This window comes from Gossypium raimondii, chromosome 4, assembly GCF_025698545.1.
Source record: "Gossypium raimondii isolate GPD5lz chromosome 4, ASM2569854v1, whole genome shotgun sequence".
NCBI classification, from domain to species: domain Eukaryota; kingdom Viridiplantae; phylum Streptophyta; class Magnoliopsida; order Malvales; family Malvaceae; genus Gossypium; species Gossypium raimondii.
The window spans coordinates 5582554-5654642 of NC_068568.1; the positions used below are offsets into that span (position 1 = coordinate 5582554).

At 34.7% G+C, this 72089-nt stretch overlaps 3 protein-coding genes and 1 pseudogene across 5 annotated transcripts; 3 read left to right on the top strand and 1 right to left on the bottom strand.

The window, feature by feature from the left end:
- Positions 1-10078: 10078 nt before the first annotated feature.
- On the bottom strand, positions 10079-13062 carry LOC105779630 (pseudouridine kinase). 3 transcript variants are annotated; one of them, XM_012603472.2, is made up of 9 exons: positions 12872-13062; positions 12491-12620; positions 12317-12419; positions 11968-12015; positions 11602-11699; positions 11358-11472; positions 11167-11249; positions 10485-11037; positions 10079-10376 (listed from the first exon to the last, which is right to left on the bottom strand). In XM_012603472.2, the coding sequence occupies exons 2-9, from the start codon at positions 12611-12613 to the stop codon at positions 10318-10320; spliced, it is 1182 nt and encodes a 393-aa protein (XP_012458926.1). In that variant the 5' UTR covers positions 12614-12620; positions 12872-13062; the 3' UTR covers positions 10079-10317. The 3 variants fall into 3 exon arrangements, with proteins under 3 accessions (XP_012458926.1, XP_012458925.1, XP_012458923.1); XM_012603471.2 differs by having other exon boundaries at positions 12491-12687; XM_012603469.2 differs by having other exon boundaries at positions 12491-12788.
- Positions 13063-27306: 14244 nt separating this feature from the next.
- LOC128040401 (uncharacterized) lies at positions 27307-27990 on the top strand. The gene has a single exon (XM_052629139.1). The coding sequence runs from the start codon at positions 27307-27309 to the stop codon at positions 27988-27990; it is 684 nt and encodes a 227-aa protein (XP_052485099.1).
- Positions 27991-37231: 9241 nt separating this feature from the next.
- LOC128040402 (uncharacterized) lies at positions 37232-44554 on the top strand. Its single transcript, XM_052629140.1, is given in 7 exon segments — positions 37232-37469; positions 37971-39194; positions 39729-40226; positions 40229-41097; positions 41191-41243; positions 41427-43895; positions 44467-44554. Coding segments are annotated over 7 exon segments (5439 nt in total).
- Positions 44555-51892: 7338 nt separating this feature from the next.
- LOC105779632 (uncharacterized) lies at positions 51893-53068 on the top strand (annotated as a pseudogene).
- Positions 53069-72089: the final 19021 nt, after the last annotated feature.

Sequence of the window (72089 nt, forward strand, 5' to 3'; positions counted from 1 at the left end):
CATTTTGCATCTCCCGCGTCGTGTGGGTACTCCCCAACTCTAACGGGTTTGGACCTACACCCCTCCCTGTACACGCAAGGCAAGGTTCTAAACTTAGTCATTCAATAATCTTTAAAGTGGGTTCTCATATATATATATACACATCTCACACTTGATATTTAACGAATGTGGGATCTAAGCTTTTCTTTTCCTCACCAAATATTTCCAAGTAGCTTACTTTGAACATCAATTTCTCATTCATCACTCAACCATTTTGAGCATATGAAATTTTATGGTTTTGATCTTTAATTTTTAATTTTGATGGATGATGAATGTTTTTACTTTAATTTCCATTGGGCAGTCAAATAATAGTGATGCGGATTGAATTATGTTACTCCATTGATTAATCGGCAATTGAGAATTCAAGGTTTGAATGTTTTAATTTTATTTGGTAATTGTAAATATATTAAAATTTTAGTTTTACTAAAAGTCTAATTAATGCATGTAGCTGTAATTTATTATTTTGTGCGATAAGAAAAAGGGCATGGCAAATTTGGGATCCACTTCATTAAAAATTCATGGTTGAAAATTTCTTTGATTAATATTGATTTTCAGTTAGAAAACTTAAATTATACAGGTTACTCAGGTTTTAAAAGATTATTAATTAATTCATCAAATTAAAAGAAAAGGGACTTGAGTTTGTGAAATCATAGATGTTGTTTTTAAATAAAGTAATTATGAAGTTACTATATTAAAATTACTTCTTTAATGAATGATAATTACTTATATCGATTAGTCTCTTGATTTTTATGAACTCAGATTTTCGCTTGAATTAAAAAGAAAGAAGAATAAGATTATTGATAAATTTTTTATGGATTCAATTATGATTTTTGTCAAATTGGTTTGACATGGACATTCGTTAATTTAAAGTTGTTATCTATCCGATATGGATGTATATTCAAAATTTTTGTATGATTTAGTGTAAATCTAAACGAATTGTGTTTTTAAGCATTGGTCATAGCATCGTAATGATGGAATTGTCTTGTCGGTAAAAGGAATTGTTTTAATTAAATCAGTCAAAAATTAAGACAACCTTATTTTTGGTTATTTCGAAAACTATAGAGCAATAAAAGAATTTAGTTTTGACATTTAATTGTTATGGAAATTTTAAATTTGAATATTGGTATATATATTAAAATAACTTAATTAAAATAGTAAGTTGCCAAAGTTACCACTGTTATTGTAATTATTTTGTTTTAAAATATAAAAAGTTGTGTGCATGTAACTTAAGCTACATTAATATTGATCGGCCCAAATGAAGATTAATATTTAACAAAATTACATGTGCAACTATGGTAATTAACATGTGACAATTATTCGGTTTTACATGTATGTAACGCCCTGAACCCAACCCGAATTGCCGAAATCGGATCTCAGGTGTTACAACACAATAATACTTAAAGAAATATTTTCATACAACGTATAATACACAAAATCATACTTCTTATTTTTGTTGAATAGTTCTAACAATACAAGTATATATATACATATTACATCGAAACTCAAAAGCAACATATGACTTGATTAAAAAAAACTCCAAGTGGCATAGTGGATTATACGCCATACCCCTAGGGCGTCCCCTGTTTGCATAATATTACAACTCAAACCACTACTTTGGTGAGCTCCTGACTTGGTCCCTCCTAACGTAACCATTTGTGAGGAGAAACCTACAACATAAAAAAATGCTAGTAAGTCCAGACGAATAACTCAATTTACCTTGAAATGCTTGTAGCTAATTTTCTCATCTTGAAAGTCATGGATTTTCCTTTTATTTCTGACAAATACTTTCCTAATATCGGGCGTATACATGCACTTCATCTTCCATACTCAACCACACAATACACAACCAATTTACATGTTTAGGGGTATAGATACCTTTTATAATGTATCAATACATTGTGTTTAAGTATCGATATTTGACCCCTATTTTGAATAAAAATAATTTTAAAATAATTTCTAAACGTAATCAAACATCCATTAATGACCCTAGATGTTTATAATAATAATTTTTAGGTTAAATAAGTTAAAATACTATGGATAATTGTTAAAATTACGTAGTCCAGCCAAAATCGCTTTGGCACCAAATATAATAGTCTTATACCAGGTCCCTACAATCAGACCGGGTATAGGAGTGTTACAAGCAGTCTTAATATCCTGGTGCTTCCTAATGCCTGTTTGAAAACCAAAAACAAGTGAAGTATATGTAGCTGGTTTTTTGGTACATCTCAAACAAAAAACTTAAAATTGTAAGATGTCATAGAAACTCAACTAAAGTGGCTTATCACATTAACACTGTTTCTTTAGAAATACAAGAAGTTTGATCAAGCTGACCGATCAAGCTGACTGTAGTATATATCACAGTAACAGGACTAAGATGATCATGTTGTTGGAAAATATGTACATTACATATATAATAATGGTAATTACATGTTATTATTTACTATCATGATAGTTTAGCCCAAATTAAAACTGATCTAATTTAGTTAAGGTTTATTGGACTTTAATTATTAAATAAATATGGGTTAAATATGTGTAGATACTCTAGTAATTGATTTCTAATCAAATTCTAATTAATGATGGACTAATTAGGAACTAGAACTAATACGACAAGGTTATAAATATTAGGGTTATGGTCCCCAAATTACACTCAAGATATCTTTTCTAATATCTCATCCTTAGGAAAGAGCAAATATTCTCTGAATTACTTATGTGCTAATTTGGAAGATCAAATCCCCAAGATTCGAAAAAACTTCAAGGAATTCATGAATTTAGGTATGCTTCCGCATCTAGTTTTATTCTTGATTTATTCTTGATGATTTGACATGATAGATCCTGGTTTACAGTTCTAATTTTATTTTAGATTTTTTTTACAATTCTAACAAGTGGCATTCGAGCTTTGTCATGTTGAATTATTGAGAATGAATTGATTCTTTATTAATTTTGGATTGATTCGTTTTTATTTTTTTAATTTTGTGGATTTGGTATTTTAATTATATATTATGTTGAATCTTTAAGATTCTTGATAAATTTTGGGTTTTGATTCTTTAAATAAAGTTTTAGGGTTTTATAAATATAATCTAGTTTAATATTTGCATATGCTATTCAAAGGTGAAGGTTTATTTATTTATTTATTTATTTATTTATAATCAATTGATAAAAATTGATTTGTGAGATTTCTTTCTCTTCTTTTCACACAATTATTTTATAAATTTTGGTTAAAGTCATTATTAAATTAAAGTTACGGACTTACAACTTTTTGCAATTGAAGAATTCCAATTGGGTTGTATAATTGATTTTGAAAGTTAATTCACTTGATAATCGAATAAATGAATGTTGTTAAGATGGGTTTTTTTCGCACTATTTGTTTTAAATTTTCTGTTTGTAGTTGAATGTATATGGAATTATCATATTTTGTCTTTATTCATGATGAATTATATTCATCATTGAATTCAATTCATATATCTGAATGATTACTTTTGGTTTCGCTATAATTATTTTATATAAGTTTTAGTCCTTATGGAACCCGACTAAAATTAAAAATTTGGGATTTTTTTAAATATGGTGGCTATGAATTTTCATAAGTAGTTGCACATATAAAGGCTTTTATACAATTTGAGATTCTTTTTATATTTAGTAGTTATGGCTTTTTTTTTAAGTATTTGTGCGTATAAAGAAGTTTTATGATAATGTCTTTAGTCATAAATATAAATTTGAGTTTACATGAAATATGTAAGGCAAGCCAATATTATTTTTCTATTATTATAATTGTGTGTATACATTGTGTGTGTATACATATTACATGCATATCAATGATTTTGAGGATTAATGCATGATTATAGTTTGTGTGAATACGTGTTTATAATCATTATTCAATAAGATATCTTTATAGTTCAATTGGTGAAATTAAGTTTTGATGGATATCGTTGAAGTTGTTAATCTCTTTTTTTATTCAATTTTATGGGTGCTTTGGTGCAAATTCATATAAACTATATACATATTTAAATATTTTGGCTATAAGTTTGGTTCTATAATCTTAGGTTTTGGCATCTTATGATTCCAAATATTTAGTTAAATTATGATGATATGGTTTATTGTATGAATTGTGAGATATGACAACTATTATGATTTTGTTTTTGAGATTTATTGGCTTAAAAATATTTTTCAAGTTTTCATGTGAATATCTGTTTAATCATAAATGCAACTTTGGATTTACATGGTAAATTCAATGTAAGTTTTCTATTTGATTATGAACACATGTGTATGCATGAATTGCTTTGGTATTTTGTCCATGCCAAAATTATGAATACTTGTGCTTGTTAATTATTTGGCTTTGAAACACTACATTATTTCTATTTGGTTTTGATATATATGATTTTGGAACAAAAAAAAAACAAGTCAAAGATTAAGGTTTTCGGTTTTTATTGCATTATTAAGATAGCCTTATTTTGGGTTATTCGAGTCTATAAAGCAATAAAAAATAGTTTTGACATTTGACTATCGGGTAAATTTTAAATTTGAATATTGGTATGTTTATATATATTAAAATAACTTAATTGAAGCAATAAGTCACTAAAGTGATTTTTTTGTATAAATTATTTTGTTTTAAAATATAAAAGGTTATGTGCATGTAAGTTAAGTTATGTTAATATTGATCGACCCAAATGAAGGTTAATAATATTACATGTGCAAATATGGTAATAAACATGTGACAATTATTCGGTTTTACATGTGAGCAATAAATTGGCCCAAAGGAAGATTTATGGTTCGACATGTTCTTATTGTCAATGTTTGATTATTACACCAATATATCACTTACAAGTTAATGTTATAAAATATTAATAGAGTGTCGATATCTTGAGATGAGGTCTACCTTTATTCAAATTATTTTGCTTTAAATTTGAAGTCTTATGTGAGATTGTTTATGATTTATTCAACTATTATTAAATTTGCCAACATCATTGTGTGTTGTTTTGGGATAAATATATATACATATATATACTATTATCTTTTAATTTGATTGAAAGATGAAATTAAAAGAAATATTTTGAAACAAATAAAATTCAGATTTTGGCTTTAGGTTTTAATTAAGGATGTCTAATATTTTAATAGATTAGATGAAACAAAATTCCATAAAGTGACCTCTTTTGTGTACATCGGTTTATTTAAAATATCAAGATGATTATATGTTTTTGTGATTCATGCGTTTATAAATTGACCCAAAGGTAAGTTAATATTTGGCGAATTTCAATGACATATGTGGTGATAAATGTGTGACAATTATAATGTATTTTATGTGAGCAATAAGTTAGTCCAAAGATTAATTAATTGTTTGACGTAACTTATTGTCAATGTTTAATTGCTACAACAAGAGTATCGCTTACTGTTAATATTACTATCCAAAGACTTGATATTAATGTTGTATTTGGTATCTTGAGATGGGATTAGCCATTATCCTGAATTTATTGTTTAAGTATGAATATTGATGTGAGCTTATTTTTATTTATTTTTTGTTCTATATTCAGCTAATTCATCTTCTACTGCCACAATATCTGCTAATATAAATTTTATATCCATGCTTAATGGGACTAATTTCAATGAATGGAAAAGGCACTTACTTATAGTGCTTGGCTGTATGAACATAGACCTTGCACTAAACGAAGAACAACTTGCACCTCTCACTGCGAAAAACACCCCTTATGTTAAAAGGGATTTTGAGAGGTGGGATCGTTCAAATTGCATGAGTCTAATGATCATGAAGCACAACATTTCAGAAGCCTTTACGGGCACAGAATCTGAAAAGATTACTCAGGCCAAGATTTTCTTGCCGAAATTGAGAAACGTTTTGCTAAAAAAGATAAGGTTGAAATGACATCATTTCTGACTTCTTTGATGTCTATAAAGTATAAGGGTCAAGGAAATTCTGAGCGATCTAAGGGCTATGAGCTTTATGATCCCACAATTAGGAATATTTTTGAGACGAGAATTGCAACATTCTTTTAGGATGTTGAGTTTGGAGGGAGAAATAAGGTTAGAGACATTGCTTTTAAGAAGGAATTGAATTCTAACTCAGTTCCTATTATTACTTTTGATGATGTTTAGGTTTTCATACCTATCATTGATTACGAAGTGAATCTAGAACCTCAATAAGAAAATGTTGAACAACTCCCTATTCAATATGAGGTAATTGTTCCAGAAGAACAAATTCAACAACGTCAAGAATGAATGTCATTAAAAAGGTCCACTAGAGGATGGGTTATAATGAATTTAGTAGAATATTTTGACCTTAAGCTGCATCAGATGAATATTAAGTTAATGGTTTCTCAATGGTAACATTAATCATACATTTATATGGTACAACTAGAAAACTTTGTGCCTGATGATGCAAAGTTAATTATTTTCAAATTAAAGAACTTCATCTATGGGTTTAAGCATACTTCTCGTCAATAGTATTACAAATTTTACCAAAGGATTATCTCATTCGGTTTAGAGATGAATTTTATCGATAATTGTATATATCATAAGTTTAGTGGGAGTAAGGTTCTATATTTGATTTTATATGTTAATGACATACTGCTTGTCAATAATAAGTATAGTCTCAATCAATGCCCTAAGAATGATTTTGAGATTACAAAAATGCATAAGATTTTTTACATTTTAGCAGTAGGAAGTCTAATGTATGTTCAGGTTTGTATACATTAGAATATTATGTACACTGTTGGGATGTTAGGTAGATATTTTAAACAACCCTGGTTTGGACCATTGGATAGCATCCAAGAGGGTTATAAGGTATTTTCAGAGAACAAAATATTACATGCTCACATATCGGAGATCTAATCAGTTAGAGATCATCAGGTATACAGACTCTGGTTTTGATGGAATATGGATACAAGATTTTGTCACTAAGGTGTAAATTGTGAAAACAAATTGCAGTCTTTTATTCCAATAGACTTTAAGTTCCTGGTTGTTAAAGTAAAAGTTCAGAGTGGTTAGGTGCCTATAAAACATATTAGGACAAACTCCATGATTGCGGATCCGCTTACTAAGGGACTACACCTAAGGTTTTAAAAGAGCACACTGCTCATATGGGTGTAATGTCATTTAAGGATATTTGGTTTTAGTGGGAGTTTGTACTTGTTATAGACACATTTTCAATTATTTCAGTTTAAAAATATTAAGTTTATTTTTTGCAGAAATAAAGTTTATTTGGTTTATTCACACTTTGATTTTGGTAAGATTTGATCTCACTAAGGAGGACCAGTTGGAAATAGACATGTTTAGATCATATTGCATGTAATTTCCATGCTACACATCCATACTTGATATATGTTATTTGGTTGTGTTAATATACATGATCATGGATGGATTTAGTTACGATATATGTAACGAAAGTCGCATTGGTTCTATGTTAACATAATTAATGGACGAGATTGTTCGGAATACCTTTTGGGTATGATAGTAAAATTTTGAGCTCATAAGATTATATAATGACATATAATTATAGAGTAATTAGTATATATATGTGGTCCAAGTGGGAGATTGTTGGAAAATATGGACATCAAGAATTACATGTTATTATTTACTATCATGATAGGTTAGTTCAAATTAAAAGTGATCTAATTTAGTTAATGTTTATTGGGCTTTAATTATTAAATAAGTATGGGTCAAATATGTGTAGATACTCTAGTAATTGAGTTCTAATCAAATTCTAATCAATAATGGGCTAATTAGGAATTAGAACTAATATGACAAGGTTATAAGTATTAGGGTTATGGTCTCCAAATTACACACAAGATATCTTTTCTAATATCCCATCCTTAGGAAAGAACAAATATTCTCTGAATTTCTTGTGTGCTAATTTGAAAGATCAAATCCCCAAGATCCGGAAAAACTTGAAGGAATTCATGGATTCAGGTACGCTTCCGCATCTAGTAATTTTATTCTTGATGATTTGACATGATAGATCCTGATTTACAGTTCTAATTTTATTTTAGATTTATTTTACAATTCTAACACATCTAACTGCTACAGGTAAACAATAAACATCATAAATTAAGAACAAATTAATTTCAATAGGAAGGTTGACATGTCCATAGTCCTGTAGATTTCCAATGCTCCAACAACAAATTTCCAGATAAGAAAGAGAGAGAAAATATTAGTATCAAGGAAATGGTGAAGGGAATAGCCCAAATTTGGTGGTTAAGATGCATATTTTGATGTAAATAAAATTGGGCATAAGTAAGCGCATATGTATCTCATTGATCAAACTAGATTATTCAAAAAAAATTCATGCACCAAGTTCCATGGATATTAGATAATTACATGATATTGAGAATTATCAAAGATATTACAAACTGAAACCTAGTAAACCATATTATGAAAAAGGTAAAGATTAACATAAGGTTGCATTAGAGAAAGGTTTAAAGGAAATGACATGGCATGTCAAATCCCAAAGCACTAATCATAAAAGGCTGAGCTCCAAGTTTTGTCACGCGTTCAGCTATGTTTCTGGCCACGCCGCCTTGTACATAATGTACCTGAACAAATTATTCTTTACTTCAATAAATCAAAGGACAAAAAGGAAAGGAGAGAGGGAAATGAGAAAGAGACTCGGTTAAGAGAAGTGGTTCTTAGATGTGGAGGGATTGAAGAAGTGGCTTGAATGTCCAAAACCATGCCACCTATCACTACCGGGACTGCCTCTACCTCTCCATCTTTCCTTTGCTTCTCCATTTTCACCCTGATTTTCCAATATTCTCAATAGTATGTATCAGAATTCCAGTTGACCTTTAAAATGCTTGTTGGGGCTAAAAAGAAAAATCACAGACCCAAAATCTAGCTTCACTCAAGATTGTACCATTGTATAGGAGGTATAAAACATTGTTTTTAGGTTAACAGGACAAATATGAAGTAAAGATTGATACTTAAAATGAGTCTCCGATGAAGCAAGGGATTTTAAAATCACAAAAAAATAGAGGAAAAGAGACAGAGGAAAACTAAAGGAATTATTGGGGAGGGTAAAATGGAATTATTGGGCACCGAATCAACTATTTTGTGGAGAAGGAACGGGATAGAAATGCCCATTATTCCCTGCATTAGCCCCTATTCAACATGGGTTGATTAGCTTGTAATAGTTCATTCCATTGAACCAAAAAATGGTTTGGTGGTAGACCCGCAAAATTAGGCTTTAATTGAATGGTAATGACAGCCAACTAAACATGCTTTAACGACACGTTTAGTTCAGTGTAATGGAATTGGACTGTAATGGAATTGAATATGCGTATTAGTGGTTTGGTTGAATAAAATGGAATGAGTATTGTAATAATATTTATATGTTTGGTTTACAGGAATAGATATGTAATAGCAAAAAAAAAACCCTCAAATGACGAATATGCCCTTTAACATTTTAATTTATTTTCCACATCAATTTAATATTAAAGAATAATATTTTCTATCAAACTATAATATTCAAACATAAAATGTTTTATTTTATATTTTTAAAATTTGGAAATAATATTTTAGATTAAAATATTTAACATAGTTTACATAAATTAATTTAATATTTTATAATAAATTATATTAGAATATTTAACATATTTTATATAAATCAATTTAATATTTTTATATTAAATTATATTAAAATATTGTTTTTACGAAATGTGGAAGATTTGTCCAATCCTATATCATGCTGTAATTCTTGATTATGAGTTGGAAGTTCGTTATCTTCGATTGCTATGATGTGTTGAAGAATATCTTTAAGGACAAACTCGAAGCTGGAAAATGAAAGCTGACAACTCACAAGCAAAGCATTTTAATAGTATGCATCGGTAAAAGCAAAAATTTTGGGAAAAAAAACCTGAAAACACATGAATCCATGATTATTGAGGTAAAAAATGATCACATGTTATCTAGTCAAGGATTGGATCATGTTTCGGAAAACAAAGCTCACCCTTATCCGGATGCATTTCAAAAAAGTAAAACCATGAGAAACAAACTTCATATCCCCAAAACAAACAATACCTTAGTAACAAAGGCAATCCAATTCCTTGCAACAACAAAGATCAGTATATGTTCCATTCAGTTTAATAATAGACTGAGAAAACAAGATATAGTCATGCCAACAAAATATAAGGCTGCATTGCTATTTATTCTGCAAATATGGTGTATAAAAGCTCAAGTCGCAATTTCCAGGGTTTTTTTTTGTATAACAATAAAAGAGGCAAAGCACATATAGCTCTAACTTTGGGTGTTTACCAAAACTCCATGCCCCTTCTTTGGACATTACAGCTTAGATTGATGTTGCAAAAGTTTGGCAGTTGAATATACAATCCTGGCATCACCTGCATAGTGGAATGGCATTTACTTCCACATTATTCAGATAAATATTTAAGTTGCAGATTAATGCTTAATCAATACCCAAAGCAGTGATGATCTAAAATCAAAGGTACCTGTAATTGTTGGCAAACTAAATTGAGAAGGTACATTGCTGTCCACCTCAACCGAAGCTTTGGCTGCAGCTATACCAATTGCTACACTCTGCATCACATCTAAACCTGTAGAAAGGGATGCAATCATTCCACCGACTAGACAATCACCAGCTCCTGTAAGCCTTACAACAGATGCAGGGAGTGCAGGAAAATGCACAGCTAAGAAATTTGGGCTTCTCTCAAGAACCTTAGAATCAGAATACAAATTTGAAGGACAGCTTGATGTCATATTTTCAAATAACTGTCGACTAAATCCATGTTGCTGCGTCTTTTCCAGACAAATTCTCCAGGAGATTGATTCCCCTTTAGTGCATAAAAGTACACCATCTGAACCAATAGTCAAAACAAGAATTTTGACACCCTTCTCCAGCAAAAGCCAGATTGCTGGTTTCAGCATCTGGAACAAAGTATCCGTAGAACAATTATTCCTTTCAATTGGACGAAATAAATTTTGAGAAGATAAAGCATTTGCCATAGCAATTAGTTCATCTTCATTAGGTGAAGCAAAAGTAATCTGCAGAAAACCTCTTGATTAGTAACCAAAAGATAGCAAGAGAGAGATAACTGCAAGGAAAGCACTCAACTGTAACTTACAAACAGTATCACGGATTAGTATAAAACTGCACAAAACAAGCATACTCACATACTTTACAATCGGAGCAATTCTTTTAGATTTTGCAATTGATACAGGCTCAAACCACACTGGGACGTTTGACTCAGCTGCTACTGCAGAAAAACAAACAAACATGTGATGAATAGAAGTTGTAATAGTTAGCAGAAAGCTGAAGACCAACCCAGGGGAGAGACAAATCTAAAGTGATGTTTTAAAAGTACGTCGACAAGAAACTTCTAAAGCAGGAGGACTCAAATTTGCATCAATTATCAATAGAGGAGCAGAATGTATTGTGTGCTTGAATCGTTGAATCCACTCGGGTGTAAGAAACATTTCCTGCATTAAGTCAAAACACACGCACATGAGTACAAAGAAGTTCAAATTTTAAGTATAGTTCTTAAAACTTATACAAGTTACTACTTCTAGTTATATATAAAACAAACAATTTGTTCAAACACTACTTACAACTGCTTCCACACTGGCAACACCAGCCGCCACCTCTCCAGTAACATCAAGTATATGACAGACTGTGGGAGTCTTAATATCCTTGTGCTTCCTAATGCCTGCTTGAAAACCAAAAACAAGTGGAGTATATGTAGCTGGTTTTTTGGTACATCTCAAACAAAAAACTTAAAAGCTGTAAGATGTCATAGAAACCCAACTAAAGTGGCTCATCACATCAGCACTGTTTCTTTAGAAATACAAGAAGTTCGATCAAGCTGACTGCAGTATATATCACATTAACAGGACTAAGATGACCATGTAGCTGCCGCAGATAAAAAAACAACCATAATAAATGACGAACAAATGAATTTCAATACGAAGGTTGACCTTCTGTCCGTAGTCCTGCAGATTTCCAATGCTCCAACAACAAATTTCCTGATAAGAAAGAAAGAGAAAATATTAGTATCAAGGAAATGGTGAAGGGAATAGCCCAAATCTGGTGGTTAAGACATATTTTGATGTAAATAAAATTGGACATAGGTAAGCGCATATGTATCTCAGTGATCAAACTAGATTATTCAGATTTTTTCCTGCACCAAGGTTCCATGGATATCAGATAATTACATGATATTCAGGATTATCAGAGATATTACAAAGTGATTCCTGGTAAACCATATTATGAAAAATGTATAGATTATCATAAGGCTGCATTAGAGAAAGGTTTAAAGGAAATGACCTGGCATGTCAAATCCCAAAGCACTAATCATAAAAGGCTGAGCTCCAAGTTTTGTCATGCATTCGGCTATGTTCCTGGCCACGCCGCCTTGTACATAATATATCTGAACAAATTATTCCTTACTTCAATAAATCAAAGGACAAAAAGGAAGGGAGAGAGAGATGAGAAAGAGACCTGGCCAGGACAAGTGGTTCTTGGATGTGGAGGAATTGAAGAAGTGGCTTGAATGTCCAAAACCATGCCACCTATCACTACCGGGACTGCCTCTACCTCTCCATCTTTCCTTTGCTTCTCCATTTTCACTCTGGTTTTCCAATATTCTCAATAGTGTGTATCAGAATTCTAGTTGACCTCTAAAATGTTTGTTGGGGCTAAAAAGAAAAATCACAGACCCAAAACCAGGTTCCACTCAAGATTTTGCCATTGTATGGGAGGTATAAAACATTGTTTTTAAGCTAACAAGAACAACCCACTGAAATACAAGTAAAAAAACATATATCTGAAACTAAAACAGAGATGAAAACGCGAACACAAAGTTGAAGTAAAGATTGATACCTCAAATGAGTCTTCGATGAAGCAAGGGATTTCAAAATCACAAAAAACAGAGGCAAAGAGACAGAGGAAAACGAAAGGAATTATTGGGGAGGGTAAAATGGAATTATTGGGCACCGAATCAGCTATTTTGTGGAGAAGAAACGGAATAGAAATGCCCCCTATTCAACAATGGCTGCATTCGCTCGTAATAGCTCATTCCACTGAACCAAACAATGGTAATGACAGCTAGACCTGTCCATGGGCCGTGCGGCCCGGTCCGGCCCGGCCCGACGGCCCGCCCGAAATATGGGAGGGTTCGGGTAAAAATATAGGCTCGAAATATGAGCTTGGGTAAAAATTTAAGCCCGTTTAAAAATGGGCAGACCTCGAGCAAGATTTTTTGGTCTAGGTTCTGCCTTACCAAATTAGGAAAATATTAAATATATATTTTTATTTTAAAATATAATATTTTTTATTTTAAGTTTATTTACTTTTTTTGCTTGACTAGTGTTACAAAATAATAATAATAAAACATCAAATTTGTTTTACTAATCAAATGTTAGATTTTGTTACAACAATTAATACAATTAATACAATTAATAATTTGATAAATTTACTAATCAAATGTTAGATTTTATTACAACAATTAATACAATTAACAATTAATACTTTGATAATTTTACTAACAATTAATTTTAATAACAATTAGTTTTAATTTTATTAAAAAAATAATTTTAATTTTAATTAAAAACGGGCCGGGCCAAGCCGGGCTCAGGCCCCATATTTTTTCTTCGAGCCGGGCCTGGGCAAAATCTTAGGCCCATATTTTGGGCCGGACCCGGGCATAGTAAATGGGCTGAAATTTTTGTGGGCCCGGCCCGAACTCGGCCCGGCCCATGTACAGTTTTAATGACAGCCAACCAAACACGATATATTGACATGAAAAAGGAAAGAAAGATTAATTACAAAATCAGTCCTTCGACATTTTGGTAACTATAAATATTAGCTTAAACATATTGTGAAAATGAAAGCAACTTGAATAAAAAAAAGATTAATTACAAAAGCTTCTGTTTCTCTGATCAAGTTCTTAGAAACAAAAGAATTTACCTTTTTCTTCTTTTAGCTTTGATTTCGAGTTTGCATGTGCTAACTCAAAAATCTTCTATCACCCTGATGAAACCGTCACCACCTACACGATTAAACCACCATTTTCAGAAAATCATTTTTCGGGAAATAAAATATTAATATATATTATTATATTTTTCAATATTATTAAACATACCTATTTAATTCTTTATCTTTAGCCATATAATAAATTATTAATATAATTAATATAATTTATTATTTTAATAAATTATTTAATATTTTAATTTTATTTTGATAATAAATTTTAAAAATAATAATTTTAAATAATATTCTTCACATACTATTTAAAATATTCAATATTAATATTTGAATAATAAATATTTATTACAATTATAAATATATTAATAATAAATGTTTTTAGTATAAAGGTTAAAATATGTCATAAGTCTATGTATTCTTCACAAATTTATAATTTAGTCTCTATACTTTTATTTTTAAGAATTTAGCCCATGTACTTTCTAGATTTGAAAATCAAGTCCAATTGTTGACATTCTTAATTTTTTGTCAATTTTATTGATGTCACATTTTAAATAAAAATACTCACTTGGTAGTTATGTAACTAAAACCGACGTTGTAATGAACTTGAATTTAACAAAATATTTTTAATATATGCAAAAACAATATAAAATATAAATTTATAGATATAAAATAAACTCAATTAAATAATAAAAAGATAAGAAAATTTCAAATGTATGTCATTTAATTGAAAATGACTTTTATGAAATATTTTTAAAAATATGTTAAACAACGTAATATATTTTACAGATTTATCCAAAGAACTAGAAAATATTAACTTTTTCAGGAAAGTAAGTCATTTTCTAAAAATCATTTTCCTAAAGTCATTTTCAATGAAACAAAAAGACCCTTCGTGAAGAAAATGGAGAGGTTAAATTCCTTATTTAGTATTTCTTTGTTTACATAATTTATATTCAGGTCCTTTTTAGTTTAATGTAATTCTTTTTAATTTTAAATATAGTTTTAATTTTACTTTTACTTTTATATATTAAATGTAGTTTATAATTTTATTTTAATTATATATCTTATATGTAATTTTAATTTTAATGCTTAATTTTTATATTTGATTTGAAGTTTAATTTTATTTCAATATTTTGTTTCATCTTATTATTTTTATCGTTATTTATGTATTTTAATTGTATCCTTCTACCTATTTATCATTATATTTAATATATATACCTATTTATTTATATAATTATTTATGTATTTAATTGTAATTTCATTTTTTTTACTAAATTAATTTTTTCCTTATATATTTTTTGCATTAATTTGTACAAATCCCATTATGGCTACATTAATGGGACAATTTACCAATAAAAGCCCTTTTTCTAAAAAATTACCGAAATGGGCCCATTATTTAATTATTTACCAGAATGGTCCTTTCCCACGTTAGGTTTTTTTAGCTTTTAGGGTTTAGGGTTCAGGCTTTTAAGGGTTTTTAGGTCCTGGAAGAAATAATTTCGAGTTGACGTTTCTGATAAAATAGTATAAAATCGCTTCTAGCAGGATGCTATTTGAGAAGAATTTGTAAAATCGCGCCCTCGTGGACGCGCTTTTGCTACAATAGGTCACGGAAGAAATAATTATTTTTTTGACGTTTCTAAGCAAATAGTATAAAATCGCTTCTAGCAGGATGCTATTTGAGAAGAATTTGTGAAATCGCTACCGTGGATGCGCTTTTACTCTGATAGCATGTTTAATGAGGCTATACATTAGGCGTAAAATGTTTTCGTAATGCATAAGTCACAGCAGAAACAATTTAGAGAGGCTAAGAAGGTTAGAGTTTCAAATATGAGTGAACGTATTAGTGCTGTTATTTACTACGATGGTGAGGTTTGCCACACAGAGAATGGTGTTGTTTTTTTGTCGGAGAATACGGTGTGACTGGTTTTTAACCAGCACATAGATTTGACAGAACTTCGTAAAAGGATTAGGCGTAAAATTTTCGGAACGACGCCAATGAAAGTTCTGTCTATCACGTATCGATTTTGTTCTTCTGTTGATCCGGTGACATATGACTCATTCGACATAAAAGGTGCTCGTAGCTTAGAGGCAATGGTGCAGACTCATCTTGCTAGTGGAGCACATTATATTGAGTTATATGTACAATTTATATCGCCAACTGATGTACCAGCTACCGGTGTTCAAGATGTATACACCACCCCTGGCCGACACTCGGTCAGCGGTTACAAAATACGGAACAACCCATGTTCGGTAGCGGTGTTGAATGCACATCCCCTGCAAGACACTCTGTCTGTGGATGGGACATGTACGTCGGTGGCTCGATGTTTGATGCTGGAAATACGTAATGGAGAGCGGCATCAAGTTCTAGCGGGTGGCAATCTACATCCAATTGGGGACGTTATCAAATGCCTAGAAGAAGGGATGATGTACTCTCTACGACGTCAACTGGTGAGGGGACCTCGTACACTGCAGATGATTGTGGGTTAGAAGATGACTCCGATGTGGATCCACCTCGAGAGCCTGGGCCAGATGGTGCAAAAGTTGGCTTATTTTCTGAACCGGAGCCTATTCCAACAGAAGCTGAAGATGCTGAAAGGAGTTCAGATGAGGAAGAAAATCCACGATTCAGAGCATACTCACCTCCAGCCCACATGCATAATGTTGATCTGTCTGCAGATGATGCGTTAGAGTTTCCAGATCTACCACACCAGTTGCGTGATCGTACAAGTTCGGGGGTAGATTTGGTGAACTTGAAGTTGGTAATCAGTTTACCAACAATGATAGTTTTATTGGTGCTTTGAAACAATATAGCATCAAAAATGGCGTTAACTACCACGTCGTTAAATCAAAATCTAATAAGTTTGAGGCGAACTGTACAGTGCAAGACGGTACATGTGCATGGAAAATCTACGCCTCGTTAAGGAAAAGGACATGATTGTGGGAGATAAAAAAGTACAAAGGTCCACATACATGTGTTGCAGGTACAGTATTGACTATATCTGAATAATACTTTTATTATGCAATGTTGCATTATTTAATGTACTCCCTTTGTAGGTGTTTCACAAGATCATCCCAAAATGGATTCAGCTATGTTAGCTAGCTTGATACTGCCCACAATAAAAGCAGATCCTAGGACTTCAGTGCCGGTGTTAATTGCTAATATCCGTAGCCAAATGGGGTACACGCCCTCTTACCGCAAGGTTTGGATAGCTAAGCAAAAGGCGTTGGAGAAGATGCATAGTGGGTGGGACGCCTCATATAATGAAATATGGCAGTGGTGTCAGGTGCTAGAGAGATACATCCCCGGTGTCATTACAGACCTTGAAACGGAACAGGCGTACTACAACGGCCGATTGCTACGTGGATGCCAAGTGTTCAAACACCTGTTTTGGACCTTTAAGCAATGCCAAGACGCATTTCCATACTGCAAGCCGTTGGTACAAATTGACAGTACCTTCATGTTCGGTAGGTATACTCATCGGCTATTGCTTGCAGTGGCACAGGATGGCGGTGGGAGAATTCTTCCAATTACATTTGCAATAACACCGGGGGATCGTTTGATGACTGGGATTTCTTTCTCTCTAGGTTAAGGAGGCATGTGTGCCCCCAACCTGATATCTGTGTTATTTCAAATTGGGGCGCCGGTATACTAGCTGCATTTGATCGAGAGGGAAGCTTATGGCAGCGCACACACCATAGATATTACCTAAGACACGTTACTTTGAACTATTACATGCAATATCCATCTAAGAACGAATAACGACAAGTGACCAACATGGGTATTTAGTCTATATCTGTGTTATTTCGTTTGTCAATTTGAATTAGTTTTATTGGTAGAAATGGTATAAATTATTCGCTATGATCTTATATTGGCAGGGTATAAAATAAATAAAGATCGTTTTCACGAGATGTTGGCAATTTTTACGATCCCAAAACGGAGAAGGGGTGGACTACCTTTGTAACATACATTTCGAACAGTGGGCACAAGCATACAACAGCGGCCTACGATATGACCATATGACGCCGAACCTGACAGAATGCATAAATTCTGTTCTTAAAGGAACGCGCCATCTACCGATAACATCGGTTATGCGAGAGGCATATTTTTGTTTGGCGGCGCCATTTCCAAAGCGAGCAGCAAGTTATGCAGGCCAGATACAGGGAGGCCATGTATGGTGCAGTAAGGTAGTTTAAGAAATTAACAAGGCCAAGGCGAGGGCAAACACTATGCACACAGTGTCTCACGATCGAGACAATTTATGGTTTCGCGTGACAGAGTTTGATAGACCGCACCAAGGTGTTGTTGGCGGGCAAAATCGTGTACACTTGCAAAATATGACTTGTGACTGTGGGATACTTGATGCACTTCGTTATCCATGCGCTCATGTTATTGCAGCTTGTCAGAAACTCCGTCTGGATCCGATGAGTTATGTGGACGAAGTGTACAAATTAGAAAACATGTACAACGTATGGAGACACGTTTTCCCACCGGTCTCAGATGCCCGTATCTCTTGCTCCTTTTAAGCTGTTACCGGATAGAGAATTACGTCGCAAACCAAAGGGTCGACCTTGCTCGACTAGAATACGTAACAATATGGATATCCGAGAAACAACCAATCAAACAAAGTTGTGCGGATGGTGTAGGAATCCAGGCCATACAAGTCGATCATGCCCTAATCACAATAGTTGAATGTAATTGTAAAAAAATTAAGTTTGTGAAATTATTAATTGATAAATTGTATTAAGTCAAAAAATTGTATTAATGGTTAGTAAAATTATCAAATTATATAAAATTATTAATTGTTAGTACCAGTCAAAACATTTTTCCAAATCTAATATTATGTGAATGTAAAATTATTAAGTCAAAAATTGTATTAATGGTTAGTAAAATTATCAAATTATGTAAAATTATTATTTGTTGGTACCGGTCAAAACATTTTTCCAAATCTAACATTACGTGAATGTAACATTGTTAACTTAGTTTAGGGTTTTAATTAAATTAGGTTAGGGTTAGGGTTTTAATTAAATTAGGTTAGGTTAGGGTTTTTAATTAAATTAGGTTAGGGTAGGGTTTTAATTAAATTTTGGTTAGGGTTAGGGTTTTTAATTAATTTAGGTTAGGGTTAGGGTTTTTAATTAAATTAGGTTAGGGTTAGGGTTAATTAAATTAGGTTAGGGTTAGGGTTTTTAATTAAATTAAGTTAGGGTTAGGGTTTTTAATTAATTTCTGTTTTAAAATAATATCAAAATATTCAAAATATTTTTACAAATAAATTTAAATACGGCAATCAATGTCTATGCCCGGGGGATTCAGTGCCACATGGCGGTCGTTGACAGTTACGCGCTGGATTCCTCCTTTCTCTAGCTTCCGGCGACGGTTGTTGTTCCTCCAGTGGGGATTCTGGTTCTTCCGGTTCGGCATCTGGTTGTCAGACTTGGGACGATGATCCACCTTCAAAGAATAGTGTATGTGGAGGTGTTTGCATCAAGAACAGTGATGGTGTTTGAAACCCATATGTTGGTGAGGATTGGTAAAAAGGAGAGCTCCCCGAAGGCCCCCATTGCGATCCTTCGTGCGTCGCTGGCCTATACATCGGTGGTCCACTCGGCATAACAGGAAATGGAGCTGAACCGGGCATTTTGGCTCCAACCTACCATAGGACTCGGAAAAGGATACATATAAGGGTTAGGGTATATATAAGGGCTAGGAAACGCACCTGGCATCATCTGAAAAGGCGATTATGTGGGTATCATCGGTTGAACTGCTACGTCGGTGCTCTCGTTGGGCCTGGCTATTGCATGGCCGTTGATGATGAGTCGGGTGAATGTTTGGGACTCATTGAGGGGCTGCCTTCGTCTTGTCGTCTTGAATTTAGAGGCCCGCGCATTTTCCTTTTGACACGTATTTACCGCTGCCTCTCCTCTGGCATTAGTAAATACGGCTTGCCATGGATCCTAAATCATGGCATGTATTCTGGAACGCACGATAACTTCAGAACGATGATTGGTTCCCGAGTAGGTAGATATTCATACCGATCTCCCCACATTTTCATGTACTCAGACCAGTATCTCGTCCAATCCGTATTCAATTGCCGAAGGTCGACTTTGTGTTGATCGTCAAACACCTCAGGATCCACGAAAATCGGTTGTCTACATCCAAAATATCGTAGCACTCTATCTGTCTGGTGCGCTCCACGGTTGCGTAGTTGACCAACACGACTTTTACGTGCCAAGCTTGTGGATTTTGTAAAAACTCTTCCGGGATTATTGCCCGAATTGCTGGATCCTCGTATGGTGTCCATTGAAACTATATGAACATGATAGAAATATTAGTTATATACATAAAACTAAATACTAAATACTAAATACTAAATATCAATCGAATAGCGAATGTATGGAAATATCTATTTGCAATAATACTTACTTCTGCTTCCGACCGTTGGTCCAATAAAAACTGTATATCTTCAAGAAAGGACGGTAATCGAGCATAACTTGCCTCGTTATGAGTAAAATGTATATGAGTAAAAATTAAATAAATTTTTAGCATACTTTTATTTTTAAAAATCTACATAATAATTGTAAAATGTAATATAATAAAATTTACCTCGTTATGAGTGGGAATGTATATGGGTGGTTCACTCGAGGACGTAGAAATGGAAAGCGAAACTGTGCCCATGACTGCAGTAGTGATAGGCAACCTCTGATGTTTGCTCTCCTCGGTCGCGTCGCCCCGCACATCTCCCGATATAATGTTGCCAAGACGGCAGACCCCCAACTCAATTCACCGACTGCTCTAAAATTAACGAGTTTTAGCAGTCATCTTAGATGTACGCGGCTCCGTGACGTGTCGGGCATCAGATAACCTCCAATTAATTGAAGAATGTATGCCCGAGCATATCGGATTCTTTCAATTTCGTTTGAATCTTCATCCGGATCAAGGAATGTGTCACGTAACCAGCCCATCTCGACCTTACCTCCCTCTATTTTCTCCAGAATAGCGCCCAAAAGCTCGTAGCACACTGCCTCCCAATTGCTAGATTGGGCAGACCCGGTGATAGGGTGCCCGTCCACCAGTAATCCCAACTACAGACTAACATCTTCTAGAGTGATAGTGCACTCTCCACATGGAAGATGGAATGTGTGTGTCTCGGGTCTCCACCTCTCGATCAACGCACTGATCAGTTTTGGGTCCAACTTGCATCCCCGCATCACGCACACGTAAAAACCCGCTTCCCGCAGTAGTTCTCTACCAACGGTGATGGAGGAGCATGCATATTCCGGATATTGCATTCCAATACCCGATCTACAGACTTTTATAACAAATAATAAATTAATAATTATCGAAAAATGCATAAATAAAAAATTCTTAAATAATATTTAAAAATTAAATTTAACACTTACCATTTTCATTTGTTCCACCGATATGTGATGCCTATCAAGACGAGTCAATGATCCAGCCATTGATGAAATCGTACAAATTTTTACGATTTATAAAAATATAAAAAATTTTAAAATTATTTTATAAAAGGAAATTGAGAGGAAATTGAAATTAAATATGGATTTGAGAGACTTTTGGAAGGAAATTGAAATTAAATATGGATTTAAGAGAATTTTGGAAGGAAATTGAGAGAATTTTGGAAGGAAATTGAGAGGAATTGAGAGGAAATATGAGAGAGGATTTGTTTGTGAAAAAATAAAAAGGGGTGGGGGTATTTATAGTTTTTTTTGACCGTTGAGGGGGCAACGGTCAAATTTTTGACCGTTGCGTACTGTTCACGTGCGGGTCGAAATCACGTCCACGTCAGCAACTCGCGCTGACGTGGACGCGATTTCCTGGCACGTTCCCTGTCATCGCGCTGACGTGGATGCGATTTCGCAAAAAAAGGAGCATTCCGGTAAATAATTAAATAATGGGCCCATTTCGGTAATTTTTTTTAAAAAAGGGCTTTTATTGGTAAATTATCCACAGTAATGAACACTACCTAACCATGCCTCACAATTAAATAAAATAAAAAACCATCTCTAGTCTCTCTCAATTTCTGAATTGAGCAAATTGGCCCCTATTTAAAAAATTAAAATAATCTTTTTTGTCCTTAGTTGCTCACTTTCAAAATTGATAGGGATTAAATTGTCTTGATCTTGTTGATAAATTTGTTGTTGTGACATTTCAATAATTAACACTGCTAAGTTTTATAATTAACCTAGACTTAACAATATAATTTTAATAGTGTTAACAACTAGACTTAAAATTTTTAAAAAGTAGAGGACTAAATTTCTAAAAATAAAAGTATAAATATTAAATATTAAATTTGCAAAAGTAAAGAAACCTAGGACATATTTTAATCTTTTAGAACACATCCTATACTAATGAAACAGTTGGTATACATAAGACTTATACTAACAAATAAATTTAATTTGGCGTTATAGATATTCCTATACCAACAATAATAAGATGTGATGGTATAGGTTCATTATATACTAACGTATAAGTAATCCGTTGGTATAGACCTAGTTATACTACCTAATTGAACCATCAAAGCATTGATATATAACAAATTATTTGTGTAGTAGTTTTCAAATGTTTTATTTGTCAATTATTACGCGTTAATTTCATTATCATAAAAATAAATAAATTTTAATACAAAATAATTTAATATATTTTTATTAATAAATACAACAAACTCATCTTAAATAATTGTTAAATGTTGGGCAATTATTAAAAACAATACATTGAAATGATTTGATGATGTAAAATCAAAATTCATATATCAAAATGAGTTCTAATTGAAAATTGTAGATATGTTACAGTACGTCATGTTTCTTTAGAAAAGAAAATATGTCCGCCACTATGGGGGGTTGTTGATTTCTGCCTTCTGGCGCGTCTTTGTCTGCTGACTGGCACGTTTTTTTATTTTTCTTTTTGATTTCTCTTTTCAGTTGTGTCTTTCTTTATGCTTCTTTGTTCTTGGTATTTGTTATTCTGTGCCGTGGAAAGTTTTTGTCTTTGCTGCAAGAAAGTGATGGAACGGGGTCTAACGGATCTGAGTTTGGAGGATGGTGAAGAAGAAGCTTTTTCTATTCCGAATAAGGTTGAATCACAAAGTTCAGCGTATAGCTTCTGTTTGGTAAGATGCTTTCTGTTTGGTAGGATGGAGAATATCTGGCACCCTTTAGAGGGAGTGCAAATATTAGATTTGGGTGAAAAACGTTTTCTATTCAAATTCTTTAATAAATTGGATATTAATCAGGTAATTACAGGCGCTCCTTGGACTTTCAATAATCATCTAATAATTTTCCATAGGATTCAGGAGAATGAAGATCCGATGTTTATTCCATTGGTGTACTCAGATTGGTAGGTTCAGATTCATGATTTGCCACCGGGGTTTTTCAAAGATTCAATGGTGGTGCAATTTGGAAATTTTATTGAAAAATATCTGGAATATGATATGAAGCAGTTATCTAACGACTACAAAAATTATCTATGCATCCGAGTCCAGATTGATGTTCGAAAGCCTCTGGAAAAAAGAAAAAAATTATTATCTCCGATTCAAATTTTACTTATGCAAAGTTCAAGTATGAAAAATTAACTTTGTTTTGTTTCTTATGTGGCTTCCTAGGCCATAGTGATAGTTTCTGTCTGATGAGGTTACAATATGGGATGCAGGAAATAGAGATGGGCTAGGATTTGACGTTGAAGGCTCAGCCGCGGAAGGCTACTATTGGAAATAGTATTTGGCTAAGGGAGGAGGGAGAATTTTTTTTTTTGGAAAGACACGATTTGGGCAGCAATCTGGCCAAAATTCAAGGCAAAATCAAGAGAAAGGATCATGGGCTAATATTAATCCAATTCTTAGAATTAATTTGGAAGGTACCAAATTTACAGATGTTTTGAATGGTCTACATCAGAGGCAGGAATCACGCCATAATGCTAGGAAGGATTTGGTGACTAGTGAAAGTCAACAGTTGGGGACTAGTTTGAATGGTGATGAATTAAGAAAAGTTCCAGCTGGGGTGGACCTTACTAACGGATTGGATTTGACGATTATGGAATGTGAATTAGAAGATAATCAAATTGTCAACAAGGAAGGTAAAAAGAGACAAAGTTTGATTCTTTGATCTCTAACGTTTCTACTGTTCAGGATTGTTGGAGATTATAGGTGGGCATTCAACTCATCTTCAACAAATATCGACGGCTGCTAGTGGGTATGCCGACCAGAAGAAATGAAAATATTTTGCTAGAATGTTCGTAGATTGGAGAGTCCGCGAGCAATAAGAAAACTTCAGCATATGCTGAAAATTTATCATCCCCAAATTATCTTCTTTATGGAGACAAAATTGAATACTAATAGAATGGAGAATGTTAGGAGACGGTGTGGGTTTTTTAATGGTGTTGACGTTCCTGCTAATGGTACACGTGGAGGTTTAAGTATAGGGTGGAATGGGGGACATTTAGTTACTTTGAAAAGCCTCTCAAAAAATCATATTGATGTTGAAATTCAAGAAGCGGAAAGAAATTTACGATTGAGATTTACGAGTTTTTATGGGGCACCGGATGTAAAGGATAAATTAGTTACGAGTTTTTATCGCTGTTTGGTGGTGACTTCAATGATATTCTCTTTGCGTATGAAAAACAGTGAGGATTGTTAATGGAGGAAGCTAGAATGGAGGTATTTCGTAGAACGTTGGAGGAATTTCAATTGGGAGACATTGGTTTTTCTGGGACGTGGTTTACTTGGGAGAGGGGTTGTGTAATGGAAAGAAATATAAGAGAAAGAATTGGCAGAGGGGTTGCTACTGATGCATGCTTACAACTTTTCCCAACTTACTCATTAAGGCATCTACCTCATTCTTTCTCGGACCATTGTCCATTGCGTATTGGGATGAAGGCTGAAAGAATGGGTAAAAGACCTAGAAGGTTTCGCTTTGAAGCTTGGTGGGTTTTAGAGGAGTCATGTGAGGAAGAGATAAGGAAATTGTGGGAAGGAAGTTTGGGTTCTTTTCAAAATCGCATTTCAACTCTTGTTAATGGGTTGAAAAATTGGGCAGGTAAGATTAAGCACAAAAGAGGACGAGATTTGAAAAGATTAACAAAGAGACTTGAAGAGTTGAATAGTTATGAGCGATCAGAAAATCTTTGGCTGAGCTCGTTGATGTCAAATTACATCTGGATATGGAGATGGATAAAGAGGAAAGATATTGGGAACAACGAGCGAGAGTGAATTGGCTGAAAATGAGAGATAAGAACACTTCGTTTTTCCATAATTATGCTTGTCAGTGATGACATACTAATCGTATTCGAGGATTACAAAGGAATGATGGTTCTCTAGCTACGAATCGTATTGAGACTGAGAATATCGCTCGTGACTATTTTACGGACTTATTTTCTTCCAAAGGAATTGGCAATTTGGATCATATTCTTTCGGGGGTACATTGTTGTATTTCTGATAGAATGAATCAAAGCTTGATGGCTACATACACAGAAAAGGAAATAGTTGAGGCGTTGAAAGGAATGGGGCCTACAAAAGCTTTAAGTTCAGATGGTTTTCTGACAGTATTTTATCAAAAGTATTGGCATATTATTGGTAAAGATACTAGCGTTTTCTATTTGGATATTCTGAATAATGGTAAATCTTTGGATGAAATCAATAGAACTCACTTAGTTTTAATTCCAAAAACTGCAAATCCTCTCAATCTAAAAAAATTTCGTCCTATTAGCCTTTGTACGGTTATCTATAAGATTATTTCCAAGACAGTTGCCAATCGACTACAAAAGGTTTTGGATGTTTGTATTGATGATTCTCAGAGTGCCTTTGTGCTAGGCAGACTTATAACTGACAATGTGTTGCTAGCGTATGAGGTACTTCATTCTTTCAAGAATAAAAGATCAGGGTGAAAAGGATTTATGGCTCTAAAGCTAGATATGAGCAAGGCTTATGATCACATGGAATGGTCTTTCCTAAAAGGTATGATGTCAAAATTGGGTTTTACAGGTCCGTTTATTGATTTTATTCTCCACTATATTAGTTTAGTTCAATATTCAATTTTACTAAATGGAGAAGAAGGTTCAAGTTTTAATCCATCGAGAGGACTATGTCAAGGGGATCCTTTAAGCCCTTACTTATTTCTATTCTGTGGAGAGAGTTTATCTGCACTGATGAGATTAGCAAGTTTGGAAAGGAAATTCTTAGGAGCAAAGGTACTTAATTTTCGTTGTTCGACAGATCCAGAGAAATACTTAAGATTACTGAATATGGTGGGTTGAAGAAGGAAAATAGCATTCCAAGGTTTGAAAGACAGATTGAAACAGAAGATAAACAGCTGGAGTATAAGACATATCTCACAAGATGGAAGAGAGGTATTTATCAAAGCTGTTTTGTAAGTAATTCCTACATACACAATGTCTTACTTTCTTTTGCCAAAATCTTTTTTCATGGAAATGGAAAACATAAATAAGGTTTTTCTGGTGGAAAAAAAGTCAAGGGAAGAGAGGCATGCACTGGTGTGAGTGGAGGTCTTTATATGCACCTAAGAAATAGGGTGGTATTGGTTTTCATAATTTGTCTTTTTTTAACATTGCATTATTAGCCAAACAGGGTTAGCCAAATATTTTAAAGACTCTGATTTTTTAAATTTCAGGTTAGGAAATTTACCTTCTTTTACCTGGCAGAGCTTATGGACTGCAAAAGGGCTCCTCTTGAAGGGTTTGAGCTGGAGGATTGGCGATGGGAGGAAAGTTTCTATCTGGGGAGATGCTTGGGTTCCTAAAAATGATGATTTTAGAGTTCAGAATATGAATGTTAATTCGAGCCTAATTAAAGTTGCAGACTTGATTGATGCCAATACAAGAAAATGGAATGCTGAGTTGATTTGTAATACCTTTACGGAAAAAGATGCGAAGAGGATCTTATGCATTCCTTTATCCATGAATCTGTATGAGGACCATATCATCTGACGCGATGAGCCAACGAGGAAGTATTCGGTCCGTAGAGGGCATAAGTATCTTTTACACGATGGACAGAACCAAGAACAGTTTAATTACAGACAATTTTACAAGAAATTGTGGAACTTAGATCTACCCCCAAAAATTAAAATTACAAACTGGAAGATTTCCTGTAACTATTTGCCTACTTATAGTAATTTACACTTTAGAAGGATGATGGGTTCCCCCACTTACCGAAGATGTTAGACTAGAGTGAAAACGAGGGAACACTTGTTTAAGTAGTGTTCTACAACAAATGAGATATGAGAGAAGTTAAATATTACCTGGTCTATTGCAGATGCAAACACAAATTTCAAAGAATGGATTAAAAACATTTTTTTATTCAAATTCTATGGCTAAATGCAAGATGATAGCATGTGTAATGTGGGCGATATGGACATCAAGAAATAGATTCATTCATGAAGGAGAGATGAAATCGGGTTCTCAAATAGCAGGCTTCGTGATCAACTACCTTAAGGAACTTGATGGGTTGAGTATACACTTACTAGTGAGAAGGACACATATGGAGAGATGGGTTGCTCTGAATGGGTTGAGGGTAAAAATCAACTTTGATGCTGCATTTAATAGGCAAAGGAATGAGTCTTGCTCTGGGTTAGTGGTTCGAAACGAAAGAGCAGAAGTTATTTGCTCAAGAACAATCATGCACGTGAATATACTGTCTGCTTTTGCAGCAGAAGTGATGGCGTGTCTTCAGGCACTCAATCTTGGGTTACATCTCGGATTGAGGGAGATTAAAATTGAAGGGGATTCTCATTCAGTGATCCGTAAACTGCAAGCGGAGGAAGAAGACAGATCTGAGATTGAAGCTTATATTAAAGACTCTAAGCAACTAAGTTTAGGTTTTGGGTCGTGTGCATTTCGATTTATCCATAGAGAATCTAACAAGGTTGCTCATATCATAGCTACAGAGGGAATCAAAAAGAGTGAGACAACTTATCTGATGCATATGGTTCCTTCTGGCGTAGAGGGAGCAGTGGATGCCGACCGAAGATGGACGGAATCCATGAGGGAGTGAAGCGACAGGAGCATTGAAGGAGAGATTAGAAATGAACTTGAATGGTTAGTGGGTTCGATGTATTTAAAGATGCCTTAAGGTAAGTGACTGTTTCTAATGAAAGTTATTAGAGAATAATGATGAAGCTTCTGCGGTTTCCCATGCGTTTTGTTGCTTTTCAGGAGAGGGGTTAATTAATTGTATAACAGCTGGGATGTAGATGTCTCTAGAGCTTTCCCGTTCTGCAATTTGGATCTATTAGGAATCGTCCTGATTAAAAAACAAACAAGTAAAAATAGCGGAAGAAATTGAGAAGATGAACACACAAATTTAACGTGGAAAAACCCCTCCAAAGAGGATAAAAAACCACAGGCAAAGATAATTTTACTATAATGGCAAAAGAATGAAGACGACAAAAGATGGAGATAAAACTAAACCCCGAAAACCCGTAAAACAAATAACCCTCAAAACGTAAACACAAAATTCTCTGAATGTGTTATGAGTTCTAATCTAATGGGTGTATTTACTAAGGTTGTAAAAGAGCCTATTTATAGGCTAAATTCAATGTCAAATAATAAAATAATCTAAACTAATCAGTGTTTCACTGAAACAAATAAGCAGAGTTTAACTAAAAGATTATTTCTCAAATTTGACTGAAAATAGGAGTCATACTTAACAAATCTCCACCTTGACTCATATTTCCACAACGCTATCTTTGCCAAAGCCTGCCACGAGCCTATCTTGAACTATGCAGGGAATTAACTGAGTCGAATCTGTGCTTAGAAACTGGAAGACTTCTAGCCTTCGACTTGTACACTGCCAAATCAAAACTAACCCGGGTCTGATTTTCACAAACACAGTGCCCTAACTTTTCAAAACCTGCATCCAAAAGAGAACCTCTCTTCAACGAAATAGTCATACATTTTTCCCTCCTATGACCAGGTTGCCTCCGCTCCAAACGAGTTGACTTCGACTCTGTAACGGACGAGGGACATCCGATTTTATTGGTCACTGTAGAACCTTTCAGAACATAAAGACTGCCGGTTCTTTTACCTTTTATCAAAACGAGAGATCCACGAGATACTTTAAGGCCGCTTGACTCGATGTTGATTATGCATCCTTTCAAGTCTAAAATACTCAAGGAGATGAGATTCTTTCGTAAATCAGGTACATACCTGACATCTGAGAGTGTCATAATCGTCTCATCGTGTATCATAATTTTAACAGTACCAATACCAATTACCTTACTAGATGAATCGTTTTCCATGTGCACAACTCCACCTTCAACCGAACTGTATGTAGAGAACCATTCTTTATTGGGACACATGTGGAAAGAACATCCCGAATCTAGGATCCACTCGGACGTGAGCTTAGAGTTATCGCTCGTTGACATTAACAAGAAATCATCACCGCTTTCATCGATCAAATTAGCACCAGCCACATCTTCTTCGTTACTCTCAGCAGCTATTTTATTTCGCAGTTTATAACAATCTGCTTTGATTTGACCTAACTTTTTACAATAGTGACACATTTTGTCTCTTTTCTTTGATGCTATCAAAATGGAAGCTTGCCTATCTGTCTTGCTATCCAAATGAAGCTCATTGTTGAGTTTGTCTCTACTCAACAAATGACCCTTTACATCTTCGAACGAGAGTTTCTCTCTGCCATAAATCAAGGTCTCCCTGAAAGACTTGTAGCACAATAATAGCATAGCTTGATCTTCATCATCAATATGAACCTCAACGTTCTTTAAATCATTTAAAAGAGTAATGAATTGACTGATGTGATCTCTAAGAAGCTCACCTTCGTTCCTGCGAAACGTAAATAGACGTTGTTCCAACACTAAACGGTTAGCCAGAGACTTAGTCGCATAAAGAGTTTCTAACCTTTTCCACAAGGCGGATGAGGTCTTCTCCATCAATACCTCCTGCAATACCGTATTCGTGAGGCACAACTAGATTGCAGATAAGGCCTTTTCATCAAGCTCTTCCCATTCTATTTTATTTAGATTCTCAGGCTTTTTTCCGGTAACAACCTTTTTTAGACCGGATTGAACTAGAATTGCCATCATCCGAACATGCCAGAGATTGAAATTTGTCTCACCATCGAACTTCTCAATTTCAAACCTTGTTGTTGCCATATCTGAATGGGCTGATCTATGAAAATTAAACTAGCTCTGATACCACTTGTTAGGAATCGTCCCGATTAAGCAACAAACAAGTAAAAATAGCGAAAGAAATTGGGAAGATGAACACACAAATTTAACGTGGAAAAACCCCTCCAAAGAGGATAAAAAACCATGGGCAAAGATAATTTTACTATAATGGCAAAAGGATGAAGAGGACAAAAGATGGAGATAAAACTAAACCCCGAAAACCCGAAAAACAAAGAACCCTCAAAACGTAAACACAAAATTTTCTGAATGTGTTATGAGTTCTAATCTAATGGGTGTATTTACTAAGGTTGTAAAAGAGCCTATTTATAGGCTAAATTCATATGTCAAATAATAATAAAATAATGTAAACTAATCAGTGTTTGATTGAAACAAATAAACAGAGTTTAACTAAAAGATTATTTCTCAAATTTGACTAAAAATAGGAGCCATACTTAACAGGATCCTTGTTTTTTTAGGTTGTTTTTTTTTCTTGACTTTTGTTTCATTTTCTACTTGTTTTTGGGCTTGTTTTTTAGGTTGTAGTGTTTTTTTTACTTTTGTTTAACTTTTTGCTTGTTTTTTTGGCTTGTTTTATGAATAAAGATCCAAATATTATATTAAAAAAATAATTTGATGTAGCTTTGGAAGTAATTTTATTTATACAATAATAACTTTTAAAACAAATATTTTAGCTTTTCTTTATGTAGAAAACAATAAAGGCTTACCTATGGATATTCGAGGTTAACATGCCCCTTGATCTATAATTCTTTATAATTTCTTAAATTTCTGAAGAAGGGTTGTCAAAAAGGCATAGCTCTTCCTTGGTCACGAAAGCCAATTTGGCCAAAAAATCTGCTACCTGATTATTCTCTCCAAGAGTGTATCGCACGAGCCACTTATCCTCATGTTTTAATATTTGTTGGATTCACCTTACAAGTGAAATATTTGATCTGTCTAGCTTCCGATCGCTGATAGTTTTGACCATTTCTAAGTTGTCTAATTGGATGAGTACCCTGTCATATCCTTGCTTTTGGAGCTGTGTTAGACTATCCAATAATCCATACAATTCAGCAGTAAAAACAGAACACTTTTCCAAGAACCTATTGTATCTAAGTATCCACTTCCCCATGTTATCCTGAATCACACCTCCTGCAGCCGATAACCCTATATTTGTTTGAACAACACCATCTGTGTTGAGATAGAAACACATACATGGGAAAGATGGCGCACAAAGGGAACTAGAGTCCCCCTCAACACACCCCTGTGTACTGAAGAGAATTGATTAGCCCAGCTGTATGAAACATTAATGATCTCATTCAGCCTTATTGAGATACCTTGAAAAATATAGAGATTTTTATTTTTTTCAAATGTGCCATACAAGTAAACTGAATAGGCAAGCCCAGCTTAGATCTCTATCATTACCACCTACATGATCCTCCAAGTTCAAACTCAACCAATCTATAAGACTGCTAGAGAAGAAGGTATTTTGTAAATTTGAAGAAATAACTTGTAGCCAAACATCTTTCACAACCTGACAGTCTCTTAGTGCATGCAAGGCGTCCTCCTGTCTATGTTCACAAAGGGTACATAATTTATCATGGCTAATCCTCCTTCAGACTCTCTCAGTGTTGGTTATTTAAAAACTATCCAAATGAAGTGTCTAACTCGCTGAGGCCCAAGGTACTTCCACGTAAGCTTCCAAATTTCATTATTGGGATTCCACGAGTCTTGTTTCAACAACCAGTACGCAATTTTGATAGAGAAAGTGCTTGTTTTAGAACGAGACCAATAGATTGAATCCGGTCTTGCAGAAGGCATTGGTGGAGGGACACTAACAATGTGTTGAATAATGTCTTCTGTCAACCATAATCTGAAAAAATAAGGTTCCATGTGCCAGTCTCCGTGACCATCTCACTAAGCTTGTGTTCTTGGTTTACATTCGCATGAGCGAGAACAAGTCTTTTTAATGGTCTCAAATTTGGAACCCAAACCGTCCTCCCAACTGAAAAGCAAATTGTCAATGTACAGCCCAATTATTGCCCGGGCCCAATTAACAGAGCCCAAACGGCCCAATAAGCCCAACAGGCCCAGAACCCACCAAGGGTTTGTAAAACGAAACCCTAGCCAAGCCTAGCGCCGCGCCCATCCCTCTGCCATCATCATTCATTTTGTCCCATCGCCACCCACCGCTACTAGCTTCATCAACGCCTGCAAAAAATGATAGAAAAAAGGCAGGAGCACGCAACAGATAGTGCAAGACAGCAAAATACCATCAAAATACAATGTAAAAGGCTATAAAAGCCAAACAATATCTCTGTACAATTTTTTTTACAGCGTTTTGAATTCAAAAAGGAAAAACATATCAAAAAATGTGGACTCCAGTTATTTCTTCTCTGTTCTCGTGTTCTTATTTACTTTATTTCTTTTATTTTTGTTTATTTTTCTGCAATCATTCAACAAAGAAAACGAGACTAAAAGGGAAAGGAGAAGATACCTTACCGCTTCGGTGGGCTGGTGTCGGAACTCCGCCTTTGCCGTCGTCGGAGTCGAGCAAAAAGGGGCGTTTCATCCCTTTTCCTTTTGGTCTCATGGTTGAGAAGACTTAGCCTTGGGACGCTGCAAAGGGGAGGCCTAGGGGCTGCTCGTGCAACCCCGCCATCGGCCCTGGGGTGACATGGTGGCTCGAGCTTAAGGCCGAGAGAGGCAGAGAGGAGAGCATTCGGGCTTCTGTTCTCTTTTTTATGTGTCATTTTTTTTCTTTTCTTTCTTTTCGTTAAAAATGAAAGGGTGGTTGCCAGATTAGGGTTCTTTTTGGCCCTTATGTGATGTGTGAAACGACGCCGTTTGGAGTCTGATCAGTGGCTCCAAAACGGCGCCGTATTGAGCTTGACCCGCGTGTTGACCCGTTGGGCCCCAAGGATCCGCGTGTTTTGGACTGAGGGTCTATTTACCCTTTCAGTCCTTTTGCTTCTGGGCTTCCCTCCAATCTGGTCCCTGTTTTAGTTTTTTTCCTTTTTAGCTTTTCCCCCTTGGGATTTTGCTTTGTTTTTTAATTTAGTCCCGTTTTATTTTATTTTGTTTTTTTTATTATTTGTCCTTTTATTTATTTATTATTTTTAAAAATTAATTAGTTTTATTATCATTATTATTATTATCATTATTGCTTTTATTTCTCTTATTTGCCTTATTGTTTACCCATTTATACTGTTTCTTAGATTATGTTATATGTGTACATACCTATATATACATACTTACACTTTAATACATTTTATAATTTATAATTTATATATACATTCATATTTTTATAGTATGTGTACGCATATAACTTTCCAAGTTTACTTACATATGTATAGCTACTTAGATATCTATTATTTATACTTCATACTTTAATATACTGAATACACATATTTTATTTTTATGAACATTTATACATATTTATCTTTTATTATTTTATGTATATAGCTGCATGTCTATATACATATACATTTTCAATTTTCATAAATATATACTTATATACTTTATATCTCATTTATGTATATATCCTTGTATACATATACTTTTATATACTTTATAATGCATACATGCACATAATATATATGTACGCTTTTATTTTCATAAAACATATACATATACTTACCTTTATATTTTATATATTTCATAACTTTATGTATATACATAAACGTATACATGCATATTTACATATATTTTTACGTATATAGATTTTTCACATTTTATAATTTTATACACACACATATATCTTTTACCTTTTTATAATCTTACTCATTTATTTATTTGTTTCATTTTCATTATTGATTTGAATGAATGCTTTAATTTTATTTGCTCGTATACATTGCTATTTGAACGTTATTGATTTGTACTTTGTATTTATCTTATTTTTGTTACAATCGTCGTATTATTTTTGGACTATTGTATTCAATATCGTTTTGTTACTGAGTATTAACATCGTGTTTTATTATTTCATGTTGGATTAATTTATTTCAATGCATAAACTACGATTTTGAATAAGCAAAATCTCGTGTTAAGATTTGAGAATGTCGTACCCTAACTTCATCGGGTCTCGATTTTCACAATAAATCTAAATATACGAATCTTTTCAAACTCAAGTTTTAAACGATATCGGGAATTAAAAAAGGATCGTGTCCTAACTTACTGGTCGTGATTCTTTTTCTAATCCAAGATAGTTAAATATCTATTAAATAAGCATTTTCATTCACGTATCGGGAATTCGAGACATTGTGTCCTAACTTACTGGATATGATTCTCTTTCTCGAATAACGTGAAACATGCCTTTTTCCTGAAAATCTTCAACGTTTTAATACAAGGATCGTATTTTTAAAATTCTTTAAAGTTTTCAATTTTTGACATTAAGACATTGAGTAACCAACTAGGTACCAATTTTGGGCGTATCGAGGGTGCTAATCCTTCCTCGTACGTAACCGACTCCCGAACCCCTTTTTTTTAATTTTGTGGACCAAAATCGTTGTTTTAATAAAATTAAATCATTTATTAAAAACAACCATGTTTTCGAGGTGATCCAATCGCACCTCATTAAAAAGGATTGGTGGCGACTCCCTTTTTCGCTTTCAAAACCCAAGTCGACCCTGTTTTTCAATCTAAAAAAATGGTGTCAACAGCTTGGCGACTCCGCTGGGGAGACTTAAATAAGAGAGTCAAGCCACGAGTTGATTATTTCTTGTCTTTTTGTTGAAAGTTGAAATTTTGAGTTAAATATACGATCCTCTCATTGCATTTCATTTGTTTTGAGTTATAGTTTTTATCATGTTTTGTATTTTAAATTTTTATATATCCCTGCACATTGCATTGCATCACCGTTGGTCACACCTTTTAAGTGGGAGTGAGAAGCTACTCCTTCGTGAGGTTTTCACCTCCGTGCAGGATAGTGGATCGCTTTCGGGATACATCCGTACCTATGTCTTCGTGAGATTTTTATCTCCGTGCAGCCATAGGGAAATGTATTCCCCTGAACCGAACTCGGTCTATGTGAGCCTATAATGGGTGAAGATCGAGGAATCTGCTGGTTTGGGTACCTTTGCTTTAGAGCCAAACCCCATGTAGTGAACCTTAGGAACTCACCTTAAGTAGAACTACACCAAACCCTAGTAGATACCCTGATGTGCTTTTATTCTTTTTGAATTATCTTGGATTATATGTTTATATCTGATACTGATGTTTGTTGTTTTACTTTGGATGCATGACATTTCAACTGCATGGCATTTCATTATTTCAAGGCATTGGTTCATATTCGGTTTCTAGAAAGAAAGCTTGTCATGGAAAGGAGGTTTCTTGATAAGGTGGAAGATAATGCGGCGGTCCGAATTTGGTCGGAAACGACACAACGAGAGAAAGGGGATAGTTTGGCTGAAGGATATATATCAGAGTTATGGGACTTTACCCGCATCAGCATAACCCAGAACGATTTACAAGAGTTGAAAGAAATTTGAGACCAGTGGAACGAGGAGGCCAGACAGTTGTTTTATTCTCATTATGGGGACTTGCCGTACCTGCTAGATATGAAGGTAGATAAGCACCTGTTCCGGGCTCTCGCGCAATTTTAGAACTCCGCCCATAGTTGTTTTTCATTCGGAAAAGTTGACTTAGTGTCTACGATAGAAGAATATATGGCTTTACTTCGGTGTTCGAAGAGTCAAGTCGACAGAATCTACTCAAGAGCCGCAAATGCACCCTTTTTGAGAAGGTTAATAAACATAACATGTATGAGTGAGCAGTGGGTTACAGCCCGAATCAAACAAAAAGGGGATAACAAGTGCATTTCTTAGAGGAATTTGAAAGATGTGGCCTTGGTGCGCCCGGATATAAAAAAGAGGGTAGATGTCTTCGCCCTGAGCATATACGGCTTAGTTATCTTCCCCAGAGCTTTGGGGCATATTGATGAGGCAGTTACTGATTTGTTCGACCGCCTTGATAAAGGAGTTACCCCGGTTCCAGCAATTTTAGCAGAGACATTCAGATCATTGAGCACCTATCGGCGAGCGGGCGAAGGCAGATTCATTGGATGTGCACAGCTGTTACTTGCGTGGTTCCACAGTCATTTTTGGAAAGTGGATAAGGTGTCATATCGAGTTTTCTCTGAAAACTATTCGCCACTAAAGGAGATAGTAGCTACACCGAGAAGAGATGACATTTCGATGGAAAAATGGATGGCAATTCTTCAGAACCTGCAAGAAGAAGACATTGAATGGAGAACTCCGTGGTTACTTCCGGATGAAATTTTATACCGGTGTGGCAATTTTGATTGGGTCCCTTTGCTTGTAATCTGGAGAGCTATTGGCTATGCCCCGTTATTAGTGCTCAGACAGTACAGGTCAAGACAGTTTATACCCGCAACCTAAGGGCTAGCCGAGTGTGAATTCTCGTATGGGGGTGATGGCTACAAAAAGAGGATTCGAAAGATATCCAATACGTGGAATCAGACTCGTCAAATGAAGCGATTGGCTGTAGGACCAATGACGACCCCTGAATATGATGAATGGAGGGTCAGAAGAATCAATGACAATGTCCCCAAATCAAGCCCCGAAGGCAGTCAGTCGATAGAGGAGCATTTACGGGTCGTCCCTTCTGAACTAGAAATTTTGAAGCAAGATTTTGAAAGGAGAAATGCAGAGTTGGAAAAACAGATAGAGCAAATGGAGGAAGAAAAAACAAACTTAATGTTAGATGTAGATGTCCAAAAGCTCGAGATGGAGCGATTAAGAAAAGGAAAAGCTAGGGCTGAAGAAGATCTAGACAGTCTGAAAACAGATTACAAGAAGTTGCGATCATCAATAAGGACTGTCGAGTTGGGAAAGACTTCTGAACAGTGGCGTAAGGAGATTCAAGAAGAAAAGAACAAAGCTGATAGATGGGAAAGGAGGTTTCAAGAAGTTCAAACACAGAATGAGACTTTAAAGAGGAGTCTGTCAGAGAATCAGAAGGAAAAAGGGGAACTAGAGAATAGAGTGTCTGAGTTAGAAGAATCTCTCCATCGGCATCGAAATCGAAATTTTGTGATGGAATTGAAGGCAAGCCTAAATAGAATTGAAGGCAAGCCTAAATAGAATTGAAGAGATGAAAGAAAGAATTGAAGAGTTAGAAGCAGCATTGCGAAGTTGCGAGATTCGGATTGAGCACTTGAAATCTAATGAAGATCGTCAAGCCGAGCAGTTGCACTACTTTCAGAACCAAGTAAGAGATAGAGATCACATTATGGGAGAAGCCGTGCTTCAAATCCGGGAGGTGGCTGATCACCTGCAGAAGTTAGTAGTACAATCTGATGTGTTAAGCGTGAAATACGAATTAGAGTCAAGTCGAGGACAGGAGCTAGCCTCGTTACTTAAGAGGATTAGAATTTTGAGTTTTAGGGCTAAGTCGTATCTGTAATCCACTTTATGTAAAAAATTTTATTTTCTAGTAAAGTTTTCAGAATGAAATTGAATTAGAATTAACGTCTTTTTGCATTCATTTCATGTATTGCATTACATTATATGCATTAATGACCATTAAAAGACCCTAATTAAATAAAATTATTTTAGTTAACCTGGAAAACCGTCACTCCTACGGAACTCGAGCGAAATCAAGGAACATGGATCAAAGATTAGAAAAACTTGAGCAGCTCCAAAGAGATATGTAAGATCAGATGGAAGAGCGGTTGGAAAAGATTCAGCGAGAGATGACAGAAAAAATGTGGGAGTCCCAAGATGACATGATGGCACGGTTAACGCAACTATTGAAAGGAGGAAATGACAAGGGAAATGACCCTATTGTTAATGTTAAAGAGGGAAATAATGATGAACCCCTTTTTCTCCAGGCTTTACCCCTCTGCACGCGCATACTCAAGCTGAGCTGTACCCACAAAGACCCTTTGTTACAATTAGACCCCAACAGTTTCAGACGAGTCCTCCAATCGGAGTAGGTAACAATCCCGGAGAGAATCCTACCAATCTCATGGTCCCTGATCTCGATGACGTGGCAGAAGTGGAGAAAACGAAAGTGGATCTGTCAAAGCAATTAGATGACCGATGTAAATGGCTGGAGGAGAAGTTCAAAGCCATGGAAAATGCTGATTACCACCGAGGAATGGACGCCAAAGATCTAAGCTTGGTACCAGATTTGGTCCTCCCTCCCAAATTTAAGATGCCAGAGTTTGAAAAATATGACGGGACAAGTTGTCCCGAAGCTCATATCACTATGTTTTGCCGAAGGATGACCGAGTACATCAACAATGAGCAACTGTTGGTTCACTGTTTTCAGGACAGTTTGATCGGGTCAGCGGCTAGATGGTACAATCAATTGAGTCGAACCGAAATCCACTCCTGGAAAGATTTGGCGCAGGCCTTTATAAAGCAGTACAGACATGTGATGGATATAGCACCCGATCGAATTGTATTGTAAAACATGGAAAAGAAAACTAATGAGAGCTTTCACCAGTATGCTCGGAGATGGAGGGAAGTAGCAGCACAAGTTCAACCACCACTTTTAGAGAAGGAGATAACCATGCTTTTTATCAATACCTTGAAAGCTCCATTTCTCAATCACATGTTGGGCAGTGCCACTAAAAGCTTTTCAGACATAGTGATGTCTGGAGAAATGATAGAGAACGTCATAAGATGTGGCAAGATAGAAGCAGGAGAAAGTAATAAAAGGTTGGCTCCAAGGAAGAAGGAGCACGAGATAAACAATACAAGCATGTTTAACAAGGACCATTCTAAAACAATTACGGTGGGACAAGCCAAAGCAGTAACCACTAATCGGCAAGGTTCTTCGAAACAGGAATCTAATCCAAGGCCAAATGTAGAGAGACTTCAATTCACACCCATCCCAGTGATGTATAGGGAATTGTACCAGAACTTATTCAATGCACATGTGGTATCTCCATATTACCTGAAACCAATGCAACCCCCATACCCTAAGTGGTATAACGCAAACGCCCAATGCGAGTATCACGCGGGGACCAAGGGGCATTCGATTGAAAACTGCACTGCATTCAAGAAGTTAGTTGAAAAACTTATCAATTTGGGGATCATAAAGATTGGTGACTCATAAGGACCAAATGTAGTAGAGAATCCGTTGCCCAATCATGACAATAAAGGGGTGAACGCAATAATTGAGAGCGAAAGAAAGAGAGTCAAAGCCAACGTAGCCGAGATAAGGACCCCCCTTGAATGGGTTTGAAAACAAATGGTGAAAAGAGGTCTCATCAAGCAAAATTCAATAGAAAGGCCTGAAGGAGCAAGGAAGTTTTGTGAGTTCCACGCAGAAGAAGGCCATGACACCCAAAAGTGTACCGAGTTCAGAACCATGGTGCAAAGCTTAATGGATAGCAAAGAGTTAGAGTTTTATGAAGAGATTAATGGATTAGAAGAAGGAGAGGTCTATGCTACAAAAGAAGGATCTACGGGGAAAGCCCAAAAGGCTAATTACCCGGTGGTAATTATTTCAAAACCAATGAGCAGAGAATCTGGAATACAAATAGCACCAAAGGTCATAATCCAAAAACCTGTATCCTTTCCCTACAAGGATAGCAAAAAGGTTCCTTGAAATTACAACTGCAATGTAACAATCCCAGGAGAAGTGAGCTTGGTAAATGCTTCAGGAGAGGATGAAGGATTCTATACACGAAGTGGAAAACGCTATGATCCGGCAAACGCAAGAGTGGAATCTGGAAAAGGAAAAGCCTTAGCGGTTGAATTGGGAAAAGCAAAGACAGACAAAATTGAGCCGCGTATCAATCAGCCAGTAACTGAAAATGAGGCTAATGAATTTCTAAAATTCTTAAAACATAGCGAGTACAACGTGGTAGAGCAATTACATAAGCAATCGGCTCGTATCTCGATGCTTGAATTGCTTCTAAGTTCAGAGATACATCGTAATGTGCTGATTAAGGTGCTAAATGAAACTTACGTCGCTGATGATATCTCAGTGAATAAGTTGGATCGTTTGGTTAATAATATCAGTGCCGACAATTTCATTTTCTTTAATGATGATGAAATACCGCCCGGGGGAAGAGGAGCCACCAAAGCCTTACATATTTCTACTTACTGCGGGAAATATATGTTATCAAGAGTGCAATTGATAATGGATCAGCCTTGAATGTTTTACCCCTATCCACCTTAAATAGGTTACCGGTGGACAGCTCTCATATGAAATCATGCCAGAACATAGTGAGAGCATTTGATGGTACCGAAAGAAAGGTGATGGGGAGAATAGAAGTACCTCTCCTGATTGGCCCAAATACGTACGAAGTGGATTTCTTAGTGATGGATATCAAGCCTTCGTATAATTGCTTGCTCGGGAGACCATGGATTCATTCAGCAGGGGCAGTGCTTTTATCATTGCACCAGAAGTTGAAATTAGTGACAGAAGGCCGGTTAATTATGGTTGACGCTGAGGAAGACATCATTGCATCGGTAACCAGTGACGCACCATATTTGAGAGTGGATGATGATGCGATCGAATGTTCTTTTCGATCCTTAGAGTTCGTAAATGTAACTTTTCTCACTGAGGGAAAGAAAATCCCAATGCCCAGCATATCTAAAGCCACAAGGATGGGACTACAAATGACAGTTGGGAAAGGAGCTGTGCCTGGAAGAGGACTGGGAAGATGCCTTCAAGGAAGGATAGAGGCACCAGTGGTGAAAGACAAACAAGACCGTTTTGGTTTAGGATTTAAACCAAATGCCAAGCAGAGAAGGAAAGAGTTAGAGAAAAGACAAGACGGGAGGAAGGCGCATTTGAACGGAAAAGAAGTTGATTGGGAACCTATGGCTTTCCCCCACATATCCAGGACATTTATATCAGGAGGAACCATGTATTCTGGACTGAGGACTCCAAGAAAGAAGATCACAGAGGAAATGTTAGGAAACTTGAGCATCAATGCCATATTTGAAGAAGAATCTGAAGAAGGAAGTACATCAGGCATCTATCCCGTTGAACCTGTGAGTGTTTTAAACAATTGGACTGCAGAAGAAATGCCTGAAGTTTTTAGAGCTTTTCCAGAGTAATATTTAAAACATATTAATTGTTCTAAGCCTAGAGAAAATGAAAACTTTTGTGAACTGAAATGGGCTTATATTTGGACATTGTGATTCCAATGAAATATATCTTCGTATTTTGAATATATATTCTTTTAAAATTCCTTTCACTCTTTCATACGAATAGCCATCTTGAATGCTTTTATTTCGAATCATTCTTTTATTCATGACCATACTAAATAAGAATCATTAAATTCATACATTCCCTGTACATTCTTTGATACCCATAACAGGTCCCAAGATATCAATGACATGAGTGACTCTACTATAGACTTAGAAAATCATTTTGAACGAGATATGTGTTTAGAGGAATCTCAAGATTTTGAAGATAACACAGATTGCAACCTATCTCCAGACTTGTTGAGGATGGTAGAGCAGGAAGAGAAACAGATTCTACCTCACGAGGAGACGATAGAGACAGTGATCCTGGAAGAGGGAAAGGTGGTAAAGATTGGCACGTGCATAGCTAAAGAAGTGAAACAAGACCTTGTTAAATTGCTTCGAGAGTTCAAAGATGTCTTCGCATGGTCATACCAAGATATGCCGGGGTTAAGTACTGACATCGTAGTTCACCGACTTCCTATAAAGGAAGATTGCAAACCAGTTCAGCAAAAACTCCGAAGAATGAGGCCTGATGTTGTGTTAAAAATAAAAGAGGAGGTGCAAAAACAATTCGATGCTGGATTCCTGCAAGTGGTCAAATACTCCGAGTGGGTAGCTAATACCGTTCCTGTCCCTAAAAAAGATGGAAAGGTACGAATGTGTGTAGATTATAGAGATTTAAATAAGGCTAGCCCAAAAGATAACTTTCCCTTGCCGCACATCGACGCCTTGGTGGACAACACAGCAGGGCATTCGCTGTTTTCTTTCATGGATGGTTTCTCTGGATACAACCAAATTAAGATGCATCCTGAGGATATGAAGAAAACTACATTCATAACCCTATGGGGAACCTTTTGTTATAAGGTGATGCCATTTGGGTTGAAAAATGTAGGGGCAACGTATCAGAGGGCCATGGTAACGCTGTTCCATGATATGATGCATAATGAGTTAGAAGTCTATGTTGATGACATGATTGCAAAATCTAAAACAGAAAAGGAACATGTGCAGGTCCTTAAGAAATTATTTATGAGGTTGAGAAAATTTCGGCTAAAGCTAAATCCAGCAAAATGCACATTTAGAGTCAGATCAGGAAAATTGCTTGGGTTCGTGGCCAGTGAGAGAGGAATTGAGATTGATCCTGACAAAGTAAGAGCAATACAAGAATTACCCCTGTCGCGTACTCAAAATGAGGTTCGAGGTTTTCTAGGAAGGCTGAACTATATTGCTCGGTTCATCTCACAGCTAACTGAGAAATGCGACCCCATATTTCGCCTCCTCAAGAAACATAATCTAGGTGTATGGAATGAGGAATGTCAAAAAAATTTTGAAAAAGTCAAACATTACTTATCCAACGCCCCAATGCTGATGCCACCCTGCCCAGACAAACCGCTCATACTGTATTTGGCAGTATTTAAAAATTTCATGAGATGCGTGCTTGGTCAACATGATGAATCAGGACGAAAGGAAAGAGCAATCTACTATCTCAGTAAGAAGTTCATCGAATGCGAAACAAGATATTCGCCAATCGAGAAATTATGTTGTGCCCTAATCTGGACAACTCGGAGACTGAGACAGTACATGTTGTACCATACGACCTGGTTAATCTCTAAATTGGACCCTCTAAAATACTTGATGGAGTCAACCGCTCTGAATGGAAGAATGGCCCGATGGCAAATTCTTCTATCTGAATTTGACATAGTCTATGTGAACCAGAAGGCGGTCAAAGGGAGTGCAATAGCGGAATTCCTAGCAAGTAGGGCTCTGGATGATTATGAGCCATTGAAATTCGATTTCCCAAATGAGGATTTGATGTATGTTGCAACTGTAGAGAAAGATTTCCAAGAAGGTGGTCCTTGGAAGTTGAGTTTTGACGGAGCTTCAAATGCTATAGGCAACGGAATTGGGGCAGTACTCGTGTCTCCTAGTGGAGATTATTATCCTTTCACTAGCAAATTGGACTTCGATTGCACAAATAACATGGCTGAGTATAAAGCTTGCATTATGGGCATCCGGGCAGCCATAGAGCGGAAAATTAAAGTGCTAGAGGTATACGGGGACTCTGCATTAGTAATTTACCAGCTCAAAGGGGAATGGGAAACAAGAGACCCGAAGTTGGTTCGCTATCGAAAATTGGTTATGGATTTGATAGAGGAATTTGATAGTGTCACCTTTAGTTACCTCCCACGAGATGAAAAATAGATGGCAGATGCTTTGGCCACTTTAGCCTCCATGTTTAAAGTGAACAAAATAGAAGATATGAAGCCTATCCAGATCAGCGTCTATGAGGCTCCAGCCCATTGTTGCAAAATTGACAATGAAGAGGAAAAGGATGATCACCCTTGGTACTATGACATATTGCGATATGTGAAGAGTCGTGAGTACCCTGACCATGCGACAGAAAATGATAAGAAGATATTAAGGAGATTAGTCATTGACTATGTCCGAGATGGGGAAATTTTGTATAAAAAGGGAAAAGATCAAATATTGTTGAGATGTGTGGATGCTGTCGAGGCAAAAGAAATTTTGGAAGAAGTGCATGAAGGTATCTGCGGAACGCATGCCAATGGCTTCACGATGGCCAGACAAATTATGAGATTTGGGTACTATTGGTCCACCATGGAAGGGGATTGCATTAATTATGCCAAAAGGTGCCATAAATGTCAAATTTATAGTGACAAAATGCACGCACCACCTTCACCCCTTCATGTTATGGTTTCTCCATGGCCTTTCTCCATGTGGGGAATGGACGTTATCGGACCAATATCTCCAAAAGCTTCTAATGGGCATCGTTTTATCTTTGTGGTTATTGATTACTTCACTAAATGGGTGGAGGCTGCTTCATATGCAAATGTCACGAAGTCGGCAGTTAGTAAGTTTCTGAAAAAAGAGATCATATGTCGATACGGGATGCCTGAAAGGATCATATCCGATAATACGCTGAACTTAAACAACAACTTAATAGGGGAAGTTTGTAGTCAGTTCAAGATCAGACACCACAATTCGTCACCGTATCGTCCAAAAATGAATGGTGCCGTGGAAGCGACTAACAAAACATCAAGAAAATTGTAGGAAAATGACTGAAACCTACAAAGACCGCACGAAATTACCTTTTGCTTTCCGGCATATCGTTATACATTAGGACCTCTCTTTGGGCAACACTGTTTTCTTTAGTCTATGGGATGGAAGCGGTTTACCCATAGAAGTTGAAATTCCTTCCCTCCTAGTATTAGCTGAACTAAAGTTGGATGAGGCTGAATGAATTCAATCTCGATATGACCAGCTAAACTTGGTAGAAGAAAAGAGGTTAAAAGCTATTCGTCATGGTCAGATGTATCAGAAACGAATGATGAGAGCCTATAACAAAAAAGTTCGTCCCAGAGAATTTTACGAGGGGGACCTAGTTCTGAAAAAGATTCTTCCTCTATAAAAGGATTTTAAAGGAAAATGGATACCAAATTGGGAAGGTCCTTATGTGGTAAAAAAAGCCTTTTCAGAAGGAGCTTTAATCCTAAGCGAGATGGATGGTAAAAGCCTGTCAAATCCTGTAAATTCAGACTCAGTCAAGAAATATTTCACTTGAAAAAAGGGGCATTCAAAAAAAAAGGAAGGCCAAGGTGAAAACCCGCAAAGGGCGCCTTGAGACCAAAGGGGATTTGAGTTGAAAACCTGAAAAAGGCGGCTCAAATTTTGAAGAAACGTGAGGTGAACGGAACAGCTCAAATTTTGATCAGGATCTGAGGCATGTGGTGGTCTTACTATACCTGAATCACAAGAAGGAATAGGTGACATCTTGGAGTATCGACAGAATATTGTAGATTCCCTAAACACATATTAAATGGTTTTTAGAAAACTTATGTAGGGAAGCTCGTGCTGCGATATCTGGGGCACCTGTTGTCATCTTATATTTTGAATATTGGCAAAATTTGTTGTCTTGATTAATGTATTCATTTCAAGCTTTGCTCCCCAATAAAATTTCATTTTGTCTATTGTCTTATTTCATTTTATCTTAGCAAAATTTGCTATCTTGATTAACTCATTCATTTCGAGATTTGTTCTCAATAACATTTGTTTGCTCATTGTGATAATCTTTTTCAAAAAAACATTTAGAATAACTATTAATGAACTGAATGTTCAAGCAAATGGAGTTTTGCATATTACTCTAGAAATTTCTAAATAATGAAGGAACTTGAAACAGGACTGTTGTTTAGAGCACACCAAATTCAAAATGTCTAAAAGGGAAAAGTCCAAGTCAGGACTATCCTTTCAAATTTTGTTGTCCAAACATTGAACAAAATGACAAGATGTCGTGTTGGTGGCAAAGCTTCAAACAAGCGATGTTCACCAAGCAATAAGAAAAGGTCTTTTGGGAGAAGAAAACTCTTCATTGAGCATAAACATTTGGTATAACACCTTGGGAACGGGGTAAAGGACCAAAGAGCTTCACATTCTGTATCATTGAATTGTGATAGCAGAGGATTGAGAAAAGGCCAGATCTTTCTACCTTTGGGTTACAGCGGGAGAAAGATGGTTCAAATTTTGCATCCAGTGGATCGAACTTGGAGGTTTACAGTGGGGGCAATCTGATTAAGTGTTTATTTGGATTTGCCAGTCGAGCAAGAAGGCGTTGTAGCACGTCAGCGATAAACCTTTATAAGCTTTTGCGTGATGATAACCTAAGCATTAAGGAATCACTTTCATGACACTCGGCATTAATTCAAATGTCATTCATACACGTCTAGTTAGGAGCATTTGATTCATTCTGGTCATCCTAATCACTAGGCACAAATAGGTTCATAAAATAGAATATAGAGGTCATGTTCCCCAGAGAACAGATCAATAAAGATAGTAGATCTTGCCTTCTTGCACTAACAGCGAAGCAGATCGAAGAAATCATAGTTTGCAATTTAAAAGATCGAAGCCACAACGGCGAATCTTACTTCTAGCGATGCAGCGGAGCAGATTGAAGCTACAACAGCGAATCTCACTTCCCCGACATTGCAATTTAAAAGATCGAAGCCACAACGGCGAATCTTACTTCTGGCGATGCAGCGGAGCAGATTGAAGCTACAATGGCGAATCTTACTTCCCCAACATTGCAATTTAAAAGATCGAAGCCACAACGGCGAATCTTACTTCCAGGCGATGCAGCAGAACAGATTGAAGCCGCAACGGCGAATCTTATTTCCTTGGCAAGACTGGGCAAAAATTGGTCTTTCTTAGTCTTTGCTCTGTTATCGTTACACGACAACGAGCAAAGAGGGGCAGCTGTACAGCCCAATTATTGCCCGGGCCCAATTAACAGAGCCCAAATGGCCCAATAAGCCCAACAGGCCCAGAACCCAGTCAAGGGTTTCAGAAAACGGAAACCCTAGCCAAGCCTAGCGCCGCGCCCATCCCTCTGCCATCATCATTCGTTTTGTCCCATCGCCACCCACCGCTACTAGCTTCATCAACGCCTGCAAAAAATGATAGAAAAAAGGCAGGAGCACGCAACAGATAGTGCAAGACAACAAAATACCATCAAAATACAATGTAAAAGACTATAAAAGCCAAACAATATCTCTGTACAATTTTTTTACAGCGTTTTGAATTCAAAAAGGAAAAACAGATTAAAAAAGGTGGACTCTAGTTATTTCTTCTCTGTTCTCGTGTTCTTATTTACTTTATTTCTTTTATTTTTTGTTTATTTTTCTGCAATCGTTCAACAAAGAAAACGAGACTAAAAGGGAAAGGAGAAGATACCTTACCGCTTCGGTGGGCTGGTGTCGGAACTCCGCCTTTGCCGTCGTCGGAGTCGAGCAAAAAGGGGCGTTTCATCCCTTTTCCTTTTGGTCTCGCGGTTGAGAAGACTTAGCCTTCGGGGACGCCGCAAAAGGGGGAGGCCTAGGGGCCGTTCTCGTGCAACCCCGGCCACTGGCCCTGGGGGCGGCATGGTGGCCTGAGCTTAAGGGCCGAGAGAGGCGCAGAGAGGAGAGCATTCGGGCTCTCTGTTCTCTTTTTTATGTGTCATTTTTTTTCTTTTCTTTCTTTTCGTTAAAAATGAAAGGGTGGTTGCCAGATTAGGGTTCTTTTTGGCCCTTATGTGATGTGTGAAACGACGCCGTTTGGAGTCTGATCGGTGGCTCCAAAAGCGGCGCCAGATTGAGCTTGACCAGCGTGTTGACCGTTGGGCCCCAAGGATCCATGTGTTTTGGACTGAGGTCTATTTACCCTTTCGATCCTTTTGCTTCGGGCTTCCTCCAATCTGGTCCCTGTTTTAGTTTTTTTCCTTTTAGCTTTTCCCCTTGGGATTTTGCTTTGTTTTTAATTTAGTCCGTTTTATTTTATTTTTTATTATTTGTCCTTTTATTTATTTATTGTTTTTAAAATTAATTAGTTTTATTATCATTATTATTATTATCATTATTGCTTTTATTTCTCTTATTTGCCTTATTGTTTACCCATTTATACTGTTTCTTAGATTATGTTATATGTGTACATACCTATATATACATACTTACACTTTAATACATTTTATAATTTATAATTTATATATACATTCATATTTTTATAGTATGTGTACGCATATAACTTTCCAAGTTTACTTACATATGTATAGCTACTTAGATATCTATTATTTATACTTCATACTTTAATATACGAATACACATATTTTATTTTTATGAACATTTATACATATTTATCTTTTATTATTTTATGTATATAGCTGCATGTCTATATACATATATATTTTCAATTTTCATAAATATATACTTATATACTTTATATCTCATTTATGTATATATCCTTGTATACATATACTTTTATATACTTTATAATGCATACATGCACATAATATATATGTACGTTTTATTTTCATAAAACATATACATATACTTACCTTTATATTTTATATATTTCATAACTTTATGTATATACATAAACGTATACATACATATTTACATATATTTTTACGTACATAGATTTTTCACATTTTATAATTTTATACACACATATATCTTTTTACCTTTTTATAATCTTACTCATTTATTTATTTGTTTCATTTTCATTATTGATTTGAATGAATGCTTTAATTTTATTTGCTCGTATACATTGCTATTTCGAACGTTATTGATTTGTACTTTGTATTTATCTTATTTTTGTTACAATCGCTCGTATTATTTTTGGACTATTGTATTCAATATCGTTTTGTTACGAGTATTAACATCGTGTTTTATTATTTCATGTTGGATTAATTTATTTCAATGCATAAACTATGATTTTTGAATAAGCAAAATCTCGTGTTAAGATTTGAGAATGTCGTACCCTAACTTACTGGGTCTCGATTTTCACAATAAATCTAAATATACGAATCTTTTCAAACTCAAGTTTTAAACGATATCGGGAATTAAAAAAGGATCGTGTCCTAACTTACTGGTCGTGATTCCTTTTCTAATCCAAGATAGTTAAATATCTTTTAAATAAGCATTTTCATTCGCGTATCGGGAATTCGAGACATTGTGTCCTAACTTACTGGATATGATTCTCTTTCTCGAATAACGTGAAACATGCCTTTTTCCTGAAAATCTTCAACGTTTTAATACAAGGATCGTATTTTTAAAATTCTTTAAAGTTTTCAATTTTTGACATTAAGACATTAAGTAACCAACTAAGTACCAATTTTGGGCGTATCGAGGGCGCTAATCCTTCCTCGTACGTAACCGACTCCCGAACCCATTTTTTTTTTAATTTCGTGGACCAAAATCGTTGTTTTAATAAAATTAAATCATTTATTAAAAACAACCATGTTTTCGAGGTGATCCAATCGCACCTCATTAAAAAGGATTGGTGGCGACTCCCTTTTCGCTTTCAAAACCCAAGTCGACCCTGTTTTTCAATCTAAAAAAATGGTGTCAACAGTCAAAAAGCAGAGGTCATACCTTAGAGATAGACTTCCACGAGAAAGAGCTTCTGCTTCTTGAAATACACTCGATCAGGTAATCTATCAGTAATACCATACTTTGCTACCATAGAGCTTCAATTTTTGTGACCAAATGAAATCCAAGCTTCATTATAAATGCAATGTTCTAATCACTAAGGTATCGTATTCCAAATCCACCACGCGATCTAGGTTGGCAGACGGCTTCCCAACCCACTAATGTCATTTTCCTATTATCACCAGAACATCCCCAAATAAACTGTTGCACCATTCTTTCAATGTCATTGCATATTCCTGTCGGAACCATTAAGGTCTGCATTAGGTACCTTGGGATCGAGAGAAGTATTGATTGCACAAGGGTAACCCTTCTAGCGAAAGATAGTTTTTGAGCTTCCCAACTAGACAACTTCGTTCGAACTCTATCCACCAGAAAGCTGAGCGTACCTTTAATAATTCTTTGGTGTAAAAAGAGGAACTCCCAAATATTGGCCAAGATCGTGGACATGTTGAAAACCAAGAATATCAATAATCTCCTCCACTAGATCCTCTTTTTAAGAAATCGTAATGTAACCATTTTAATGTCCCAAAAAATATCCAGCAAACATTTCAAATAAACCTCTTTTTTCTATAATCACTAACACTTTATCATGTATTTCAGTAGTTATGATTATATAAATATTTCAATGTTAAAATATGGTTGTGTAAAATATGCAATAATTACTCCATATTTGACTATAAAATACGGTAAGAAATAAATAAAATAAAAATTATAAATATGATTACTAACTAATAACGTATTTAATGTCTTTTTATTAATCATATATATTCATATCTCTTTTACTAACGTCGTAAATATGGTTAATTTAAATCTTGGATAAAAAATTGATTATTAACAAATTTAACATTAAAATAAATTAATTTAATAATATATAATAAATAGACTATATATTATTATTTAAATTATAATAAATTAATATTAATATTGAAAAATTTGTATTATTTTTAAAGTTAAATATATTAATATAACCGATAATAAATTGATTAAATATTTTAAAATATTTTCTAATACATTATTTTCTTCAATTCATTAATGTTTTTTAAAGAAAATTTATTAATGATTTTAACTATAAATTAATATTATAAAATTAATAAATACAATAAATTTGCACATCTCACGTGAATAAAACTAGTAACATAACTAAAATAAATCCACACATCAAAGTCGAACTTTTTTTTGGTAGATAAAAGACAGTCTAAGGTGAACTAAAAATTACAATAATCTTTCAAATCTTTAAATAGTCCAACTCGACTAAATCTCAAACTGACTGTGGGGGTTCTCAAAACCATTGAATCCCTGTGAAATTTGTCGCCATAAATTTAACCATATAATTAACAATTATATTATGTGATCTCGGAATGTGATGAATAAGAACCTTTCAATTAATAAACTTGTCGCCATAAACTTAGCCACATCAAACTTGTCACCATAAACATATTCAATGTTGACATCTTCATGCTAGTCACCTACCCAAAAATATAATAAAAAATGGTATAGTGATGTTTTTTGCCCTCCAACTTTATATATATAAATAAATAAGTCATTTTAACTCTCCATTTAATTTTTCATCTCTAATATTTTTTTTATCAAATCACTCCAAAATGGATGAAAAAAATTAACATTTGTTAACTTTGCTAATGTGGCATACACGTGGATTGCCACGTAGATGACATGTCAAGATTTATCTAATTTTATATTTAAAAAATATTTTTATAATAAAAATTTAATAAATTTAATGATTTTAATTTTAAAAATAAATTTTATAATTCTTTTTGAAATACTAAAATTTTAAAATTAAATGTTAATGTGTCTTCTACTTAGTAATCCGCGTGTATGCCATATTAACAAGGTTAAAACATTAATTTTCTCAATCATTTTGGAGTGATTTGAAATAAAATATAAGATTAAATGCTAAAAATTAAAAATTAAATAAAAGACTAAAATAATTCTTTTATAAAATTAGAGGGACAAATAAATCATTATCCCATAAAAAATCAACGTTTTATTTCTTACTATACAATTTATTCCGTTAGAAGGTTTTAATTATTTTTATTTTTACATTTAATTAATAAAATATTACTTTTTACGGAATATAGTTTACCAATTTTCATTTTTTTCCCTTTTATCATAGCTAATAATATTGAACATGATGTGAAAACGACGTCAAAGAATTATTAAAACTTTTACTTAAAAGGGATTAAATTTGTCACCATCTTTTCTATAACCGGTCTAATAGTGAGCAGAACTTTTATTGTGCGTGTTGGGGAACCGATTTATCTTTTTCGTGTAAATTTTACAAAGATTAAGGGTAGATTTCGATGAGTAAAGTATTTATTTACAATTAGTGTAAAAATAATGATGACAATAAGATTAAATATTGTAACGATACTATAGCATAACATAAAAAATAAACTCAACACATTGCACGATACCCCACCACCCATCTAAAATCACCCTAATAGGTACCTCTCAACAATAATGTCCAAGATTCAACAGTACAATGTGACTTAAAAAAAAGGAGATATATACATCATCATCACTCTTTGTGAAGTCCAATAATCTCAATCCAATTCCCACCCCATCTTCTCTCTGTTTCCTTTCTCAGTTTCCTTGATTAAACAATGGAAAAGATTCAGCACAGCCATGTCCAAGTGCGAGGATTAAAGCTTCATTTGGTACAGACTGGAACAGGTTTGAACTCAAAATATATATATATATATATATATATATTAATAGGAAATAATGGGATAACTAATGGTGTTGTGCAGGTCCTAAGGTGGTGCTTTTCCTGGCTTTCCGGAAAGAGCTATCGAGCAGTTGCTTTTGATTTCAGGGGCTATGGACTCCCCGATCATCCACCGGAGCCCGAAAGAGCTAACTTCAATGGCCTTGCAGAATATGCCTTTTCATACTCAGTTCTTCATACCAAATACAAGACATTTGGCTTATTTGTTGTAATTTATACATTAACTTTAATCATATAAGGAAACATGTAGGCTTTTCTTGTTGGGAAGGACTTTGGAGCATTTCCTGCATTCACAGTAGCTGTTACCGACCCTGAAAGGGTGTTAGGTGTCATAACACTAGGCGTTCCTTTCCTCATACCTGGTCCTCTTGGTGTCCAATTTGATCTCCTCCCTAAAGGCTACTACGTTATAAGATGGGCAGAACCAGGAAGAGCTGAAGCTGATTTCGGCCGATTTGATGTTAAGACAGTCGTTAGAAACATTTACATTCTCTTCTGCAGAAGTGAGTTACAAGTAGCCGGCGACAATGAGGAGATAATGGACTTGGTTGATCCATCAACTCCATTGCCTCCATGGTTCACAGAGGAAGATCTTGATGTCTATGCAACTTTATATCAAAATTCTGGTTTCCGAACTGCACTGCAAGCTCCCTACAGGTAAAATGGCTAGCTATGAACCTTTTGAACCCTTAACTTTCAACTTGGTAGACAATTCTTCATTTCTAACCCTTAATCTGGGACTTCTGGACTTTGCAGGTGCATGCAATTGGATTGTGGTATAACCAACCCGAAAGTGATAGCTCCATCATTGCTGACAATGGGGGAGAAGGATTATGTTATGAAATCCCAGGAATGGAAGATTACATTAGGAAAGGGATAGTGAAGCAGTTTATGCCTAATATGGACATCATTTTTATGTCAGAAGGGAATCACTTTGTTCAAGAACAACTGCCAGAGCAGGATTTTTATGTCAGAAGGGAATCACTTTGTTCAAGAACAACTGCCAGAGCAGGTTAATGAGCTCATCCTCTCTTTCCTCACCAAAAACTAGCAGTATTTGATATGAGCCATGCCATGCCAAGGCAACTTGCCTTGTTATTCTCGAAACTTTATATGTATTTGGATCTTATTTGCTATATTAACTTTAGGAATAAAATGCTCTATATTATGAATAAATTATTTTAGTTTTTTTTTTTTAAGAAATCGTAATATAACCATTTTAATGTCCTAAAATATATCCAGCAAACATTTCAAATAAACCATTAATTTATGTATAGAAAAATACAAGTATGCTTTTATTCCTTCAATATTTATTTTTTTTGTCAAATCACTCTAAAATGAATGAAAATTTTAACATTTGTTAATTTTGCTGATGTGGCATACACGTGGATTGCCATGTAGATTGCCATGATTCAATATTTAATTAATTTTTAAATTTCAATTTTTTATAATTTTATAATTTTAATAAATTTATTTTTGAACTTTTAAAAATTTTAAAATTAATTAAATGTTGACGTATCATCCATGTGTATGCTACGTTGGAATAGCTAAAATGTTAATTTTTCTATCCATTTTGAGGTGGTTTGATAAAACAATGTAAGTTTAAGGGCTAAAAAGATGAAAAATTAAATAGAGAGGTAAAACGAAATTTTTATAAAATTGAAGGGTCAAATAAATCATCATCTCATAAAAATCAAGCTTTTATTTCATACTATACAATTTAGTAATTAAAAACGTTTTAATTATTTATTTTATTTTTACATATATTTCATAAAATACTATTTTTTATTGAATATAGGTTACCATTTTTTTTCCTTTTATCATAGCTAATAATATTGAACATGATGTGAATACAAATGGATGAAAATGTTAAATTTGATGGGCATTTTATCAAAAAAAACCCTTTTTTTTTTAAATTATCGAAATAGGCCCATTATTTAATTATTTTTCGGAATGGTCCATTTTCCGGCAAATCGCGTCCACGTTAGCGCAATGTCAGGGGACGCGCCAGGAAATCGCGTACACGTCAGCGCGAGTTTCTACCATGGCAACAAATCGCGCCCTCTAGGACGCGATTTGCTGCCACGTCATCAAAGCGCGCTGACGTGGCCGGCTGGCCGCGACTTGACTCTCGCGTGAACAGTGCTCCAACGGTCAAAAATTTGGCCGTTGCCCCCCCAACGGTAAAAAAAAACTGTAAGTACCCCCCACCCTTTTTTTTTTCACAAACTAATCCTCTCTCAAATTTCCTCTCAATTTCCTTCAAAAATTCTCTTAAGTTCCTCTTAAGTTCCTCTTAAGTTTCTCTTAACTCCCTTTTCTTAAATAATTTTAAAAAAATTTTTTAAAATTTTTTTTAAACCGTAAAAATTTGTACGATTTCAGCAATGGCCAGAGAATTGACTCGTCTTGATAAGCATCACATATCGGTGGAACAAATGAAAATGGTAAGTATTAAATTTAATTTTTAAATATTATTTAAGAATTTTTTATTTATGCATATTTAGATAATTATTAATTTTTTATTTGTTATAAAAGTCTGTAGATCGGGTACTGGAATGCAATATCCAGAATATGCATGCTCCTCCATCACCGTTGGTAAAGAACTACCTGCGGGAAGCGGGTTTTTGGCACGTGGCGACGGTAGGCCGGGGATGCAAGGTGGACCCGAAACTAATCAGTGCGTTGATCGAGAGATGGAAACCCGAGACGCACACATTCCATCTTCCATGTGGAGAGTGCACTGTCACTTTGGAAGACGTCAGCTTGCAATTGGGATTGTCAGTGGACGGGTACCCAGTCACGGGGTCTGCCCAATCTAGCGATTGGGGGGCGATGTGCTACGAGCTTTTGGGCGCTATTCCGGAAAAAATGAAGGGAGGTAAGATCGAGATGGGCTGGTTACGTGACACATTCCTTGATCCGGATGAAGATTCAACCGAAACTGAAAGAATCTGATATGCTCGGGTATACATTCTTTAATTAATTGGAGGTTATCTGATGCCCAACACGTCACGGAGCCGCGTACATATAAGATGGTTGCTGAAACTTGTTGATTTTAGAGCAGCCGATGAATTGAGTTGGGGGCCTACCATCTTGGCAACGTTATATCAGGAGATATGCGGGGTGACGCGACCAAGGAGAGCAAAAATCGGAGGTTGCTTGTCACTACTGCAGTCGTGGGCACGGTTTCTCTTTCCATTTCTACGTCCTCGAGTGGACCACCCATATACATTCCCACTCATAACGAGGTAAATTTTATATTAGACTTTACAATTATTATGTAGATTTTTAAAAATAAAAGTATGCTAAAAATTTATTTAATTAGGTGGAACCATCCGGAAAGTCATGCTCGATTACCGTCCTCTCTTGAAGATATACGGCTTCTATTGGACCAACTGTCGGAAGCACAAGTAGGTTTTAAATAAAATAGATATTTCCATACATTCGGTAGTCGATTGATATTTAGTATTTAGTATTTAGTATTATGTATATAACTAATATTTCTATCATGTTCATATAGTTTCAATAGACACCATACGAGGATTCGGCAATTCGGGTAGTAATCCCGGAAGAGTTCTTACAAAATCCACAAGCTTGGCACGTGAAAGTCGTGTTGATCAACTACGCAACCGTGGAGTCGCACCAGACAGAGTGCTACGACAATTTGGATGTAGACAACCGATTCCCGTGGATCCTGAGGTGTTTGACGATCAACACAAAGTCGACCTTCGGTAATTGAATACGGATTGGAAGATATACTGGTCCTAGTACATGGAAATGTGGGAAGATCGATATGAATATATACCTACTCGGGAATCAATCATCGTTCCGAAGTTAGCGTGCGTTCCAGAATACATGCCATAGTTTAGAATCATGGCAAGCCGTATTTACTGAAGCCAGAGGAGAGGCAGCGGCAAATACGTGTCGAAAGGGAAAGGCGCGGGCCTCAAAATCCAAGATGAAAAGACGATGAAGGCAGCCCCTCAACGAGGCCCAGACATTCACCCGGCTCATCATCAGTGGCCGTGCAATTACCAGGCCCAACGAGAGCACCGATACAGTCACCTGACGCAGCAGTTCAACCGATAATACCCACACAACCGCCTTTTCAGATGATGCCAGGTGCATTTCCTAGCCCTTATATGTATCCTAACCCTTATATGTACCCATTTTCGAGTCCTATGGCAGGTTGGAGCCAAATGCCCGGTTCAGCTCCATTTCCTGCTATGCAGAGTGGACTGCCGATGTATAGGCTAGCGGCGCACGAGGGATTGCAAGAGGGGCTGTCGGGGAGCTCTCCTTTTTACCAATCCCCACCAATGTATAAGTTTCAAACACCGTCGCCGTTCGTGATGCAAACACCTCCACATACACTATTCTTTGAAGGTGGATCATCGTCACAAGTCCGACAACCAGATGCCGTACCGGAAGAACCAGAATCCCCGCCGGAGGAACAACAACCGCCGCCAGAAGCTAGAGAAAGGAGGATTCCAGCGCGTAACCGTCGACGGCCGCTATGTGGCACTGAATCCCCCAAGCATAGACATTGACTGCCGTATTTAAATTTATTTGTACAAATATTTTTAATATTTTGATATTATTTGATGTAATAAAATAGAAGTTTATTTGATGTAATAAAATAAAAAATTTTGATATTATTTGAGAATTCTACTAACCATTAATACCCTTAAATTAAAAACTCTAATCTAATTTAATTAAAACCCTAAATCCTAAACTTAAAAACCCTAACCTAATTTAATTAAAACCCTAAACCTTAAACTTAAAAACCCTAACCTAATTAACTTAAAACCCTAACCCCTTAACTTAAAAACCTAACCTAATTAACTTAAAACCCTAACCTAATTAAATTAAAAACCCTAACCTAATTTAATTAAAACCCTAAACTAAATTAATAATTTTACTTTCACATAATGTTAGATTTGGAAAAATGTTTTTCCTGCTACTAACAATTAATAATTTTATATAATTTGATAATTTTACTAATCATTAATACAATTTATCAATTAATAATTTTACATTCACACAATGTTAGATTTGGAAAAATGTTTTGACTGGTACTAACAATTAATAATTTTATATAATTTGATAATTTTTACTAACCATTAATACAATTTATCAATTAATAATTTCACAAACTTAATTTTCTTTACAATTACATTCAACTATTGCGATTAGGGCATGATCGACTTGTATGGCCTGGATTCCTACACCATCCGCACAACCTCGTTTAACTGGCTGTTTCTCGGATATCTATATTGTTATGTATTCTAGTCGAGCAAGGTCGACCCTTTGGTTTGCGACGTAATTCTCTATCCGGTAACAGCTTAAAAGGAGCAAGAGATACGGGCGGCCACTTATGTTTATCTGGGACCGGTGGGAAAACGTGTCTCCAGACGTTGTACATATTTTTGAATTTGTACACTTCGTCCACATAACTCATCGGATCCAGACGGAGATTCTAACAAGCTGCAATAACATGCGCGCATGGATAACGGAGTGCATCAAACATCCCACAGTCACAAGTCCTATTTCACAAGTATACACGATATTGCCTACCAACAACACCTTGGTGCGATCTGTCAAACTCTGTCACGTGAAACCATAAATTCTCCCGATCGTGACACACTATGTGTATGGTGTTTGCCCTCGCCTTGGCCTTGTTAATTTCTTGAACTACCTTACTGCACCATACATGTCCTCCCTGCATCTGGCCTGCATAACTTGCTGCTCGCTTTGGAAATAGCGCCTCCAAACGAAAATATGTCTCTCGTACAACCGATGTTATTGGTAGATAGCGCGTTCCTTTAAGAACAGAATTGATGCATTCAGCCAGGTTCGACGTCATATGGCCATATCGTAGGCCGCCGTCGTATGATTGTGCCAACTGTTCGAAACGTATGTTACAAAGGTAGTCCACCCCTTCTCCGCTAATTGAAAGTAAAATTGCCAACATCTCGTGAAAACGATCTTTATTTATTTCATACCCTGCTAATATAAGATCATAGCGAATAATTTATACCACTTCTACCAATAAAACTAATTCAAATTGACAAACGAAATAACACAGATATAGACTAAATACCCATGTTGGTCACTTGTCGTCGTTCGCTCTTAGATGGATATTGCCTGTAATAGTTCGAAGCAACATGTCTTAGGCAAAATCTACGGTGTGTGCGCTGACATAAGCTTCCCTGTCGATCAAATGTAGCTAGTATACCGGTGCCCCGATCTGAAATAACACAGATATCAGGTTGGGGGCACACATTTCTCCTTAACCTAGAGAGAAGGAAATCACAGTCATCAGACGACTCTCTCGGTGTTATTGCAAATGCAATTGGAAGAATTCTCCCACCGTTATCCTGTGCCACTGCAAGTAATAACCGATGAGTATACCTACCGGACATAAAGGTACCGTCAATTTGTACCAATGTCTTGCAGTATGGAAATGCGTCTCGGCATTGCTTAAAGGTCCAAAACAGGCGTTTGAACACTTGGCATCCACGTAGCAATCGGCCGTTGTAGTACGCATGTTCCGTTTCAAGGTCTGTGATGGCACCTGAGACGTATCTCTCTAGCAACTGACACCACTGCCATATTTCATTATATGAGGCGTTCCACCCACTATGCATCTTCTCCAACGCCTTTTGTTTAGCTATCCAAGCCTTGCGGTAAAAGGGCGTGTACCCTATTTGGCTACGAATATTGGCAATTAACACCGGCACTGAAGTCCTGAGATCTACTTTTACCGTGGGCAGTATCAAGCTAGCCAACATAGCTGAATCCATCTTGGGATGATCTTGTGAAACACCTATAAACCGAGTACATTAAATAATGCAACATTGCATAATAAAAGTATTATTCAGAAACCGTCAATACTATACCTGCAGCACATGTTTGTGGACCTTTGTACTTTTTAATCTCCCATAACCTTGTCCTTTTCCTTAACGAGGCGTAGATTTTCCATGAACATGTGCCATCTTGGACCACACACTTCGTCTCAAACTTAGCAGATTTGCATTTAACGACATGGTAGTTAACGCCGTTTTTGATGCTATGTTATTTCAAAGCACCAATAAAACTATACTTGTTGGTAAACTGATTACCAACTTCAAATTCACCGTAATCTACCCCCCGAACTTGTACGATCATGCAACCAATGTGGTAGATCTGAAAACTCTAACGCATCATCTGCGGACAGATCGACATTATGCATGTGGGCTGGAGGTGAGCATGCTCTGAATCGTGGATTTTTTTCTTCATCTGAAATCCTTTCAGCATCTTCAGGTTCTGTTGGAATAGGCTCCGGTTCAGAAAATAAGCCAACTTCTGCACCATCCGGCCTGGGCTCTCGAGGTGGATCCACATCGGAGTCATCTTCTAACCCACAATCATCTGCAGCGTACGAGGTCCCCTCACCGGTTGACATCGTAGGGAGTATGTCATCCCTTCTTCTGGGCATTTGATAACGTCCCCAATTGGATGTAGATTGCCACCCACTAGAACTTGATGTCGTTCCCCAGTACGTATTTCCAGCATCAAACGTTGAGCCACTGACGTACATGTCCTATGCACTGACAGAGTGTCTTGCGGGGGATGTGCATTCGACACCACTACCGAACATGGGTTGTTCCGTATTTTGTAACCCGCTAACCGAGTGTCGACCAGGGGTCGTGTATACATCTCAAACACCGGTCGCAAGTACATCAGTTGGCGATGTAAATTGTACATATAACTCAATATAAGGTGCTCCACTAGCAAGATGAGTCTACACCATTGCCTCTAAGCTACGAGCACCTTTTATGTCGAACGAGTCATATGTCACCGAATCAACAGAAGAACAAAATCGATACGTGATAGACAGAACTTTCATTGGCATCGTTCCGAAAATTTTACGCCTAATTCTTTTACGAAGTTCTGTCTTCTGGTTAAAAACCAGTCGCACAGTATTCTCCGACAAAAAAACAACACCATTCTCGGTGTGGCAAACCTCACCATCGTAGTAAATAACAGCACTAATGCGTTCACTCATATTTGAAACTCTAACCTTCTTAGCCTCTCTAAATTGTTTCTGCTGTGACTTATGCATTCTGAGAACATTTTCTGCCTAATTTATAGCCTCATCCCAAACATGCTACTGTAGCAAGAACGCGTCCACGAGGGCACGATTTTCACAAATTCTTCTCAAATATCATCCTGCTAGAAGCGATTTTATGCTATTTGCTCAGAAACGTCAAAAAAAATTATTTCTTCCATGACCGACTGTAGCAAAAGCGCGTCTACGAGGGCGCGATTTTACAAATTCTTCTCAAATAGCATCCTGCTAGAAGCGATTTTATACTATTTGCTCAGAAACGTCAAAAAAAATTATTTCTTCCATGACCTACTATAGCAAAAGCGGTCCACGAGGGCGCGATTTTACAAATTCTTCTCAAATAGCATCCTGCTAGAAGTGATTTTATACTATTTGATCAGAAACGTCAACTCGAAATTATTTCTTCCAAGACCTAAAAACCCTAAAAAGCCTGAACCCTAAGCCCTAAAAGCCGAAAAAACCTAACGTAGGAAAAACGGCAAAATCGCGTCCCCCGGAATGCGCTGCGTAGCTCAGGAAATCGCGTCCACATCAGCGCGAGTTGCTGACATGGACGCGATTTCCTGGCGCGTCCCCTGACATCGCGCTGACGTGGACGCGATTTGCCAGAAAATGGACTATTCCGGTAAATAATTAAATAATGGGCCCATTTCGGTAATTTTTTAAAAAATGGGCTTTTTTTGGTAAAATTCCCAAATTTGATATAATACAATTATTAAGTTATAAAAAATTATGTAAATATAAGTATTTTAATCCTATATATGAAAAAGAAAAATCCCCAAAATGGGTTCATTGATGGACACCTGCCTATATATATACACTTTTAATGGCTCCAGGGCTTCTTTTTTTTCTTTCAAGTTTATTGTTTTTAATTTATTTAATTCTTATAATTATATTAATATAAATGTTTTTACAATTTAAAAATATTTATTTAATTAATTCAAATGTCAACGAAATACACATTAACTATCACGCTAAATGCCACATCAACATTTAGTGCAATTTCTAACTAGGCCTTTAAATTGTAAAGGAATTTGTTTAATTTAACAAAATGAAAAGATAAAGAGCCAATTAAAGCAAAAATAAAAGAGAGTAAGGGTTAAATTGATAAAATAACTTAAAGATTAAGGGTTAAATTTGTTATTATTTTTTATAACAAATTATATAATGATGCAAAACTTGTATTTTAAAGGTTTAATTTATCATTATCTTTTCTATAATCAGTCTTATAGCAGGATGAAACACTTTTTTTCTTTGTTGGGGACTAATATATCTTCTTCGTGTCCATTTTACAATAAATAAAGACTAATATTTTTAGTGTTGGTTTCGAGATTACTCTCTCAACAATAATGTGACTTAGGGTGGGTTTGGATGGGTGGTGGGGTAAGATGCAATGCGATGCATTTAGCTTACTTTTTGTTTTACACTACAGTATCGCTACTATCTAATCTCATCGCCACCGTTATTTTTACACAAACCGCGGTTAAACACACCACCCATGTAAACCCACCCTTAAAAGGAAACATATTTTTTGGTTGTGTGTGGTTAAAAGGACACCATCATCACCATTCTTTTGTGAAGTCTTATAATCTCATCCCAATTCTCACTTCATCTTCTCTTTGATTCATTTGTCAGACAATTTATAAAATAAAATAAAATCTTTACAATTTTATAAAAAAAATTAAAACATTCAAAATTATGATGAATAAAACTTTTACCTCATATTATTTTTAAAATTTGTAAAGAGTTAATTGCACCAACATCCTTAAACTATGATCTTTATTTTAAATTGATCCTCAAACTTTAAAACATTCTAATTACAACCTCAAACTATCAATGTTATATTAATAAGGCCCTTACATTACTAAAATCGTTAATTTAACCATTAAATGAGACGTTAAATCTTATGTAACATAATTTAAAATTAAAATTTTAAATAAAATGGATGTTATAAAAGTATTGGTTTGAAATTTTCAAGCTTTTACGAAACTATTGTTCACTCTCTCTTTTTCAAATTTACTTTATTTTTAGTTTTTAATTTTAAAAGTTATGTTGCAACAATTTACTTTCCTTTAAAATTTTTGTTTTAAATTATATCACATAAGATTTTATGTGACATTTAATGGTTAAATTAATTGTTTCATTGATGGAAGGACTTGGTCAATATAACATCAATAGTTTGGAGATGTAATTAAAACGTTTCGAAGTTCGGGGGCAAGTTTAGAATGATAGTCATAGTTTGGGGGCGTTTGGTGCAATTAACTCATTCTTAAAAATATGAAACCTTTTTTTAAAATTTTAAATTTAAAAAATAAAAAATTATTTTTTATAATTTAAATTTTTAAACATATTTTAATGTATTTTAAAAATAATGTTTATAATTTGATTAAATTTAAAATTTTAAAGAATTCAATTAATCTTTTATACTTTTTATATTTTATATTTTAAATTATTTAGTAATGAGACATATAAGACATATTAGTGCTACACCAACAATAAAACATAGTTTGCCTGTCACGTGGCTATTACATCAACGTTTGGTGCAATTTCAAAATGGGCCTTTAAATTGTAAAAGAATTTGCCTCATTTGACAAAATTGAAAGGTTGACAAAAGCAAAAAAAAAAAAAGCGAAAATAAGGGTCAAATTGATAAAAACTTTAGAGATTGAAAGTTAAATTTGTCATTATAACTTTTTATAACAAGTTGCATAATGGTGCATAACTTTTTCTTTATTCATTATATCTTTGTTATAATCAGTTGTATAACAAATGTATCTTCTCCATGTCCATTTTACAATTTAAAAAGACTAATATTTTCAGTGTTCATTTTAAAGCTACTCTCTCAACAATGATCTTTAAGGTTTAACCCTAAACTCTCTTTCTAACAATATAACACCCCTTACTCGGTCCGATCGCCAGACTTAAGTAATGAGATGTTACAAACAATTACCAAATAATTTCATACAATATATTAATGAAAAAAATCAAATAAATATTAAATAAAGACATACAAGCATGTATAAAAGCCTAAAAAACAATTTGAAAATGAATAAGGATCGATTTAAATTAAAAACAAAAAGTTGGGAAAAAATTAGAAACAAGGGACACACAGCCGTGTCCCAAAACCGTGTGGAAGAGTTTGGCCACACAGCCATGTTCTAAAGTCACATGGTCTGAACAAACTGTGTAACAACCTAATGCCGTGTGAAATTGGGGTCACACAACCGTGTGGGTAGACCGTATGACAAAACACGACCCATGTGACTTTAGAACATGGCTGTGTGGCCAAACTGTGCAACTCTCTGAGACCGTATGCAACAAAAATTACCAAAATTTACAGGCCACACGACCATGTCTCCAAACCGTGTGTCAGGCCGTGTGTGCCTGTAATTAACATGCTTCACTTAAGCTACAAGTCATCCATTTTAAAACACAATCAACCATTCCAAAAGCAATCAAAACAAGCCAATTTCATCATTTATAATCACCATCCTAAGTGCCTAACCAATACGCCACCATTGGCACATCAATCAACAATTCAAAGCTAACCAAATGGATATATACAAATGCACCAATATGCTTTCAAGGCACCTCAACAATTTTCATCATTCTAACACAACCAAAAGAGCATACAAATAAAACCTCAATAGTTACTAAATGATATACTCATCTTCAACTTCTCAAGTACCAATTAACCATTTAATCAATCTCAAACATTAAGCATTAACTTACCAAAACATCCCTAAACATAACCTAAAAGTATATCATTTATCATTCACATCCAAGCATTAATCAAAACACAATGCATACCATGATATTATCTCATCCATTTAAACATTAGACATAAAACAAAAGAACCTAACAAGTCATCAACAATAATACCATTAACATCACATGCATACATATATATATATACATAGCCTTCAAAATGCCAAACAAACATATAATGACCATTATAAGTATAAAAATATTCTTAGGTACATGCCAAGACCAAAAGAATAATTTACCAACATTTGAGTTTGGGATTGCTGCTGGATGCTGAGTCGATGATTGATTCTTTAAGTACCTAACCTGCACACGGAAAACAAAACCATGCACTGAGTATAACTCAGTGGTATTTCTATAATCCGAACATTTAAAACATAATATAATTCATAATGATGCATAAATTTAATAAATATAATATGCAATATGTAAACTCAATAGGCTAATTCATATAGTCATTAATCTCAATATGCTCATTTTACCAATATTAAGACAAAACAATCACATTTCAAAAGTCATTTGCAAATTCAACTAATGTAATGGCACATTTCATCTCAAATTCTCATTTCAAGTGTTCATTTAACAAATACAATCAATATTCATAGTCCAATCCACTATTTCATATTCCATTTCACATTTCATTTCATTCCATATTTCAATAGCATTGCCATTTCAAAATCATTATCTCGATTTCACTATTTATTTCCCTATTAACACAACTTGGACTTGGACAGATACACGAATCCAACCAACAAACTAGTTTGGCACCTAGTGCCTTACGTGATAAATCCGAGGCAAGTAGTTGCGCCCCATGCTATAAATAAGTTTGACACCCAATGTATCATCGGTTAAACTGAAGCAAATTGGCACCTAGTGCCTCATCGACTCGTAGTCGAAGTAACCCTGAACTCTTTCTATTCTATGGCATGCCAACTATATCTGACTCTGCCCAAATAGTTAATAGGGTGTTCAATTCATTTTTCAATATCATTTAATAACTCAATTCACATCACTTTAATCATGAACTCATTCATCCAAACATATGGCAGCATCAAATATCTCATTTTGTATTCAATTTCCATATTTATATAAATATACGCATTTTTTTACATATAATCAATTTAGTCCCTATAATCATCAATCAATTCAAACCAATTGAACAAGGAACCTCACCTGATATTCTTACCATGCATAACAAATCAAAATGCAACAATTACAAGTTAGTTCAGATTATAGAAACACAAACCATAAACTCCAAGTTATTCGTCGTCAACTTTGTCTTTTTCTTTCTTTTTCAAGGAATCCGGGTCGATGTTAGTTACAGATTAAAATAAACATAATAAATTATCAATACAAATCCAATTTCACATTCAATTTCTAATTTATGCAATTTTGAAATTTTATTCGATTTAGTCCCTAAAACCGAGACTAACATAACTTTCACATTTAACCTCAAATTTTTATACCATTTTCACTCTAGGCCTAATTTAACTTCCTATTTCACATATCTACCACCAAATTCAAAATTTGTGCATTTTAGCCCCTATTGCACCCTATTGCACAAATTTAACAATTGACTTTACAATCTAGTCCTTTTTATCAATTCTAAACTTAAAATTTATCAAAATAACACCTCAAACTCCAAATGTTCAACAATGGTAACATCCTAAATCTTTAACAGTTCTAAAAATTTTGACATGGGTCAACTAGTTCGAAGTACCGGGATTCTATAAACAAAAAAATTACAAGAAAATGACTAAATTGAACTAACCAATTTAAAGTTTGAAACTTTAAAAACCTAGTCGTGCGTCCTCTCCTTTTTTATTTTGCTTTGAAATATTTTGGATGAAAAGATAATAATGTTTCTCTTTCAATCCACTAATATCATCTTTTAAATTTCTTTTAATTTCATTTGTTTTATTTTATTACTATTTTTTAATTTAACTAAAATTTATAATATAAAATATATATAATACTAAATTTTAACCGCCACATATATATTCTTATATAATGGTTTATTTATTTTATAAGTCTTATATATTAAATTCTAATTGTAATTTATTAATAATTCTTACTTTAATCACTTACACGATTTAGTCCTTGTCCACTGGTTAAACACTATTTCGACAAAATTACCTATTCGAAATTCAATTCACTCTTAACAAGCTTCGTATATATTTATGATCTAGTTCACAGAAACAAAGTCCCGAAACCACACTTTTCGATACCATTGACTTTCAGGTCATTACAGATAGTACAATATGACTTACCACAAAACTTGCTTGAACTGGATGATTGACTAGACCGATCAGACCGAAAACTAGTCGAGTAGCCAGTTCAAACACTAGTAAAAAATTATTTAGATTGGGAAATGAGAAAAATCGCAGTTGAACTTTAAACGGGGAAGACTTGTAAAAAATTGGTTGAATAAGTTTTTTTTTTAAATGGGCTTCTCCATGTTGAGCCAAGCTGGAAAAGAAGCCTAATAGGCCCAATTTTCAAGAAGCTCAAAATTATTTTGAATCCAACACAAAAAGAAAATGAAAAAATAATTAAAGAAATGTTAAAATGTGCCATACAACACTATATTTTTTAAAAATTAGGAGTTTAGTTCCTTTACTTTTATTTCATGAAATTTAGTCCCTTTACTATTAGATTTCAAAATTCAGGTCCAACGGTTAACACTGTTAAATTCAAGTTAATTACAAAGTCATTTTTAATTATATGGTTATTAAGTAAGTTTTTTTATTTCAAAATGTCACATTAACAAATTCAACAAAATGAATTTAGCAATGTTAAAAATTAAACTTGAATTTTGAAATATGAAAAATCTCCATATTTAATCTCGTTTCTTGTTTTCCATATCCTTTCTCTTTTCAATAATTCAATCTCGAACATAATTCTCTACACAATCATATGCACTTGAAGAAATGTTTCCTTTCCTAAATATAGGCTTTAGATGAGTTCTACATATATTATCAAAACCCACTTATCATGGCCTTAAGAATTAAGATCTTCAATGTTGATTGCAAAAACACTTGATCATAGATAGAAATATTAGTGAACACTTCATCAAAGCATTTCACTTATGAAATTAGATAAAATATGATCATAGATAATTGTGAAAAAAAATTGAAATAAAATGAAGTTCTAAAACACCTTTCAAGAAATTGATTAAAAAATGCTAGGGTTAAAAAAAAGGGTAAATTACACCAACAGTTACTCAACTTCGGGGTAGCTAACAAAATAGTCACTCAAGTTTCAATTCAGTCACTCAAATTTCAAAAAATAACAAAACAATCATTTTAACCATTTTCCATTACAGACGTAAGGGAAAAGTGACATGGCATCCTACTGTAACAGCCTGATTTTAGCTAAATCAGAATAGTGGTTTCGTAACCACAAATCCAAAGTTATAAAATTTTTTTAATATTATTTTATGTGTTTACTGTATGAGTTAATATGTGTGAAATTTTCGTGAAATAATTTTATCGTTTGCATGCTTAATTTGATAAAGAGGACTAAATCGCGTAAAGTGCAAAACTTTAGTTCTATAAGTTAAATGCACTAAATGGCTATAGAACCTTAATATAAGAGCAATTAGGTGGTAATTATACCTTTTTTGTGTTAGTGGACATTTATGAGTTTGGTTTTATGGAAATTATTAAAGTTTTAAAAGCGTATAAAGGTAAATAGGTAATTAAGGTTAAAATTAATAAAACAAAAGCCATTTTATTTCATTCATCTTTTTTCTCCACCGAAATTGAAGAATAAAAAACACATATAGGGCTTTGAAGCATTCGGTTCAATCTCTAGCTTGCATGTAAGTGATTTTTGTTCCGTTTTTAATGATTTTTATGTTTTTGAGATCGTTGCTTCGTATTCTAGCTAGCCCATGCCTTAATTTTTGGATTGGTTGATGAATTTGTGAGTTGCCATTGATTATAGCTTGATGTTTTTTTTATGATGAAAAATAAATATTTGATGTTAGATTATCATGTTTTACTAAGTGATTTTTGATAAAAATGTTTATTAAGGATTAAATTGTGAAATTTGTAATTTGAGGGGTTAAAATGTGAAATAAATGGAATTAATGGGCTGCTAGGGACCTAAGGAATATTCAGCCAAACATGGGTTAAATGAAATTTTGAGTATTTTATGTTGTTTTGAAATAGGGACTAAATTATGAAAATGTGAAATGTTAAGGGCTAAAGTGAAAAATGCTCATTTATGTGTTTTTGGATAAAATTGAATGAATATGTCTTTAAATAAGTTAAATTTTAATTTATTTAGATCAAGAAAGAAAGAAATCGGAGTTAGATCGGGGAAAGTTGAAAGTTATCGAATAGTCGTTTTGATCCGTTCGTTTCCGAATGAGGTAAGTTCATAAGTAAATAAATGTTTTTGAATTTAAATGTATACGTTTTATACATTGCTAAATTTGATTAATTATAGATATACATTGTCGAATTTGATTGTTTTATATATTGCGTAATTGAATTGTTTATAGTTATCGTTGTCGAAATTGATTTGCATATGGATATAAGTTCGAATTGATTTGTATATGATTGTACATTGCTGAAATTAATTTGTATATGGTTATACATTGTTGAAATTGAATTGTATATGAATATAAGTTGCGAATTGATTCGTATATGGTTGTACATTGCTGAAATTAATTTGTACATGGTTATACATTGTTGAAATTGAATTGTATATGAATATAAGTTGCGAATTGATTCGTATATTATTATATATTGCTGAAATTAATTTGTATACATTGTTGTGTATTGCTAAAATTAATTTGTACATGGTTATACATTGTTGAAATTGAATTGTATATGAATATAAGTTGCGAATTGATTTGTATATTATTATATATTGCTGAAATTAATTTGTACATGGTTATACATTGTTGAAATTGAATTGTATATGGATATAAGTTGCCAAATTGATTTGTATATGGTTATACATTGCTGAATTTAATTTGTATATGATTATACATTGCGAACTTGATTCTTATATGGTTGTACATTGCCGAATTGATTTGTATATAGATATACATTGCCGAATTTTGTTCGTATATGAATATATATTGCTGAATTGATTTGAGCATTGGATGACTAGTTTCGTGCATGAAATGATTTAATTAAGAAGTCTATAGCTCTGAATGAACCTTAGAAAATGTATTTGATATTGATGACATGATATTAGAACTTCTGAGGTGTGATTTCATGTAAGACCATGTCTGGGGCATTGGCATCATATATGATTCGTATAAGACCCTGTCTGGGACAGTGGCATCGATATGCGTTAACATGTAAGACCATATCCGAGATATAGTATTGTACAATCTTTATATAATTTCTATATAGTTAACAAATCCGAATGTGAATTTGAGCTGAATGGCTCAGGTACGTATGAGGTTTATATGTTTATTGAAAAAAAAAGGTAAGTGAAGTGATTTAATATGGTAATTTGGAATATATGAGTTAAATGATTTTATAAATATATTATATTAGCTAAATTTCGGCCTATTTTGAATTAAATTATATATGTTTTCGTGTTGAATTAATTGCTTATGATTTACTAAGCTTTCAAAGCTTACTTTGTGTGTCTTATTATTGTTTTATAGATTTTGAAAGCTAGCTCGAGTTCAGGGATCATCTAGGAACATCGTTACACTATCGATCGCTATTTTGGTGCTTTAAAAGTTTGTACTTTCGAGTTCATGTATAGGCTAGTTTCGATATGGTTCTTTTGATCTGTATATATGTGGCCATGCGGAAATGGCTTGATAATGATGTTAATGTTTGTGTATACTCGGTCATAGTATAAGCTCATTTTGGGAAGTATGTTTCGTGATATATATATGTATGGTGTATTGGTTATATGTTTTAGATGAGTAACGATTTAGTTGATGGATGTGTTTTTACTATAATGCATATATTCCCATAAACTAAATTAAGTATAAGTGATTGCTTGCATAGTGGTTGTTTAGGTACGGTTTGTGATGGCAAAGTACGAATATGTTTTATAAGTTATTGGATGGTTATCTAGGTATGGACATAAATGGTAAACTGTATATGAATTGTAATAAATGATCGTGATGAACTATGTTTTGTTCGGTAATGCCTCATAACCCTAATCTGGCGACGGATACGGGTTAAGGGTGTTACTCTTACTGTGTAAACGACCCCAATTTAAAACCCTAGTTGGGTTGGACAATAAAAGAAAAAAAAAAGCAAAGAAGAAGAAGAAAAGAAATTTTCCAAAGCTCCACTCATCACCAACGGCGTATCACCATTACCTTCAAAGCTCCACTCATCACCAACGGCGTATCACCATTACCTTCAAAGCTCCTTAAACCCACTTTCAAATCCCTAGAATCCATCAATTCAAAGTCTCATTTGGGTTTCTCAAATTTTGATTTCGTCTATAGAGGAGAAGAAAGCCTCACAGAGGAGAAGTGGTGGCCAAAATTTCATCTATATCTAACAATGAAGATGGTAGATGGGGATATTTTGATTTCTCAAAATTTTGACATGTTTTTTATTCTCAAATAGATGGGTAAATGGTCATATAGATGGGTAAAGTTTCAACATGTTTTTTGTTTTCTCAAATTTTGCAGCAATGGCTTTGCTTTCAAATTCTTCCAAACAATCCCTTTTCCCAACCTTCCTTTACTCTTCCCCTAACTCTTTCTCTCTTGATCAATTCCACGATGCCAACAACTCTGCCTTCGTTGCTTCGCACGAATCTCTTGATGCCAACAACCTGCTTAATCTTGAGTTCCCTTTCAGCAAGTTCAACCCAGTTGAATTTCTCCATCACTTCCCATTCCTTAGTTCTTTTTTTCTCTAGCAGGAACCATTTTTTCTTCAAGGCTTGAACAAGGTGAGCTCTTCTTAGGTGCTTTCCAAACATCTTTTGATCTAGATTGTTGATTGTTGAATGGATGATAGAGATAAGGTGGTAGTGGTTCGGAGGTCAACAATGGTGACGCCAAAAATGGTTGTGGCGGAGGCATCGACGCAAGATTCTTGGGATGGAGAAGAAGAAGTATAAACATATTGGGTCATTTACGTAAAAAGTAAAAAAAAATATTGGGCCATTTATTAAAAACAAAAAAAAGGACGAAAAAAATAGTCACTAACTTTGCCTTGTCCAACGTGGCAAGTTAATTGGCCACGTCACCTGTCCCATTAGGTTTGTAACGAAAAATGTTAATGAGTGACTGATTTGTCACTTTTCGGTAACAATAGTGACTATTTTATTATTTTTTCGAAAGTTGAGTGACTGAATTGAAACCTAAGTGACTGTTTTGTCAGTTACCCCAAGTTGAGTGACTATTTGTGTAATTTACCCTAAAAAATACTATGGGATTTGGTTATTTTGCCTACATGTAATGATGACATGGAAAAAAATTTAAAACGATAAAAATTTAATTGGTTGAGTCTAGTAAGCAAAATTCGATTCGATTCGAAAAAATCGAAAAAAAAATTGAACTTTGAATTATTCGAATTGAGTTAATCAAATCAACTCAAATTCTTTTTGGAGATTTTAACTTTCTGGTTTCAAGATTCAAATATGAGAAATATCATCATAATGACCCCCCAAAAAAGCACCCCTTTTGAGATTTTTTCCCCTATTTCATTTTCTAAACAAATAATTTAACTCGAACAAATATATTTAATTCGGATTCAATTTCACTCGACTCGATTCGAGAAAATTTCAATTGAGTTATGATGATAAATATGATTCATCAACCCAATTAACTCAAAAAAAATTATTTGATTCGATTCGATTGAACGCTTACCTCTAATTGAGTCTATAACTTATGTGTTTGAAACGACCTATCAAATAAATTTTCAGGAAATTGATAGATTTAATTGAGAGAGAAATAAGAGACATTGAAAGATTTGAAAAGAAGATAAATAATATTTTATTAGATATGAAAAGATATGAAGAGAATAAATAAACATAATTTTATATTTATTTCTCATGCATGAATTGACTTTTCAAAGTTTTCTCACTATTTTTTTTAATTTTATTTTAAATATACTTTTAATCTTAAAAAATAAATAATATTATTTTATAATTGAATTGGTTTTGAACCAATTAGACTAGTTGATCCGTTTTAAAAAAGAATTGATGATTTAATTGGTTCAATCATTAATCCAGTCCTCAA

Excerpts from the sequence above, each read along its gene's own strand:
- LOC105779630 (XM_012603472.2), bottom strand. The coding sequence starts at position 12,613 with ATGGAGAAGCAAAGGAAAGATGGAGAGGTAGAGGCAGTCCCGGTAGTG. Across the intron at positions 12,016-12,316 it reads TTTGGGATTTGACATGCCAG|GAAATTTGTTGTTGGAGCAT; the intron begins GTCATTTCCTTT and ends CTTTCTTATCAG. Across the intron at positions 11,700-11,967 it reads TGCAGGACTACGGACAGAAG|GCATTAGGAAGCACAAGGAT; the intron begins GTCAACCTTCGT and ends GTTTTCAAGCAG.
- LOC128040401 (XM_052629139.1), top strand. The coding sequence starts at position 27,307 with ATGGCTAAATGCAAGATGATAGCATGTGTAATGTGGGCGATATGGACA.